Genomic DNA, 64,692 nt, shown 5'->3' on the forward strand with positions numbered 1-64,692 from the left:
CTTGTTCAAAGAACAGCTTCGCCACACCTTCTGCATCCACGTCCGTTGTGGTGGGTATGAAATGTGCCATCTTTGAAAATCGGTCCACCACCACGAATATCGCATCAAACCCCTCGCTTGGGGGTAGTCCCGTGATGAAGTCCATCGTAAGACATTTCCACGGGCGATCTGGAATTGGGATGCTTTGCAACAAGCCCCCACTAGCCTTAGTCACGGCTTTGACCTGCTGACATGTTGGACATGTCTTTACATAGTCTTGGACGTCCTTAGCCATATCTGGCCAATGGTACTTCCTCTTGAGTAAGCCCATCGTCTTGGGCACTCCGCCGTGTCCCGCAAGAGGTCCGTCATGACACTCTTCTAAGGCCACCTTCCTTAGTTCCCCTTCTGGAACATACACCCTCGTTTGCTTGTAATAAATGAGTCCGTTGCGTTCCGCATAGCCCGTTTTCTCTTCCGTTGGCAGCTCACCTCTCTGGTGAGCTTCCCGCGCCTCTAGATTCCTCAGCAACACTTCTTGTGCTAGACCATCGTTCTCATATGCTGTCCGCACATCGTCCCAGAAGGTTGCTGTTGCGCTGGATATTGCCAACTTCAAGCTCGCTTTTCGACTTAGCGCATCCGCCACGATGTTGCTCTTCCCAGGCTTGTACAGAATTTCGCAATCAAACTCGGCCAAGGCATTGGCCCACCGACCTTGTTTCCCTCTTAGGTCGGGCTGTGACAAGAAGTGTTTCGTCGCCACATTGTCCGTGTAAACCTTGAAGTGTCTCCCAAGGTAGTGTCGCCACTCCTTGAGTGCCTTGACCACCGCAAACAATTCCTTCTCATGGGCAGGCCACTTCCGTTGAGCCTTGTCCAGCTTCTTCGAGAAGAACGCTACCGGATGGTTGTCTTGCTTCAGGACTGCGCCCAACGCAAAGTCCGAAGCATCCGTTTCTACCTCAAAGTCCTTACCAAAGTCTGGCAATGCCAATACGGGAGCCTTCCTCAACTTCCCTTTGAGGTGGACGAATGCCGCCTCGCATTCTGCTGTCCATACCATCTTCCCTTTTCCTGTTTGGTCCGTTAAGGGCAGGGCTACTCTCGAATAGTGTCTGATAAACTTTCGATAGTAGTTGCATAGCCCCAGGAACGCCCTCAACTCATGTACATTCGATGGTCGCTCCCATTCCTGGATCGCTTGGACCTTCTCCGGGTCCACCTTGAGCCCGTCCTGGCCCACCACATGCCCGAGAAACTTTACCTCTTGTTGAGCAAAGTCACATTTGCTCTCTTTAGCATACAGCTTGTGTTCCCTTAGTTTCTCAAACACCTTCGCCAAGTGTTCGGCATGCTCTTCTAGCGTCTCGCTATAGATCAGGATGTCGTCGATATAGACGACCACGAAGTGATCCAGATAGGGTACAAAGACGTGGTTCATTAGCGCCGAAAACGTTGCCGGCGCATTACATAGCCCGAAGGGCATCACCAGAAACTCAAAGCTCCCATACCTCGTTCGACAGGTTGTCTTCTCGACATCTTCCTCGGCTACCCTGATCTGGTAGTATCCTGACCTTAGGTCAATCCTCGAGAAGTATTTTGCCTTTCCCAACCTATCGAACAGGTCCTCAATCCTTGGCAAAGGGTACTTGTTCTTCTTTGTATACTTGTTGAGCAAGCGGTAGTCTATGCACATGCGCATAGATCCATCTTTCTTTTTCACAAATAACACCGGCGCCCCATACGGCGACTTGCTCAACCTAACATACCCTTTGTCCACCAACTCCTCTAGTTGGCACTTGAGCTCCTTGAGTTCTTTTTCGTTCAAACGATAAGGGGGACGAACCACTGCCTCAGCACCCTCGACCAGCTCAATCTTATGTTCTATCGGTCGTGCTGGGGGCAGCCCCGCCGGTAGCTCCTCCGGCATGGTATCCTGGAATTGGTCCAACACCCGCTGGATCACTAAAGGCACTTCTTCCGTTCTTGTCTTTTTGTCACTCTTCACCGAGAGTAAGCACAAAAAGGCTGCCTTAGTTCCTTTAGTGAGTTGTCCTCTCGTGGACACCAGGTTTAAGCAGGATTCTTTGGCCTTGCTTTGCCCTACCTTTAGATCCTGGGCTTCCACCCTAGATCTTCTTCCTTGGGCATTCGCCAGTACCACAAGGTTCCTACCTTGTCCATGTAGGGCTACCACGAACCGATTGAACCAATCCATTCCGAAGATCACGTCAAATCCCGCCATGTCCAACACGGTGAAATCCATGTCTACCTTCCAAGTCCCTACTTCGACTTTCGCTTGTCGAAGTACCTCATCGGTGCTTTGGCTACCTTGAACAAACTCTATAGTCCTTGGTTCGCCTAGCCGCTGCACCGTTAGTCCGGCTTGCCGGACTATGTCTGCAGCCACAAAATTATCCGAAGCACCCGTGTCAATAAGGATCTTAACAAAGCTACCTCCGAGCTTCCCTCGGAGGGCTAGTAGATGTCGCGAACGACTCTCTACCAAAGTTGCTCGTGTAATGAGTAACTTTGAGTTAGGGACTGGATCACATACCTCATTTTGGACTTCGCCCGACTTGATGGCCATATTGGCTCTGGCCTTCTTCGGGTAGGGACATTCCCTTGAAAAGTGTCCCGCTTCACCGCAGTTATAGCATACGTTGTTTCCCACGCTGCTATATGACTTGACCTTCTTATCCGTGGGTTTGTCTCTTTTCGCTTGACTCCCCCACGTACTTGCTCGCTGGCCACCGGATTTGCCTTTCCGAAATCCCGAGGACTCATTCTTAGAGAAACTCTTCTTGAATTTCCCCCTGCTATATGTTCCCCTCGGTTTGGCCCCTTTGTGAAATGTGGATCCCGACCCCGTCGTGTTCCCCTTTCGCAGGTTATCGTTGAAATGCACCTTGATGGCCGCATCCAACGCTTCCTTGTAGTTGGTCGGGTTCCAGCGCATCACCTCACCGCGAGCCCAGGTTTGCAAACCTGATATAAAGGCATGGAACGCATCCATATCCCCCATGTCCGTGACAAGTATCCTCTTTGCCATGAACCCATTCACATATTCCTGGATGGTTCCAGTCTGCTTCAGCCTACTCAGCTCATCTCTCAAATGCAGAGTGGCATTCGGAGGAACGTATGTCGCGCGGATCCTCGCCTTCATCATGTCCCAGGTGGCCACCGGTCCTTCGTTGGCCTCCGTTGTTCTCCACCAAGACTTGGCATTATCTGCCAAGTATGGTTTTGCACATGGGACCTTCTCCGAGCTCGGTAACCGTAACGCTCGGAAGTAGTCCTCCATATCGTAAAACCAATCCTCCACAACCTTATAGTCGTTCACTCCCTTGAACACCGGTGGGGGCTTTGGTTTGTACTTGGGAACTGCCTGAGGGACTGATTCCACTTCGGTCTGTTCGACCTTGTCTGGTTTTGCCTCAGTCCCTGCCGAAGGGTCCGCACCTTCTGCGCTGCCAGCATCCGCAGTCTTTCGCCTTTTCTTCCGTTTTTCGTCACGCTTTAGCTTGCGTACGAGAGTCTCCAGCAGGGCATTGGTCTACGCCAATTGACCTTCTAGAACGTCCAATCGAGCCTTGGACGACCGAACCTCGCCACCGGACTCCTGTTTGGAAGTTTCCTCACTAGAGTCCTCCTCATGCAAGGATTCCTCATCCATAGCCTCTTGTTCGACCGGAGGCTCCAGCTCTGGCGGAGGTTCTGTCTCCGCCTGGGTTCGCTTACGCCCTGCCCTTGCCATCTCCCAGCAATCCGCCTCTATCCTTCGCTAGAACTGAGGAGAAGGCTCCGATACCAAATTGTAAGCCACAAATTTTTCCTTTCCAATTTGCCAGTTTACCTCGCCTATCCGACCAACTCCGCCTTGGCTTGTGCTAAGTTCCCTCGCCAAGGTTCTCGCCTATGGTGCCAGCTCCTACTTGGTTTCAACTACTTACTGCACGAGCAACGGAGTGTTAGCCATCCATCTACGGATTCCCAAATCTCTCCCAATCCCCCTCCCCGGGTTAGACTGGACTTAAGGTTCGGCTACACTCCCCGCAGGCACAAGCAGCCAAGCACACCAAGCCTCCAGATTCCTAACTCCCCAAGGTATCACAAGGCTTGATCATGGGACCCTCTAAATCCCAAGCCTTGGGTGCAGCACTTGCTTCGGGACGTCGGGGCGAAACACCGTGGCCTAACGGCCCGGTATGGGTACCTCTAGCCCCCCTCTTCCATCCCGAAGGAAAGGCCCAAGCCCCCGGAAGGGCGAGGACCAATGAGCCACAAGGTACTCAAGTGGGGCACCACTCCACCTGAGCCGGGAGCACCGCAATCGGTTTCCCTTTCGGGAGTGGGAGCTGCTCTTGAGCACTTCCTTGGATGGCCCCTCCGGCACCAGCCAAGTCCATGCTCACTCCCACCCAAGGCCCCTCGGTCCCAGTCCCAACCTCAAGTCGGTTTGGAAGCCCAACTGGAGAGTCCCTTCTAAACTGGTTCCTGGACCTCACTATCCCTACTATACTTTTGGAACCCCCTGCAGCCCCCCCCCCCTGGGAGACGCACGCTTTGGGCTTTCACCCCTTGACCCGTATTAGTATTTGGACTTAGTCTCTGGCTCGATCTCGGACCCGATTTCGGATCCGACTTCGGATTCGGGTTCGGACTCGATCACGGACCCGATCTCGGACCCGATCTCGGACCCGACCTCGGACTCGACCTCGGACTCGGTCTCGGACCCGATTTCGGATCCGGACTCCGTCTCGAACTCGGTCTCGAACTCGGACTCGAACTCGGTCCCCGAGTCGGTCTCGGATTCGATTCCGGACTCTATCTCGAACTCGGTCCTAGAGTCGGTCTTGGACTCGATCCTCGACTTGGTCCCATCCGATGAACTCTTTGTCACTTCGGTCAAGCTTTTGGGGATCCTTTAGCCTACGACATCTCGGGGAGTCGGTTCCTTACACTTCACTGATTATAATGTACAATTTATATATGTAATAAGATGGCACTGAACAGGCACACTTAGGCTTTCTTACATCAACACATCTTCAAGACCAATATTAGAAGCATCCACACGTAAAATGAAAGGTCGAGTGTAGTTAGGATATGCTAAAACCGGAGGAGTTGTTAATAACTCTTTGAGATCCATGAATGCTCATTCAAAGTCTACAGACTACATGAAAGATGACGTTGATAACTTCAACAACACTTGCAAGAATGTAGTGCGATCAAAAAGATGATCCACAAAACAACCGAGATACTACACCTTGCCCAAGAAGCGGTGCATATCATTCACACACTTCAGAGTATGGAACTTTAGAATAGCTACAAGATTTTCAAGATCAACTTACAAACCCTCATGAGAAATATGATACCCAAAATAAGTTGTGTCCTTGGACCCAAACACGCATTTCGACCACTTCAACTTTAAACTAATTTCCCATAGACTATCTAACACTTTATGAATATCATAGATGTATTCCTCTGACATCCCTTTCGAATGGATCAAGACACCATTAATGATGTCAATAGTCACTTCTAGCATATCATAAAGAATCTCATCTATTATCCATTGGAAAGTTGCTAGAGCATTGTTTAAATTAAACGGCATTACCAAGAATTTATACAAACTAAACGGTGTAAGAAAGGTAGTTTTCATCACTTCGTTTAATAGACAATAGTCGATGCAAAAATGAATACTCTCATTAGACTTTGTAACAAAATGAGGTTTACATGCCCAAAGACTTAATAACTTTCAAATAACACTCTTTTCCAACATCTCTTTGACATTTGCATGTAAAATCTTAATCTCTTTGGGTGACTGATGACAAATACGAACCTTGATTAGACGAGCATCCCCAGTTAGAATTGGATGACATATGGCAATCTTAGCCCCAAATGATAGGTTAAATTCAAATAGATTGGTGTACTCCTTCATGAGCCGGTCAACTGCTACAACACAAAGACCGTTAGAGGGATCAATAAAGGGAAGGGCAAAACAAGATAGAAACTTAGGAAAAAGTAATGAGGAGACAAAAGTAATGGAAGCAAAGATATAAACAAAGGGACAAAAAAGTATAGAAGTAAAAAGAATGGATGAAATATAAGGAAGTATGAGACAAGGGGAGAAGTCTTAAAGTCACACTTAGTATGATTGTGTTGCAATTAATCCATAAAAAGGATAAAGTTAAAAGCTTGACTTGGTACCACTTACAATGACTGCAACCCAAGCTCAAGATCACCCACACCCATAATTAGGTCTGCCTCATCCCATACACATGCATGTGTACGGCCGTTGCCATAAAGAATGAAAATTGGCTCTACTGCATCACACAAATGTAAATAGTAACATATGGCAACAGATCGAGCAATAAAAGATAAACTCAAACCTATATCAACCAACATGGAGAGAATAATAGGAGATTTTTTATTATAAAAATGAGCTTGAAAAGTGAACACTAAATGAACTAGTGCTGAGTGAACCCCTTGATAATACTCCTAAAAAAAAGATAGAGGGGTCACTGATTTATTCGTGCAAAGTCCCTCTGTTACTCGCTCGACTCCTCATTTCCCGAATGCATCTCAATGTCCAGACTTTCCACTGCAATAACACGAATAGGATGTTGTTGACGCCAAGGTCTCCACCCAGAAAATGGAGGTTGCCAATCCGGAAAACGCTAACAACGCTAATAAATGTGACCAACTTTATCATATGCCCAGTAGTGAACATCACGACCATGACTGCATCCTCGCCTTTGTCTTTGAACTTGAGTAGCAATAGCATCAACTTCCATTGGAACAAAACCATCTCCCATAGGAAGTGGAGTTGAAAGACAACACAAGTCTTACAAGGTTTTGATAAAGTGTTGCCCACAACATTCCCAACTTGATCCACTCTGATATATTTAGCTCCACACAAAGCAAAAGGCTTCGGAAACGAATGCCAAATTGCATCACCAACTCAAATGGCCCTTGATAAAGACAATGCAATTGTTGGAAGGCATCATCACAATCATTAATATGTCCAAATGTGTGTTTGAAGACGTCCAGGAGAATACTCCAATCTTTACAAATGGCTGCACTCAAACTATTGTACCATTGCAATGCCATCTCTTGGAGACACATGGAAACTCACGCAAAAATCAAGCATCAACCCAAGAATGATATGTCACAATCATCATGAATGTAAGCAACCAAAGGGAATGACTCGAGAGACGATCCATGGGGTTCAAATATAGAGGGAAAAGGCCCATGAACAAGAGTGCACCCTCTTTTCCAATTGGTTAAGGGTCTTGGGATAGTTGGAGTTAAGCGTTCTTGGGTTTGAATAGTACTGGGCTGGGTGACCTCCCGGGAAGTCCAAACTCAAGGAGCTTACATTTGGTATTAGATGAGTCTCAGGTCCGACTTTGTTGGTTGGCTAGGGGAATCACACCACATGTTGATTGACATCTGGCTAGTCCAGTTTGCGGGAAGTCCAAACTCAAGGAGCTTACATTTGGTATCAGATGGGTCTCGGGTCCGACTCTGTTGGTTGGCTAGGGGAATCACACCATATGTTGATTGACATCTGGCTGGTCCAGTTTGCTCCTGCTGGGCTCGACCCGAGGGGTAGAGTGTCAAGAGAGCGAGGCTCTCAGGAGAGCTGCAGCTCTTAGCTTCTGTTCACGAGGGCATGAACTTGCAAGGAAGCGTGGTGGATTGTAAGCAACCAAAGAGAACGACTCGAGAGATGATCCATGGGGTTCAAATATAGAGGGAAAAGGCCCATAAACAAGAGTGCATCCCCTTTTCCAATTGGTTAAGGGTCTTGGGATAGTTGGAGTTAAGCGTCCTTGGGTTTGAATAGTATTGGGCTGGGTGACCTCCTGGGAAGTCCAAACTCATGAGCTTACAATGAAGTGATTGAACCAATGGTATACATCATCCCCAGGATTCCCATGAAAGAACTCTAAATGCACGAAGAGTAGGAGTTGTGCCATGTGCCATGAATGCCACCATCAATTGAGTTTGGTTGTTCAACTGCAATCACATAGCATCGAGCAATTGCACCAATTGCTGCTCTAGAGTCAAAAGAGGAGAAGATTGTTGCTTTGTTGTCGCAAATGTGACTTTGAGTATTGAAAAATACTTGTCAGCAAGTTCTTACATACGCTCTCTCTTTACTTCCATGATGGCAGGAGGTCAATACTACTAATTCCCTTTATTAGCCCCTCTTGTCCAAGTGTTACTAAATGTAGTGCATATGATCATGGGATGAGATTTGGATATATTATCATCGTGGATCTTTAGAACTTTGGAGGATAAATGGGGATAAAATAGCCACTAAGGGCTCTCTTATCAAACAATTCCTCTTTTTCTAATTGGCTTATTCGATATAGTATCGGCAAATGGCATGGGTTTGATTCCCATTGATTAGTGGCTACTCAAAAAAATATAATATACCCTTGAGCAAAGTATATTCCTACTCCTAAATTTGAAATTGTACGTATTGGGCATCCATGTGTACGTCTTTCCTCTTGTGTGGAGTATCCACGAACGAAGGTATCCACTATGGGATTACGGTACAGGTGGATGATTAGTTGCCTCACATGGAATAAGGGTGGTGAGTGTAACCCATGTGATCATCCCACGGTACGGATGGATGATTAATTGCTTTACATGGAATAGGGAGGGTGAGTGTAACCTATGTGATTATGGGATGAGATTTGAATATACTGTCATCGTGTTTATTTAGCTAAGCATACTTAGCTCAGTTTGTTAGTTCTTTTTACTCTATTTTGCACTAGTTTAGCAAGAACCCTCACATATTGAGACTAGTCCCTCAATATCGTTGGATGATAACTTACTGTGTTTGCCAACACCCTCACTATCATGCCTTTTGTGTTAGTCTCATTTCAATCCCAAATGTTATTTCATCCTGCATATAATCATAGGATGAGATTTGGATATATTGTCGCCGTGGATCCTTGGAACCTTGGGGGATAAATGGGGATAAAATAGCCATTAAAGGCCCTTTCATCAAGCAATCACCCTTTTTCCAGTTGATTTATTTGATATGGTATTGGAGCAAATGGCATGGGTTTGATTCTCATTGATTAGTGGCTACTCAAAAAAATATAATATACCCTTGAGCAAAGTATATTCCTACCCCTAAATTTGAAATCATATGTATTGGGCATCCATGCGTACATCTTTCCTCTTGTGTGGAGTATCCACGGACGAATGTATCCACTGTGGGACTGCGGTACGGGTGGATGATTAGTTGCCTCATATAGAATAAAGGGGGTGAGTGTAACCCATGTGATCATCCTACGGTACGGGTGGATGATTAATTGCCACACATGGAATAGAGGGGGTGAATGTAACCCATGTGATCATGGGATGAGATTTGAATATACTGTCATCATGTTTATTTAGCCAAGTATACTTAGCCCAATTTGTTAGTTCTTTTTACTCTATTTTGCATTGGTTTAGCAAGAACCCACACGTATTGAGATTAGTCCCTCAATATTGTTGGATGATAACTTACTGTGTCTGCCAACACCCTCACTATCATGCCTTTTGTGTGAATCTCATTTCAGTCCTAAATACTATTTCATCCCGTGTCTAAATTCGCAATCTAACATTTAGTAAATTTGGAATTTATTATCAAGGTTCAAATGTATAGTAGGGATAGTGGTTAGAATACATGTTCAACCACTTAAAACATTAGTTTAACTTCTGTTTGGCTGTGTTGTTCCTTGTTTTACATCCAGCTTAGGCCTAAACCCAAACTCTACACTGTGTTAATTGGTAGGGTGCCCTCCTCATATTAGGCCACTAGTATGCCAAAATTGTGTTAGACACCGTCTAACACCATTTTGCATGTAGGTGCATATGGGGAGTTGGTGTTCGTGGGATTGTATTATACCTTCATTTCATAGTGCAACAAGTTTAGAGTTCAGCTCTAAATTCAAGTGTGCTACATTTGCTATGAAGATGAATGAAAAGGTAAAAGCAAAAGAAATGAAATGAAAAAAACTAGAAGGAAAGGGAGATTTAGATAATGCAAAAGCTAGATCTAAACGAAAGAAGATGAAAAAAGCTAAATCTAGATAATGCAAAAGTTTCCACCAATATAAGTGCATGGAATATAGAAAGGGAGTATAGAAAATGTGCATATCAATTAGCCAAAACCCTAGTTTATATACAAGAGCAAGTGGTCTAGATTGAAACCAATTCGATGGCTATAAAAATCCCACTATGGTAATATTAGCATAGGGCATCGTAGTCATATATTTGGACCTCACAATACAATATATTTATGATTTAGTAAATAAAATAAATTTATTTAAATTTTAAATAAATAAAATTTACTTATTTTAGTTGAGTTGACAATAACATTACTATCACTATTGATATACCATTTTGTAATTTACTTTAATTATAAAACTAGTTAACAAAATTTTTATAATTTTGAAGGTCATTTTGTAACTTATTGAAAGCATATAAAGTGATCCAAATTTAGATAGTTTACCCACTTATAAAGTGATATCTCTATCATAAATAATAATTGTTTTAAGTTACAAAAAATTATAAAGTTCTTTGTCTCATAAGCATCAATAAAACTTAATTTTAAACTCAACCATGGATAAAATTGTTTATTTAGGGATGTTATTATAGGAATAATCTTCTAACTTTCAACAACATTTATTTTGATAAATATTGTTGCTTTTTGTGGTTAATAAATGTCTTTAATCAATTTAAATTAAAAAGATATTGAAAATGTTTTAAATTTGTATTTAAACTTTCAAGTAATCTTTATAAAATAAATAAATTGTTAGAAAAATTGAGAATTCTAAGCAAAATAAATACAAATAACATAATCTTTTTTTATATAACTCATTGTTTATTACTTTTACCACTTGGTTTTTTCAATGCTAATGTTAAATATATTTTTTAATAAATGTAAAATATTAATTTCTATTTATTATCACAGTAATATTTAATATTTATGTTTCTTTTTAGATTTTTGAAATATAGATAGTAAAAGTCGAGATACAATTCAAAATCACTTTTTTATCTTTATATCAAGGGAAACAAAGAAGGAAAAAAAAGAAGGCACAATCATCTCTTTTGATTTTAAGTATGTGTATCTTTGATCGTTAGGAGGAACAGAAACAACAATGCCAAATAACAATTATCCAAATCAAAATTTAATATTGTGAGGGCCAAGTGTACGGCTACGATGCCGTATACTAATATTAGCGTAGTGGGTTTTTGTAGCCGTCGGATTGGTTTCAATCCGGACCACTCGCTCCTGTATATAAGCTAGGGTTTTTGGGCTAATTGATATGCACATTTTTGTATTCCCTTTCCATATTCCATGCACTCACATTGGTGGAGTTGAAGGGCACCTTTGATTGTCCCTGGGGAGTGTTTGGATTTGGGATTTCGGTTTAGATCTAGCTTTTGCATTGTCTAGATCTAACTTTTTCCATTTCCTTTCTTTTGTTCTTTCCTTTTAGGATTTTGGTTTAGATCTAGCTTTTTGCATTGTCTAGATCTACCATTTCTTTCCAGCTTTTTGTCATTTCTCTTCTTTTGCTCTTTCTTTCTCATTCATTTTCATGGCCGATCCGCAATCTCCTCCTTTGACTCTAGAGTAGCAGTTGGTTCAATTGCTTGATGCTATGCGCTTGCAATTGAACAACCAAACTCAGTTGATGGCGGCGTTCATGGCACATGGTACAACTCCTCCTGCTTTTGGTGCCAATCCTTGTGTTCGGCCGGAGTTCTTTCGTGGGAATCCTAGAGATGATGTGTACTATTGGTTCGATCACTTCACGGTGATTGCCACATATCATTCTTGGGATGATGCTTGACGTTTGCGTGAGTTCCCCACATGTCTTCAAGGGACGGCATTGCAGTGGTACAATGGATTGAGCGCAACTACTCGTGGCGATTGGAGTGTTCTTTCGGACGTCTTCAAACGTGCCTTCGGACACGCCGACGATTGTGATGATGCCTTCCAACAATTGCATCGTCTTCGCCAAGGGCCATCTGAGTCGGTGATGCAATTTGGCATTCGTTTCCGAAGTCTTTTGCTTCGTGTGGAGCCAAATATGTCGGAGCGGATCAAGCTAGGAATGCTGTGGCCAACACTTCGTCAAGATCTTGTCGGACTTGTGCATGCACTTGCTCCTGCCACTCTTGACGATGCTCTTCGCTTGGCACAACGTTATGAGACGTCGCCTCTTCCACTTCTTGCTACACGTCCTTCAGCTCCACTTCCTATGAGTGATGGTCCTGTTCCCATGGAGGTTGATGCTGCTGCTACTCGAGTCCAAGGACAAGGGCGAGGACGTGGTCGTGGCCGTGACGTTTGTTGCTGGGCGTGTGATGAAGTTGGTCATACTTATCGGCGTTGTCAGCGCTTTCCGGATTGGCGACTTCCATTTCCTGGGTGGAGACCTTGGCGTCAGCAACGTCCCGTTGGTGCTGCTGCGGTGGAAGGTTTGGATACCGAGGTGCATTCGGGAAACGAGGAGTCGCGCGAGTAATGGAGGGACCTTGCGCGAATAAGTTAGTGACCCCTCCATCTTTCTTTCGGGAGTATCATCAAGGGGTTCACTCGGCACCGGTTCATCCAGTGTTTACTTTCCAAGCTCGTTTTTATAACAAGAGGTCTCCTATTCTTCTCTCCGTGTTGGTTGATACAGGTTCGAGTTTATCTTCTATTGCTCGACCTGTTGCCACACGTTGTCGTCTACACGTGCGTCGTGCGGCGGATCCAGTTTTCATTCTTTATGGCAACGGCCGTACACATGCATGTGCACGAGATGAGGCGGACCTGGTTGTGCGTGTGGGCGATCTCGAGCTTGAGTTGCAATCGTTGCGGGTAGTGCCGAGTCAAGCTTTTGACCTCATTCTTGGTATGGATTGGTTGCAGCACAATCATGACAAGTGTGACTTTGAGGCTTTTCCCCCTTGTCTCATACTTCCTTATGTTTTATCCATTCCTCTCACTTCCGTACCTCTTCGTCCCTCTACTTTTACCTCTGCTTCCATTACTTTTGTTCCCCCATTATTTCCTCTTGTGTTTCCATCTTGTTCTGCTCTTCCCTTTTCCGATCCCTCCGATGATCTTTGTGTTGCAGCTGTTGACCAGCTCATGAAGGAGTATTCTGATCTCTTTGAATTTGACCTATCGTTTGGGGCCAAGATTGCCACACGTCATCCCATTCCAACCGGGGATGCTCGTCCAATCAAGGTTCCTGTTCGTCGTCGGTCACCCAAGGAGATCAAGATTTTACATGCAAACGTCAAGGAGATGTTGGAGAAGGGTGTTATTCGGAAGTCACGGAGTCCTTGGGCATGTGAACCTCATCTTGTGACGAAGCCTGATGGGAGTATTCGTTTTTGCATCGACTATCGTCCGTTAAATGAAGTGACGATCCTGGACGTGTACCCTCTTCCTCACACTGCTGATCTCTTGGATCGTCTGGGGCGAAGTCGTTGGTTCACCAAGCTAGATCTTGCTTCTGGGTATTGGCAAGTACCGATGGCTGAAGACGATATTCCTAAGACTACTTTTCGTACACCATTTGGTTTGTACGAGTTTTTGGTGATGCCGTTTGGTTTGAACAATGTTCCAGCAACTTTTCAGCGGATAATGGACGAGGTTCTTTGCGATATGTCGGAGGTGACGGCTGACTTCATTGATGATGTCTTGATCCACTCGGAGGGGACGTGGGAGGAGCATGTTCGTGATGTTTGTAAAGTGTTGGATCAGCTACGCGACGTTGGTTTAAAGCTGAAGCGGTCGAAGTGCGTGTTTGGGTCCAAGGACACAACTTATCTTGGGTACCGTATTTCTCGTGAGGGTTTGCAAGTTGATCCTGACAAACTTGTGGCTGTTCTAAAGTTCCCTACTCCGAAGTGTGTGAATGATGTGTAGCGGTTTTTGGGTAAGGTGCAGTATCTCGGTCGTTTTGTGGATCATCTTTCCGATCGCACTATACCATTGCGAGCGTTGCTGAAGTCATCAACGTCATCTTTCATCTGGTCTCTCGATTGTGAGCGGGCGTTTGTGAATCTCAAAGAGCTATTGACGACTCCTCCAGTTTTGGCATATCCTGACTACACTCGACCTTTTATTTTGCGCGTGGATGCTTCTGACATTGGTCTTGGAGGTGTGTTGATGCAAGAGAGCTCGAGTGTGCCTGGTCAGCGCCATCCCATTGCATACATAAGCCGTACATTACAACTAGCGGAGATGAACTACTCCACGACGGAGAAGGAGTGTTTAGCAGCAGTCTGGGGTTTTGAGAAACTTCATGCCTATCTACATGGTTCTCGGACGTTACTTGAAGGTGACCATGCTGCTGTTACTTCATTATTGAAGCGGAAGAACCTGGTTGGTCGTACGGCTCGATGGGCTTTGAAGCTTCAGATATATGATTTCGATGTTATTCATCGCCCAGGGAGTTCTATGGCTGATGCTGATGCCCTTTCTCGAGCTCCTCTTCCTTCTCCACTCACTTCTCATGTTTCTGACGAACCTGTTGTTCCAGCATCGGTGGATTTTCTAGATGAGGATTCTGTGCTGTCGGCGGTTGCTGTCCTTGACGTTCAGTCTCCACAGGGCGTAGAGCAAGATCTACCTTCTCTGGATGAGGTTCGCGAGGCTCAAAAGATTGAGCCGTGGATTCGAAGGCTTCGAGATGGGTTTGAGAATCCTGCATCACTTGCTGATGACTTGCCTTTTCGGCATTTACATTCTCAATATCGCCTTGAAGATGGCCTTCTTTATTTTGTGGGGACGGATCCTGATGCTCATTTACGGCTGGTGGTGCCTTCGGTGTTTATTCCGCGGTTTCTCCATGCCTACCATGATTCTCCTATTCTAGGTGGGCATATGGGACACCGTCGTGTCACCGAGAAGCTGCGCAGATCTTTCTATTGGCCAGAGATGCGACGTGATATTATCCGGTATGTGCGTAGCTGCGTTTGGTGCCAAGCTCGTAATACTCCCCCTTGTGCTGCGGAAGGACGGTTGGAGTCAATTGCAGTTTTTCGTCCGTTTGAGTTGGTGGCGTTTGATCTTATGGGACCTTTTCCGCGATCGACTGCTGGCAATGAGTATGTTATTATTGCTTCTGACTACTTGACTCGTTGGGTGGAAGTTGGTACTCTTGCTAGTGCCTCTGCAACTGCTGTTGGATACTTCCTCCTCAATCGAGTGGTGTTCCAGCATTCTTGTCCAGAACGGATTCTTTCGGATAATGGTCCTGCATTTATGGCTGAGGTATTTCATGTTTTGACATCTCAGTTGGGGATACACCACACTTTTACGAGTGCTTATCATCCACAATCAGACAGTCTGGTGGAATGGCTCGTTCGGACATTCAAAGGGATGATTGCGAAGTATGTGAACTTTCAACATTCGGATTGGGATGGTTATTTGCCGTCTCTTCGGTATGCTTATGTCACAGGGGTGCAGAGTTCTGTTGGTGCTTCACCATATAAACTTCTATATGGTCATGATCCAATATTACCAACAGAGCTGGGTTTACCTTCGCGATTGCCACGAGCTTCTGATGCTAGGTCATGGGATCAATATTTGACAAGCATTCTTCCACTTGTCCAAGCAGAGTCTGCTGAACACTTAGGCCGCGTATAAGTGGGACAACAACGGCGCTACAATTCCCATCATCGTCCACCAGCGGAGTACAAAGTGGATGATTTAGTGTTAGTCCCTTTTCCCCATCTTACGGTACGTGGTTTATTTAAGGGGCTCCTTGCGCAGTGGAAAGGACCATATCGGGTGTTGTGGCAAGTTGGACCACAAGTTTATGAGGTTCGGCATGACGTTCAGCAGGCCGATCCTCCGGAGATTGTGCATGTGCAGCAGTTAAAACGCTTCATACAAAGGGATCAGGAGCAGTTCATACCGTCTACAGATCCACCGATGCCTCCTCCTGACGTTCCTCCAGATCCCGGCCCATCTACAAGAGAACCCTGACGGCCTTCCATTATTCCGAGAGGAGGGGATGATGTGAGGGCCAAGTGTACGGCTACGATGTCGTATACTAATATTAGCATAGTGGTTTTTTGTAGCCGTCGGATTAGTTTCAATCTGGACCACTCGCTCTTGTATATAAGCTAGGGTTTTTGGGCTAATTGATATGCACATTTCTGTATTCCCTTTCCATATTCCATGCACTCACAATATTATTTTTTAATAAACTTTTGAAATATATTTTATTTCAAACAGTTAATAACAAGCAATATTAAAAGCAAAGATGTTCTATAAGGTACTAATACTTTTTTTAACATTTGAACCTCAGTTGGTATATTTGTTTATGAAATGTATAATAGTGTGTCTTAAATGGAATTCAATTAAAGTATTAGTTAAGTTTTTTAGCCTGCAGAGTAAGAAATTGAGCTCTGGATTGTGCCTGGCTCCTCCACTGAACCATCGGAGGAGGGGGAATTCCTTCGTGCTCTATCACTGTACCAATGGAAACAAAAAAATGTCAAACGTTATTCAAGAAGAAGGCTCTTAACTGAAGCTTGCGGAAACGCTTCCCCAAACAGCAGCTTTGAGCAAATCCCTCGTCTTCCGCCACCCAATCAAAAATCCACCGCAAAATGTGTTGCCACAGCCAGTCGGGTCCACAACCCTCGAGTTACTGGCGACGTGATCGTGTTGTTCGTTGTATTCTACTTCCTGTTTTTGCTTCAACACACTGTGAAATGCGGGGACTTCCCATGTCTCACCGCTATCAGCCCTGTAGAAAAGAATAGAAAAAAAACTTCTTCTTTTTGCATATTTCTTCACCTGTGAGCTAGACAGCCCAAGTGTCCTCGTCTTAACACCACCACCTTGAGGAAACAAAAGGAAGAGAAACTCACGAGACAAGGTGGAAACCAATGCTTACCTCGGCACCGAGCTCCGCAAGCCTGCCTATGAGTTCCATGGATGATCCCGGGCCAACCAGCGAGGCTGCCTCTTTCTCGTTTGGGGAGAAAATGTGCCCCGCAGAAACGAGAGCCCTGCACGAAGGAGAAAAAAAAAAAAAAAGAAGGCAAAAAGGTCAGCTCTGGAAAGAAAACTCGAGAGAAGAACCATAACTTGAGTTCTGAGCGTGTGAGAATTTCTAGAGCATGCGTGTAAACCTCAACACTCACAACTTGAGCACCAGTAGATCGTAGAGAGTGAATAAAATCCACGTCCCTGCCGCTGGGATGCACTCCGATGTGGTATGTTTTGGCTGTCCTGTCGTAAAAAAGAGAGGGACGATCGCAGTAAGATTGGTAAAGAAACAAATGTGAAAGCCATGAAGAGAAACGGGAAGAAAAAGTTGGATGCTTCACTGGTATGGAGGTGGGAGTCTCTCGATTGGGGTTTTGAGCATGTCCCAGACATCATCTCCCATATTGACTCTCCAAACCTTAAACTTTCTTTTGAGAAAAAATGGAAGAAAAAAAGAGAGAGATAAGAGTACCTGTGTTCTTCGGCCATCTTCCTCCAAGATCTAGAAAGCAAATGCCAAAAAAAAATAGGAAAAATCAACGAAGAGAGGAACGTTTTCTTTGTGTTTAACCTGCCAAGCTCGAAGAGTTGGAGACACCCATTCCAAAAGTCCAGAGGTGTCGATTCCCATATTCTCGAGCCATTCTCGACAAGCTCCAGGAAAATCCGATCCAATCCCAGCTGCTAAACCGATTCTGTTTCACAGGAAACAGAACAAAATAAAACACACACAAAGAGTTGAGAAGAAAGATGGATGGAAAGAGGAATTTTTTTTCTTCTACTACCTCTTGTCTTGAGGAGTCCACACTTGTGCTCCAAATGCAGTTTGTGGACCTGCGAGAAAGAAAAAAAATCTAAGCAAAGATTTCTTGATTCTCGTCCGCCAAACCTCCACCGCCAAGCAGCGCCATCGCTGTTCGCCCATCCGGGTAAACAATGTCGTCCACTATGATCGTGAACGTCACCATCTCCAGCTCCGCCATGGAGTTGGAGCTTCTCGCCCTAATCGCCAGGTGCTCTGTTTCTAGGTCAAGAATCCAGCCTCGCGAGATCGGCAAATCCAGCTCGTGGGTCTTGCGATCGAGCGCATTGGGTTGCCCGATCGCCAGCCCGATCGCAAAACCACTCACAATCGCAGATCTCCCGCGTTTCGCTCAATCAAGCCCAAAAATCAAGTCGCTCGAAACTAAGCTCTCTCATTCTCAGGGCAAAACAACATAGCCATTGATAGATAGATTGGGAGAGATCGAGGAGGGAGATTGTCGATCATGAGCTACGTACACCCAGTCGTGGGCGTTCCTCCACCGGCATTCAATGTGGTGGCGCCGTCCACGGCGGGCACCAAAGATTTGCAGGGAATGCCAGGCACGGCGGGGAGCCTGGCGCTGCGAGTCCTCCAGTTTGGATTCGCCGCCATCGCTCTCAGCGTCATGGCCTCCATCAGCGATTTCCAGACCGTCACAGCCTTCTGGTAAGTTTTTGCTGGATCCTCGTCTCGCATTTGGGCTGGATTGATCATCGCTCATTGCTCTAGCTTGGAAAGATGGAGCTTGCTTTGATCCATTTGCTTGCCTCGCAGCTACTTGGTCGTAGGGACCGGACTCCAGAGCTTGTGGAGCTTGTCCATGGCAGCGCTGGATGGCTACGCGCTCCTTCTCAAGCGAAGCATTCGAAGATCATCGCTCGTCACGCTTTTCGCCGTGGGTGACTGGGTAAGAAGAGGTTATATGTTTCTCTCTTTTTTTGTTCTTCCGGTGTTCACGGGACAATTGATCAGCTCTGTGCCACTCTCACGCTCGCCGCCGCATGCTCCACCGCTGGAATCACTGTGTTGCTGGCCAAAGACTTGGATCAATGTGGCCCCAACGACTGCAGCAAGCTCCAAGCGTCGGTGGCGCTCACTTTTCTCGCATGGTTCTTATCTTCGTGCTCCTTTTTCTTCTCGTTTTGGGTTATGGCCACAAGCTAAAGCCTGTTTTTTTCTTTCTCTCTCTCTCTCTCTCTCATTCTCTGCTCAAGCCCGTTCTTCCAAAGCTTTTTCAAGATCTTTAGTGTAAAATCCTCTAATTTGATACAACAATACAAATACATACCACTGGCAATATATAGTTGGAGTTGTCTCTCTCGCTCTCTTGGTTCTTCGCGACGATCTCACGCGACGATGGACCAGTCCGTGAACATAAAAGCAATGCACACGACCGCGCCATCGTCGTCGAAAACCTTCCAGGCCATTGCTCGATCGTAAGTCACGGGGTGGCCTTTGCTGGACAGACGTATCCCACCGTGGAGATACGCATACCCCTGCGGAGCACAAAACCGAAATGATAAGCAACAAGGATGGCAAACAGAAAATCGAGAGAAACGCGTCAAACGACCGTCACTCACCTGATGGATGACTTGCGCAAAGTCGGAGTAAGCCGTCTCTCTTCCTGTTGCATCGAATGTGCGCTCGTAAGGAAGGCTGTGCAGATCACGCCAAGTGGTTTCCATCATTTCCAGTCCGGCTCTGTTGGCGAATATGAACTCCGGTATCGCCTGTTTCACATCAACACAAGCTGAGACCATCCGTATCTAGTCTTGAAAGAGAGGCTTTGTCACTCACCTTCCAAGTGCAGCAAAGGATTGCGTTCTTGTCGTGCCAGAACGCATCGGTGCTCTCCGGTTGGGATTCATTGAACTCCACGTTGAAACTCGCCCTGCAACGTTGCAAGCCAAGGCTTTAGCGAGAGAACTTTAAAAAACTACGGACGAAGATGTGATGTTTTACCTGTAGCTACGCATTATCTGGAGGGCAAAGATTTTGGCCTCCTGCTGCTTCGGGCCTTGCTGTGGAGGAGACAGGCGGTACGAGGCCAGTGCCATGGCAATGCTCTGGACGGAAACCATGACGTTTCGGACGTACTGTCGAGCACTGGCGATTATCTCCTCACGGTTGTGAGCTTCAAACACGAACTGAAAGGCCATGGTCAAGACGGAGCGCATGTTGCCTCCTGAACCAGAAAAATCGTCGGGAAACTTTCCGCCGTCAGCACTCCCTTCGAGTGTCGAAGTGAGATCTAGAGTGCGAGACAAGGCTGACGCATCCTGCAAGACAATGCTCGTTAGTCACCAAGAAACTAAACCGTGGAACACCTACAAGGCCGTTGTCAAGGGGAATAACTCGAAATCCCGACGGAAGAAGGGGGATATCGTTCGAAACAGCTGGATCAACCGGTGCAAACACAAGCTGAGCACACGTCCCAGATGCAGTGTCTTCGTATCCAGTACATAACTGCATCCAAGTTTATTATATCACGTCTCAGATAAGTTATTCGTCCGTATACCTGGAGAAGGACCGTGTCTTTTGGGAGCATTCCGTTCCCATATCCTTCCATCTTGATAACTTCCAGCAGCTGTATGACGCGATCATAATTATAAGCGGCACAGTTCTCTAATGCATAACCAGTACCTCTGGAAAAAGACACTCCTCATCAGCATTCCCTTTCGACGTACCGTATCCACCAATCTTTAAAGTAGATACGGAGTCCGAGGCAATGTTAACTCCAGCCCACTCTGAGCGGTGCTCACGCAAGAAGCGAATCAGCGTAGCCGCGGGCACATTCTGCAGTAAAGGAATTCAGAGTCGGATGAACGAAAAGACAAAAACACGATTAGACCTGTAGAAGCATGGATGACTTAGCACACAAGATGCCACCGAAGGCACAGAACCTATCACCGCCCTGAGCACCAGCAGCTTTTGCACCCAGTGCCGTATTGATTGAGATTGTAACATCATCGCCACCATCAGAAGTCCAGCCATCTTCTGCGAAAGCGTTAACTGCATCGTTAAATCCCCTGCATATACGACTCAATGTGAGTATCTTTTCCGTTGTGGCAGCACCTCACCTTGCAATGCGGTGACTAAATGCACGTAAAGCAGCTGGCTGTTGCCCGCCTCTCATCAACACTTCACCGGACGACTCTTGCGAAATCCGCTTCAGATGGTGCAAAGCCTGCTTGAGAAGATGAGACATTGCTTGAAGACTACCAACACATTACCCCGAGAGTAACTCGCTGAGCAAGGATGACGGACGACTCGTACAAAGGTCGCAGCACCTCCAGCACTTTCCACGACTGAAACAAGAGAATTCATCAACCGTAAACACAAACAATCTACACTACCTCCAAATCCCAATGATCAACAACGTGGATGCTGGAGACACCACCCTCATAAGGCCTGATGAGAAATCCACTCGGCAACATCTCTGCCCTCTCAAAGTCGCCATTTTTAATAGCTGGTTTGTTGTGAATGCCAGTTAGCGATCTCTCACAAACCTGCAAGAAAAATTACAACTAATTCCCGAGAGCATTAACAAAGTTTGACATACAGCTAAACTCCTGTCCTCAAGAAAGATGGTATATCGCAACGTCCAAAAGTCGCGCGCAGGAGCTAGCGTTGTGGGAGCATACATCTGCAAGATCAGGTATATTTGAGCGCAAAGCACTGCCAGTCGCCGCCTTACCTGAGTGTAGACAAGTTCTAGAGTCCCACCATTTGGAGTAGGAAACGATCCCACAACTTCCAAACGACGACAGTCCCACAGCCAAGAGGGACGATCTTTCAGTATTTCCGCGACCTGCTCATGCATATCCATGTCAAAAAAGCACAATAGAATAGAAAACATTACCCTGATGGGCTCCAACTCTACTAAACCCCAAGCGCGAGCAGCTATACCAGCACCAGCATGTGAGATGGCTGCAGTGCCAATTGAATCCGGACCAGGCTGCAAGAAAAAAAGTCGAGTTGTCAGACACGAGTTATCCGCTGGAAAGGAAAAAAAGGAGAAAAACGCATGCCTTCATCCCAGGAATCTGGATCCAGTCCACCGCAGTTCCTGTTGCCTTTGCAAGAAATGAGTTCAAAGTCTCCTCTGCAATGCTCAACAGTCTGCAAACGAGACAAAACACCTTGAGATAAACGACCAGCTTTTTCCAAGTATTCTCACCCAGCGGGGCTTGAATCTCGTGGACTCTGAGGTGTAATTGCTAAATGTTGAGGCACTCCTCCAGTAACCTCCGAATCGGGGCTTCTGTCAGCCAAAGCCAACGCTGACTGCTCACACACACACAACAAACGGACACATCCAGCAAACAAACGTTACGTAAGCTCTTTAAAAAAACAAAGCACCACCTTCATGAATATCAAATCTCTCACCCAGATGCTCTCACTCACCTGATCATTAAATCGGTCAGCAGCCGCGGCGGACTTTTTATCAGGATCCGCGGCGCCACCACCACTTCGGATCTGCTGGAGCTGCTGACGGAGGCACTGATTCTCCAGAGCCAGCTGCGAGCTATGCTTCGTAAGTCGCTCGTTTTCCTCCATTATAATCTTGTTCATGGCCGTGAGCGACGAATTCACGCTTTGGAGCCGAGACGTCTCTTTTCTCTGCTTCTCACGGCATCTGAAACAACACCAAGGGGAGAGGAAAAGTTAAAAAATGGAAAAGCGAAACAGCACTAGAGAACAGTGATTCAAACAAAGCATAAAAAAGGTTCTAGCGAGAGTCAATAACATCTGGCTTGAAAGATTGCTGCTGAGAGCGACAACAAGTATCCAATCCAACCCACAAAGGAAAACTTCCTCTCACGCATCACCAATCTCACACTCAAGTTCTAGAGCAGCCAATCTCACACCAAGTTCTAGAGCAACACGAAAGTTCCTACGTAAGATGGAAACATACCTTCTATTCTGGAACCACACTTTGATCTGCCTGGGCTCGATGTTGCCAAGAACCGGGTAGTCCCTCACAATCTGCTGCCTCCGGATGGAGCTGGGCTTGGGACACTCATGGTAGACGCGCTCCAATGCCTCCACCTGTTCGGGAGTGTAGCGGATGTACTTGCCGGTGTCGAAATCGCTCTTGTCTTTCACCTTCATCCTTGCAAAGGCGCCCTTGGCGCTCGAGGCTAGTACACGAGGAGACGAAGAAGAAACGCGCTGGAAAGGAAGGAGGAGAATCTTTCAGCACGCCCAGCCAAGGACGCCTGGATGGCCTCTACATGCTGCGCGCTATCAAGCGCTCCGGCCAGCGAAAGAGAGGACGAAGAGCAAGCCCGGGCAGCGCGCCGCCATGGAAATATTTCGGCCTCTATCGATCGATGCCAGACTCCCTGCAATGCAGCTCCCGGCGCGTGGATCTTGGAGCGAGGAGGCCGCGGCTGAGCAGCAGCGATGCAGCGGATGGAATGCCGCCCGGGCGAGCAAGAAAGAGCCAAGCCAAACCAAGGATCGCTGCGCGCGCTCGAAATATCTCTCCGCCCTGGCGCAGCCGATCGATTCGCGCTTGGAAAGATCAGAGGAAGTGCATCTTGGAGCTGAATCTTAGAGCGCCGCTCGTCATGATAGCAGATCCAGCGACATCCTCTTAAAAACAAGAAAGAAGAAACAGTGATCTATGATCCAAGACGCGAGATGCGCACAAAGAGAGAGAGGCAACAAGAGGAGCGCAGTGGGGCAAAAATGAGAAGAACACGCGGAGGAGCGAACAAGAACATTAGAGAGAGAGCTATAGCTATGGCCGACGATGCCACGCCATGCCTCGGACATACGGCCACCATACGCGAGCCACATGCATACATGATCATCCTGCATACGTATATTTAACTATTAAAAGTGCGTGTACGGAGGGATACGCGTGGAATAAAACAAGCAAAAAATAACTGCTACGGCTTCAGTTAAGTAAGCCGCCGGACCAGTTAAGTAAAACACCGGCGCGCTAACGTTTGTCCTAAACAAAACCCGGAGATTAGGATTAAGATGATAATGTCCGTACCCCCCGCGACAGGGACCGTACAGGGACCCCGAATAAAAACTTTGTTCTGTTGCTGCTGCTGCTGCTGGTTCTGGCACTTTCATTGAATGTCGTGTCGAATCCATTCCTTCTCGCGTATGATCCATCCATCCATTGCTTAACAAATCGTTTTTTACGAGTAAAGAAACTTGCAAATTCGATCGCCCAAATCCCATACTTTCGATCAGGTTAGAAAAACCCAGGATTTAACCCTGTGCCTTTCGCGTGTGGATGGATCCTCTGCCGAATTCAATGCCCAAGGAGGAAGTGTTCTTCAGAGGCGCGATTTGGGCTGACCGAGTAGCAGCAATTGCAGTAGCAGCAGCAGCGCTAGCAGCAGCGAGAGAAAATTCCAAATGCCATGGGATGGATCCAATCAATTCAACCAACTTGATTGCCGGGATAGGAACTCGTTGTCACCGTCTCACAACTTAAAGCACTGCTTAATTGTTGCTTCATCCATCCATCCTCTTCCCCTCCTCTCTGTGGATCTCGGACGAAGGGCTCGCTCCTCTGCGCTCGCTTTGACCCCGCGGGCGAAGAACTCGGAGCAGGAAAGAAACCGGTGGATGGAAACAGGGACTTTGATTGATTGACTGATTTCGATTGCCGTGTCTTTGTGTAGTGTTCTTGGTCTGGATCCGCCCCTTGCTCGCTAAGATTTCTAGGCACAACGATTAGACGTGTAGCTCGCACCAGTATAGCGAGCATGAGCTCACACACACAAAGACCCTCTCTCCAGTCGATCGCTTTCGCCATCGCTCCTGCCTAGGAGGCGTCTCTTTCGTATCAGTTCCACAGTTTTCTTCTTCCTCCTCCTCGCACAAGAGATAAATCCCATCCACACTTTCGTAGCCCAGCAAGTAGAAGACCGAAAACGAAAAAGTTCGATCTCATTCGAGCTACACAGCTACGACGACCTCCCGCGAGCGAACGAGCGAGCGAGCGATCTGCTCGGCGCTACTCATAATCCTACCGCCCGTACAACGACGTCGCGGAAGAAAATCTCTCCGCAACTGTGATTGATTCTACGTTAAGACCGGCGTACAATCCTTTGATCTTCCGTTCGAGCGAGTAAAAGAACTTATAGCGTAGACTCATACTTGTGTGTGTGTGTGTGTGGGGCTGATGCGTAGCTCGTAGAGCCCTATTTGCGAAATCTTTGTTGTTGACTTGTGCCGCTAGAAATCTTTAATTCGCTCGAGAGATGGGGGAGCGGGAGATCATCGAAATCCATGCGTTTGCGTTTCTCAGTGTTCTCACCCCCTGGCCAGCCAAACAAAACAACATTGGCACCACTGTACGGAGGAGCGCACTTTTTCATTGTCCGCCACCTTTGCGCCCGTGATTGCTGTCTCTTTTAGTTTTTTGGCACCGCCTTGCCTGGCATGCTGGAGTTGCGTATGATTTTTCCCATGAATTGTTTACATCGGGGGGGCTTAGATCCTGCCGAGAGCTCCAGGTTTGAATGGATCGAGGGCGCTCTAAGTTTACAAAATTTTTAGAGAGTGTGTGTGATGTGGGAGTGACAAGCAGTGGGGGGGCATCTTGGGAAGAGGGGAAGGGGGCCGCCCAGCAAGCACCAAAAGAAAAAGGGCGACTGGATTTGCCCCTGCCGCGGCTTGCCAGCTTAATGTATCTAGTCGCAATGGGGGCATCTCAATCATCTGTGCAGCGTCCGTACGCCTAAGCGTGCTTTCTCTCCTTTTCCTGAGATCCGAGCTCCCAACGAGACTCCCAGTCCACTCTGTGTGTGTGTGTGTGTGTGTGTGTGATAGCTCAGTCTGTCTGGCAAGAAAGAGAATTTTATTTTATTTTATTTTTTGTTTAACTGTTTTTTTTGGCTTTTTCTTACTTTTGTTAATTTTTTAGCTTTTTGTTTTTTCTTGCAGAAAAGGCAAAAATCTGCTCTGCCTGGGGCGGCTCCAGGCCTACTGAATCTCCGAGGAGGATCGCCAGCCCACGCGGCGTACGAAACGGTATGGCACAAATGCGCCACATGGCCCATGGCGGGCAGACAGAGATCCTGCGTCGACGTCACGGATGCGTGGGTGGTATCCTGCGGCGCCCTAAAAGCATATGCTATGCCACCTTTTGCGAAAACTTGAAGCTGTGTAATCTCTTTCTTGATCTCCTCCTTGACTGGAGCGCTTAAATGTGGCCACTCCCCTTTTAATTTCTAGGTAGTGCAGAAACAGCTCAGCGGTAACCCCACCAGGCCTTACGGCATACGAACTCTGTCTGTCTCTTATCCATGAATGAAAAGAAAAGAAAAGAAAAGAAAAACAAAAGAGGAAAAATTAGTAAAGAATCAAAAGAAAATGCCAGCCGAAATTCTCGAGAACAAGTTTTGGAAACAAATCCCGACGCCAACAACAAAAACTATTCAGGCCGACAGCGATGGATAGATATATTGGATATATTATTAACTATACATTAGCACTACTCCTTGTAGCACGGAAGCACACAAGTCCCGTGGAATGAGAAGATTCACGGGAATGTGCCGCAGCCTGGCATTTTGCAAGCGTAATCTTTGGGCCTGCAAATGGGGAATATGGGTCTAGACTAAACAAGGGCAAGCTTACTGTGCGACCCGACCGCTTTCCAGCATTCAGGAAGTAGTAAAATGCCCACTCACCCGTCTCCACAACCCTAGAAACCAATTTTATATGGGAAAAAGGGGGGGTGGCAGAGCGTGATCCCTATTTCCCAGCGATGTTGCACGAAGAAGCAGACAAAAGCTAGGAGGCACCCAAGAACGCGAAAAGTAAAGAAAGCCGCAGCTGCACCACCACCACCTTGCACAAAAAATCAGAAGCCGCCAGCGCGCCAGCCAGCGGAGATCTAACGCTAGATTCGAATGTGCCAGTCGCCGACTGTAAAAAATGTACATAATATTATTTGTTTTACTGCGCATGGAGAAAAACGTTACGCTCCAGCAACATGATGCCATGTGGCATGGACAGCAAACCGGGGTATTCCGAGAATCGAACTCGGGACCTCTCGCACCCGAAGCGAGAATCATACCACTAGACCAAATACCCATTTCGTTGTTATTATCATTCAATTTATCACAACCCTAAACCCTATAAACCCCACACTATCCACTATCTTACACAAACTTTTAGAACGAACGAGAGAGAAAACGAGAGAGCAACGAAAGAGAAAAAGAGAAGCTCTTTCACACAAACATATGAAGCTCGGGCCGGCTGTAGATGTTCCTCTCGTCATCGTCGAGAATCGGATACGCCGCAACCAGCCCGTCCTGCGACCCGATGTAGAGCGAGTTGTAAATCTTCCAGTACACCTCGCGGACCTTCCTCGCCGGATGGAACAGCCCCTGGAGGCAGTAGCTCAGCACGATCACTGGCCCCAGCGACACCCGCATCGCCTCGATCGCCTCCATCACCGCGTTGATTACGTGCGGCGACGTCTCGAAGATGTTCGGCCACACGTAGTTCATGAGATGGATGAGCGCGTCCTCGCACCCCAGCCCCGCCACCCCGAGCGCCATATGCTTCACCGCCGACGCCGCCGTCTGCCTGTGCACCAGGTCCCTGTCCATGAGCGCGTCCTCGAGCAGCGGCGTCACCGCGTAGATGTAGTCCTTCCCCATCTCGCCGATGTACTCGAACAGGAACGAGAGCGACTTGAGCACGCCGTTCTGGACGTTGAGCTCCGGGACCCGGTACTCGTTCATCAGCGCCGGCAGCACCGTGAAGGGCGAGCACGTCTCCGCCACGATGGCGATCGCCACCGTCGTGCACACCCGGTTCTGCCGCTCCTGCACCTTCAGATTGTTGAGCAGCGTCGCCAGCACGTCCTGCGGACCGATCGCCTTGGCGATGTAGCCGAACGTGTTCACCGTCGCGCGCCGGATCCCCTTCTTGTGCGCCTTGAGCATCTCCAGCAGCTCGAAGCAGATGCGCATCCACTCGCGCGCCGGGACGTAGTCGGCGCCGCGGTCCGCGATCCGGCCAACCAGGTCGATGCAGTTCTCCTGGACCTTCTCGTGCCTGTTCTTGAGGATGGGAGTGAGCCGCGGTAGCAGGTCCTTGATCGGGGGCGTCATCTTCGACATGCCAATCACGTTGACGATGGCTTTCAGCGCGCCCAATATGGAGCCCAGCACCTCCGGGTACTCCTCACCCAGGTATTCGTACAGCACCACGCCTAAGTGTCCCATGAGCTGCTCCTCACCGCACTGCTTCATCACCACCGCGATCCGGGAGATCAAGTCCGCCGCCTGCTGCCGGACCTTTGCGCTCTTGTTGTTGAGCCGCCACTTGATCGTCCCGCATATCTGAGGCAAGTATGGCTTCGCGCGCTGGCCCATCGCGTTCACCACGGCTCCGAAACCGTTGAGCATCACGTTCGCGTCGTCGCTCGTCTGCTCCTGGAACGCGTACAGGATCCCGTCCACCAGAAACTCCTCCAGCCGGGAGTCGATGTCCGAAGCCCCCAGGTTGGACACCACCTTCTCGATCGTTTCCATAACCATCCGCCTGTACGGCTCGCTCTCGTCCTTAAGATCTTCCACCACCCTGCTCACGATGTCCGAGACACCAACTTTGTTGGCAATCTCCACGGTGGTGTCGACCAGCTGCCTGTAGTTCCTGCGGTCCAATGCCATCCTCCTGACCCAAAAGAACTTGAAGTACTGCGGGAGTATCTCTGTCTTGATGTAGTCCGCTTCCACACCCTCGGTGCTCACGCACTGCTTCACCACCTTTAACACGATCTTCTTCATTTCTTCGTCAGGAGACTGGAATTCCCGGATCAGGATCACCATGACTTCTTTGGTGTAGTAGTTCGCATAGACTGCATCCATCAGCGGAATGATGAACCCGATGGCCTTCAAGAACGCAGCTAGAACCTTGCCCCTGTGATTCCTGATGCCCTTCCAGAGAGGCTTCAAAACCGAGTCGAAGCTTTCTATACCGTAAGGCGCGGCAGCCTCGGCCAGAGCAGCCAAGGAGAGCGCGGTAATAGTCTTCACCTTCTGATTCTCGTCGTTAAGACCGTGCTCGATGATCTCCACCAGTGACTTCAGGTGCGGCAGTACCGCACACCCCATGAGAATTGCAATCTGCTGCACGATCTTGATGCCCGTGTGCCGCGCTTGCCACGACTTTTTGCTCTGACACACCGCCTTGAGGAACAGGAGAAGAGCTGGGATACCAAGTGCCGAGGCCACAACACTGAACGCTCGAGCCGTAGTGTTTCTTACGTACTCATCGATGTTGTCAATGTCGGGCCTCATTGCAGCGATCATGGTAGCCAGCCCCGCCGCCTTGCTGAGATTCGAGATTATTTCTCGGCCTTCAACTCGAGCATAATAATCCTCGTCAATCAGCAGTGGCTCAATCACCACCAGGATCTTGTGCACGAACGGCCTGACCAGCTCGTCCAGTTTGTACAAGACCCTGTCGATGACTTTCACCAGAAGGTGGCGCTCCTGATCCTCAAGCGTGGGAGACATTAGCAGTGGCAAGATCTGGTTGAACAGTGGACCAGCCCCGAACTCCCGAGCCTTGTCCGTCAGCTGCCTCAAAGCCGTCTTCCTCTGCGGAGGAGTACCGTTCTTTACCTTAAGTAGGAGCTTCATGATCTTCCTCTCTTTGTTTTCTTCAGGTGACATCTCATGCTCCTCTTTCTCTTGCAGCAGAGCACTGAAGTACTGGTAGTCCTCGGGCTTGATGAAAGGCAGGCCCTCCGGGGTTTCCTTCGGCACGTCGTACTGCTGGTTGCGATCCTCCTCCGGAATAGAGTACAAAGGCGTGCCACCCATTGGCGTCGGTGTCGCCAGCAACTTCCTCGCCGGAGTTCTAATAGGCACGTAGGACGCAGGAGCTTCGAGTACCTTGTACCCCTCGGTCGGAAGAATTGCGTCCAAGTCCTCGTCCGAAAGCGGTCGATTCCGCTCCTCAATGTCTCTCTCCCATCGATACATGTTGTACTGCTCCGGAGTCATGGTTGCCGCTCGCAGAGCAATCTGTCCGGGAGTAGGAGTCGCAAGGTCGGCACCTCCCATCGGCGTGATCCCCGGAGTGTATCCCAGAGGTGTAGCTCCAAGGATTGAAGGAGCACTTCCAACAGGTGTCTCATCCCAGCGAGAACGCTGCTTCTTGGGAGTGGCGGCTCCCGGTACGCCTCCAATGCTGGGTGTAGCATCCCACGCCACGCCAGGACCAGGAGTGACACCACCGCCAGGTCGAGGCGTCTCGTCCCACCGGTTCCGCCTTGGAGTTACAGGAGTCGCATCCGCGGACGCAGCTTTCCCCGGAGCAGGAGTCGCGTCCCAGCGGCTTGGAGCTGGGGTTGGAGCATCGGGAGCGTCCCACTCTGAGATCTTGGCCTTCTTTGACTCCTCCTCCTCCTTCGCTAAGTCCCATCTGTTCTTCCGCTTGGCAGCGGCAGCAGCAGCAGCAGCCGCGGACGACAGCTGCGCTTTCGTCGGAGCCTCGGAGGGCTCCTCTTTCACTTTCTTCTCCGTCTCCTCTTGCTTCTTCTTCGCAATTGCCCGGAGAGTCTCTTCCTTGTCCCGCTTGAGCTTCTCGTCCATCATCACCTCGGCATAAGTCCTGGTCGTGGGAGCTGGCGTCTTATCCCCCATGGCGAAGGCATCGTTTCTGTCTGGCGAGAGAGCTCTCTTAAACCTCGACTTGCGGTAGTCATCCTCCCTCGCGGCGATGGGCTGCGGCTTCCTAAACCCCAGCTCCTCGTCTGTCACTTCTCCGCGTGGCATCTCCGCTAGCACAGATTTGGGCGCGGTGTACGAGCTGAGCTGTCTACGCGATGCGCTAACCTGTTTCTCCCTCTCATTCCCGTCCTGATCCTCCTCCTCCTCGGTCGTGGCGATGGAATTCACATACTCCATCTTGTCCCCGTACAGATCATTGTCGAAACTTACAGATGAGAGCGCGGCGAGCTCCTGCTGCTTCTGCCGCCGCTCCTCCTGCACGCGCTCGATGTCGTCGTCCAATGCCATAGCTGGGAAGAATCCACACAGAGTGAAACCAAGAGCGCCAAGAGCGCCAAGAGCGCCAAGAACCCTACCTGGAAATGCGACGCCCTAAACTCCCAGGATACCCTAGCGCGCAAGGCCTATCTTTATAGTAGTGGAATGGACGGTTACGATCGTCTCACATACAACCAACGGCTGCTGACTTGCTTTCTTAGGAATATGCTATGCTCGTGAGTGGCATTAGGGCAAATGCTCCGCCAAGGGGAGCGGCTATGCGCACGGGAGCGCCAGGTACTCCATTCTTTCACCACGGCTATGGTTCTAGCTCGGGAGGAACAGGCGGTCTGGTAGTCGTCGGCGTTGTCGGGAAGAATGAGGAGGATTTGTCGCAGCTGCTGGACAGGATTTTGGATCAGCGGGTGTTTGGGGGGATCTCAGGCCATTTCTCGACGAATTCCGGGGCGTATGGCAGTAGATTAGATGCGTTTGGGCGGATTCCAGTCCCGGGCAGTGGCAGGGCGGAGGCTACTGCCACCTCGAGATATGGGAGTTGGATGAAGAACAGGCTGCGGCACTACTGCGATGAGGAACGAGGGATTCTCTTCGTCTTGTTTCCGTGTGGATCGCTTCCAGTGGAGCTCCTCGCGGAGGAGGATTTCTCTGTGATGGGCTTGGCCTCTTTGCTCGAGCAGCATGAGATGTTTGGAGTTCGAGGACTTTTCTTCATGTTCTCGGTAAGTTTGCTTGCTGTGTTTTTGTTTTATCGGGAGCTCTTAGCTCTTATTCTTTTTTTCCAGGTATGTCACGTTGTTCTCTTGGTTCAAGAAGGAGCTAAGTTTGATCCACGGCTCTTGCGGCTCTTCCGAGTGTTACAAGCCGCAAAAGCGGCGATCAAGATGCCGCTAAAGGGAGCTCAAGCTCGGGGTTTTTACACAGGTAGCTCGCCTGTGAGAGGTGGTCGCCAGGCTTCCGGTTTTTCTCTCATGTCCGGGCTCTCACACGGTTTGTTCCCGGGGCAGTGTACTCCGGTTCTTCTCATCGTCTGCATAGACGACTTCTCGGAGTTTGAGACTTCGGACGCTACAGTTCGGCAGTCGAAACTTTCCACGGGGGTAAGACAGGTTGGGAAGCTAGAGCAGGGAACACGACGAAAGTTTCAATCTTCGGTGGAAGCTCAGGTCCGGTTCTTGGTAAAGAAGAGCCGAACAATTCTTGGCTTTGGTGACTCTGGCTTAGGAGGTGGTATGGGACTTAGAGGCTCTGGCAATGTCATGGGAGCCGTTCCAGGTGGTGGTGGAGGTCCGGCACTCTTTACTATGGACCCGTCGAGGGTGGTGTTGTTTGTGGATCGCTTTTCGAATCGATGCTGCGATGCTTTAGAGGGTACTATTACCATCTTGGAAAACATGATCAAGGGGATCCCAAACGCAGAAGGGGCTCTCTGGGAGAATACAAGTGGAGTCACCGAGGACATACAGGCCGTAAGAGATTTTATATGGAGACAGGCCGAGATTGTTAGAGGCAGGGGAGGTACTCAAGCAATGTCTGTGGGTGTTGGGATGGTAGCTGCTGCCGCTGCCGCTGCTGCTGCTTCCGCTGCTGCCGGTTCCATGGGTGGTGCACTGAGGCCAATCTCGAATCCTCCTGAACTTCCAACTTTGCAAAGCTGGCTGACGGCGAGCAACACAATTCTCTCGTCGCTGCTGAAGTTTGAAGGAAAGGTGGAGGTTTCTCGACGTCAGAGCTGCCCTGGATCGGGAGTTGATGCTAGTGCCGGATCAGGTCTTAGACTTTTCAGCGAGGCAGACTTGGCGTGCATAGACTTAGCGTGTGCGGACACGAACACCAAGTTTTCAGCTTCTTGGTGCAAAAAGGCCATGCCTTCTGCTCGAGGAGTTTACTTGAAAGGACTGCCACCCTGCTATCCGACTGCTGTTCACAAGCACCAGTTGGACAAGGCTATCGGCGCCTTTAAAAGTATGGTGAGAGGCCCAGCAGTGAACGTGTTCTTGGAGAAGCTCAAACGAGAGTGTGAAGCTTTGTGGAAGTCGGGAAGGCAGTTGTGTGATGCCGTCAGCCTTACAGGGAGGCCGTGTACGCATCAAGTTCCAGAAAATGCCGAGAAGGAAGAAGTGCAAAGGCCTCACTCCAGCGGTTATGTGTTTCTCAGTGCCTGTGCCTGTGGAAGATCACGGAGGCTGCGAGAGGATCCTTTCGACTTTGACAGTGCAAACGTATCCTTCTTTCGGTTTCCAAACTGCGAGGACCTGCTACCGTCAGTGGTTCTGCCCCATCATTCGAAAGCATCGGAAGGGTCTGCATGGAGCATACTGCGGTTGGGGAATGCAAAGTATTATCAACCGTCGGCTGGTCTTCTGCAAGCTGGTTTTTGCGCCGATCAAAACTATCTCTCTCACTACGACATGTCACTCCACTACAAGTCTGCTGCTGAGCCGGAAAAGACGTTGGAAGGCTCTAAAATTTCAAAGTCGTCGTCTGATCAGGGAACGGTGACGAAGAAGCATTCCGAGGATCCGAAATTCAAGCCCGCGGAGAAGCAAAAGAATGCTGACGTGAAACTTGACTACAGCGAAGAGTCTGCTTTTCCGCCACTTCCTCAGAAGAATGGTCCGAAGCCAACGAAACAAACTCCTAAGAAAGCACCCGTAAAAGCAATGGAGTCCAAGACCAACAAAAGCGAGCAGCCGAAGGAGATGGTAGAAAATGGTGGTTCTCCTTTGAAAACAATTGCTGCTGACGCGGGGGGCGCTCGTGCAACCAAAGAGGCCGCGGACGTTGGTCTTTACATCGGGTTTGAGCACGAGTGTCCTCACGGCCACAGATTCTTCCTATCAGTGGAGCACTTGCAGAAGCTCAGCCCTCCATACTCTCAGCAGGCTGGAGTTGAGAAGAAAGCAAGGCGGAACAAGCTGAGAGGCAACCGAGCAGCACATTTGGATCGAACTGTTCCCGCAAAAACATCGGACAGGCTGCAAGATGGTGTGTCTGGCTCGCTCATTGAGTTCAATGCTGCGATGGAGAACCTGAGCGTGGTCGAAGCTGGTGGTGACGGACGCGTGCTACTGAACTCGGACCTCCCGATCTATATGGAATGTCCGCACTGCAAGGCGAACAGCAACAAAGAGAGCGACTTAAATTATGCTGGGACTGTTTCGCGCTTGCAGCGTATATTTCTGGTAAGTGTTCTTCTTGTTCTTGTAAAGACTTAGAGCTGCGGATTTTGTTTCAGGTAACCCCACCGTTTCCATTGCTCATGGCTTCGTGCCCTGTGGTGCAGTTTGATGTAAGTACTACTTTGCGTGTAATTTTTTTTCTGATGCGATTCTCGATTTTCTCTTTTAGGAAACGTCGACACCTAATGCTAAGTGTGCCATGCGTTTTAGCTTCAACTGCGAAGTGGTATTGCCACCAGACAGTTTTTTGAGCTTACGCCTGCCTTTTGTGTACTGCACAGAGAATGAGGATGGTTCTCTGTTGCCACTGCAGTACAAAGAGGATCACCCCGAGCTGAGCGCCTGGCTTGTCAAAGGCACCGTATTTTATGTCCTCTCCGGCAGGCAGTGACGACAAGAGACACGATTTCTTCCACTTCCACGATCCAGCTGCAGCAGACGTTATGTTTTCTCCCTCCAGTGATCACCACTTCAGCAAAAATCGTCATCGAGGTCTTTACAAAGGGAAGCTCGCTGCCGCCAGTCTCGCTTCATCGAGGTCCATGGAAAATGGTAAGCTGCACGCATTCAATTTTGTAAAACTAAGACTGTTCCTTTTTGTAGGCTCCGTGAGAGACCTCTCCATCACTTCGGTTTCGTCCAAGCTCTTGGCTTCGCTGTTGATATGTATAGCTAAGGCAGACAAGGAAACGTCACAGCAAAGGTGGTACGTCTTTTCGTTCCAGCGATCCTCTTGAAAATTGCATATAACCTTTGGAATTGCATTGCAGAGCTCGTTCAAAATCTTTCTTTCGCTCGAATCAACAGCGTCCCTGTTTCTAGTGCTGCTGCTACGCACGAAAAAATGTTCTAGAGAAGAAAGTTCTAGCACGAACTCTCCCATTCTTCCTCCCTTAAGCGTACGGCGGAGATTGGCCGTGATGTCATGCATATGGTACTGGTCATGTGCGTCATGTGGGGCATGACGTGGCGTGTGGGGAGGGCATGACGTGGCATGTGGGCATGGATGAGGGCCACGACAACACCATTCATCGGCATCGTCTTGGGCATTTTACATTCATCCTTTCCTCTCCCCACAAAGCAGGCGTGCATTGTCCACGTTAGGGTTCCAGTGAGGCGCCTTGTTATTTCGAGCCCTGGGGCGATGAGCGCGGCGCGATCGACGAGCAAGGCAGCGGCGCGACGCGCTGGGATTGCGTCTTGCTTGATTGATTGATTGCCGTGCTCCCTTTCTCGATCCCGCGGGGATTTTGGTGTCTCTGGAAAGGGGGCTTTGGCTGAATTTGCGTTTCCCGGGGCGATTCCAGGCTTGGCACCTCCCAATGCACAGATTCTGAGGTAAATTTCTTTCTCTCACTTCCATCATCACTTTGATTTTGTGTGTTCTTGCTTGCCCTTCCCTTTTGATTTGAGCTGGATGTCTGGATGGTTGTCTATCTTTCTTTGGATTGACGCATTCTTCTCTTGGCCAGCGTTGATAGTAAGGGATCCGATCGGCGGACATGGGAAGGCTGTGCCTGATAGAATTGGATGGGCGATTCTACAGCTGCCATTCTTGCCGGACACACCTCGCAAACTTCGATCAATTGATGTCAAAGGCATGCCATCCTATCCCTCGGTCTTCCTGCTTTCGTTACTCTTAAAATGTCTGATTAGAGGCCGTTTTCTCGTGTGCTGTGTTTTTATTTTTTTTCTTTCGCTTCTCCGCCCAGGCCTTTCACTGCCGACACGGAAAGGCTTATCTTTTCAACACAGTGTAAGTTCTCTCTCTCTCTCGCAACAAAGCAAATTCCCCATTCTTTCTTCATCGCTTGGAGGTATGATGAATCTCCATTGGCCGCATTTCCTTTTGGCTGCGTCTATTAATCTCCTCGCGTGTTTTTGCAGCTTCTTAGACATGAATCATGGTAGTGTTTGATAGGAACTAACCAAAGCTCTTTCTTTTTGTAATGGAGCTGCTTGCGACGTGACAGACGCCCTGTCACGGGAATTTGCATTGGACGGGATGGAGTGTTTCTTCGTTCTAAGATATGTCCTTTCAGAGGATTCCACGGAAGGCATCATATATCATCGGCCAGGCCTTTGATAGCGAGTGGACACATGGATGGTGGACGAGAGGTACTCTTTGGTATTAATATTTACAGGGTCCTTCGAGCGAGAGAAGCTCAAAGCAGTGACAACATCTTAGAGCTAAGGCTGGATCTCTTTTTTCTCCCGGTAGCACTAGGACTGCATTGCATGGCTATGCTGCTGATTTCCCGATCTCGCTTTTTCTTTCTTTCACATCCTTTTTTTCCTTTTAGCACTGACGCGGAGTGTGTTTCTCTGTTCCCGCAGTGTTAATGTGTTTGAGGGACCATTGGAGGAGCGGATGATGACAACCGGTGTCCACACTGTGGCTGACATTTACTGCAAGGGGTGCCAACAGAATGTTGGCTGGAAATACGTGAGTGGAATCCATCTATCACCATGCTTTTCTTCTTTTTCTCGTTCCTTGTTTCGTGCTTTGACTTGGTGCTATTGCTTTCGCAGGAATTCGCGCAGCACAAGGCCCAGAAGTACAAGGAAGGGAAGTTCATTTTAGAGAGGTAAATGCCGTCATTCAATGTTTTGTATGTGCATCAAGGATTTCTTGCTCGTTTGCTTGCAGAGGAAGAGTTGTAGGTTGCGAGAAAGGCGATTTCTATCTGGACACACAGGCGATTGGAAGTGACCCCGACGACGTACCGCTGGAATGATATTGAATGGATGGCAGGGAAATAACAAAAGCAAAGCGAAGCAACGCAGAGGAAAAAAAAAAAGAAAAAAAAGAAGCAAGGACACAAACTTGACACTTGCAGCATTGTCTAGATTCTCCTCAATTGTTGTATAGCCTCCAAACTGTAAGAAAGATTCCCATTTAAAGTTCCTTGGATTAGGAGTAAACCTTTTCGCGAAGGAAAAGTTGGTGCGAGTGTTTTGGAAGGTAGACACTACGTGAAGCACCAAACCAGGCAAGAAATTCGTATCACCATGCTTTTTCTTTCTTTGGTGGGCATCTTTGGAAGGAACGATGGTCGCCCGCCAACTTTCTCACTTACATTAAAATACCGCTCTTCTCCAGCTGCTTGACTTTGTCACAATGATATTTTTAAGAAACCAAAAAAAAAAAAAACAACAACCGTAAAAAAGAGCGAAAAGAGTAAACGAAAGAAGAAAAAAAAAAAGGCTTCGTTAGCTACAACATAGAGCACTTGGGAAGCAAAACAGTGCCCGCCTGTATATAGCGTTACAACAACAAGTCTCTCACTTTTGCCTGTGTTGCGTCACCTCCTCTTCTCACAATGTGTAAGAAAGAACTCGTCGTTCTTCGCTCGCTCGCCTCCATTAACTTTGGCAATTCGATCCTCTTCCGAAAGCGCTCAATCGTTTGGATCGTTGTCCTCGTCCACCTCCGCCATGAAGGCGTCCTCGGACGGCGATCGCTCGGCAGAGTCCACCACCGCCAGGCGATCGACTGCTGCTGCCGCAGTGGAGTTGAGAGGAAGCTCCTCCTCCTCTACACTGTCCATGAAATCCATGTCCTGTTCTTCTGTGTCACCGAAACCTGCGAGGCCGCTTCTCCTGCTCCACTCGGGGCATCTCCCCGGTGTGTCGGCCTCGCTCTGGCTCTGGTTCCTCGAGCACACGCACTCCGGAAGAGGGTGGGACAAAAACGAGAGCGGCCTCACGCTGGAGGAAGCTGCGGCAATCCCCTCCTCTCCGGACGACTTGAGTATCGAGTTTCTCGCGGCGGCCATCCACTCGCGACCGGGATCATACATATGATCCCGGACTTGCATCAACAGCTTCGCCAGTGGCTTCCTGTCAAACAGTCACAACACGGACGTGAGCAAACATAACAAGCAAAGGCTACGATTAGAAAAAGTCTACCTCTCCGGCCGATAAGTTCTTCGGGATGCTCCAGCATATACACGGTGTCCCATCACGAGGCTGGCGAAGTTTGGATGACCACTCTTGTCCTCATCGAACGCACTAAAAAAAGCATCAGCCTGTGTGCAAATAATATAGTCGAGTGCCTGCCACAGCAGCTTATGGCTGCGGATCCTCATATCCTTGAGCGCTGGTGCTGGCTCCGTATCGGATTCCCCGATCCAGCCCCACCATCCTTCCAACTCATGCGAGTACTTTGGCCTCCCTGCGGGTGGTGGCAATGGCCTCGGCCTCGGCCCGGCTTTTTCCCAGGCTGCCAGCCTCGCCTTCTCGTTGATCTTTGGCAGGATGAATGGCGGAGGCGGTGGAAAGTCTGGCTCCTCGCCGTAGACTGTGAAGCGCTCTCTCGCGGTCGTGAGTGTCGTCCTGTCCTCGAGATTAGGATACATGCTGCGGAGTGGGAGAAGTATTCGCTGGCCACCAAACACTTCGACACCTGAGATGTAAATGCGTGAAGTTTGCTTATATCCTAAGGATCGAAGGAGAACGCCAACCTTGAAAAGCAAAAGTGGAGTTTTTAATCTGACTAACGAGCTGGAAATAGAAGAGTACCTCGTCTGGCATCAGAGGACAGGAGCCATTTAGCCACTGCATCTCCGAATCGACGTTAAGCTCCCCACGCACAATACCATTCTTTATCATCTTGGCTCTTCTGTATTGAATTAATTCCGTGTGAACATCCTGGAACCATAAAGTTGGTTTAAGACAACGACGTGAGAATAGATTTTGATTGTACCTGGAACCGCTCTGCACAGCCATGATATGCCAGCGTATCTCGTTCCAACCCAAGGTGCAAAGCCATGAATGGCTTTCCAGCAGTTTTCAATCTGATCACCATCAAGTACTTTGTTTGAAAACCATAAAAAAGGAACACGTTTGGTATGCTCGTACCTGGCCAGCATTTTTGTGCTGAGCTCCTCTATCTCCTGCCGGAACTTCAAAGCGTGGAAAGCAACGCGGCAGCGCAATCTCTGATAGTGCTCCAAGTCCGTGCCGAGCAAGCTCTAAAAGAACGCTCATATATCTCAAACTCCACATCATAGAGCGGAAAAAAAGAAATACCTGGAGACAACCTCCACCGGAAACCGAGAGCCCGACAACACCCTCCTTTTCAATCTCGGGAAGAACATCTTGAACGTAAAAATCCACAGAAGCGGTGCTCGACACCACAAGATAGCTCTGATTCTTCGTTTTCTGCCGCAATCTTTTCGGAAGCCGAGTGACAACGGGCACGTCGTTCGAAAGCACCGAAACGAAGTGCTGCTCATCATACAGGTAGTCGAACCCTCTAAACTTGGAACTGGTTTGAGAAAACAACATAGAAAACAAAGAAAAGACGTGATTGAGAGATACAAACGTTTTTCAATGAAACCATACCTTATTTGCTTGGCAACGACTTCCCGGAGCTTTGGAACAACAAGAGTGACATTCAAAAGCCTGGCCACCACGATGAGATCACAAATCTAATGGAAAGAACAAAATGATCCACCACAAAACTAGAAAAAATTAAAACGCTTCATAAGATCGCTACAGTCTAGGAACAAAGAAACAAAACGAGGAAGAAACAAGGAAGAACTTACTGAAGACCTAATCTCGTGGAAGTCTCCCCGGATTTCGGCGTGGAGAAATCCTCTGGTGGCGAGAATGGGCGCTGGGTGGACGCCGCCCGGCTGCTGGAGCTCATCCGCGGCCCTGGCCCAGGTGTAGTAGCGCGCCGCGAAGAAGTGGGCGGCCAGGGAAATCATGGACAGCGCCATGCCCAGCACTGCCACTGTCTTGAGGCTGGATTTGAACGCCATGCCATTACGCATTGCGAGATCACGCCCGCGCGCTGTAGATCGCGACGAGAATCATCCCGGAGACGAAGAAGAAGAAGAAAGAAGCTTCCAAAAAGAGATCGGGGGAAAAAACCCTACTTGAGCCGCGGGCCATGTCAGCGCCACGTCATACATTATTTTCTCTCTCATTATTTTGTTTTGACCAGGGATCGAACCCAAATCTTATCCATTGTTTTAAGTGTAATGATCTCATGGCCCAATGGATAAGGCGCTGGTCTACGGAACCAGAGATTCTGGGTTCGATCCCCAGTGAGATCGTTTTGCTTTGCTGCTTGTTTTCAAATATCAGGGCTTCCATGGCGATGGTGCTCCAGGAAGAGCTGCGTCAGGTCTTCGAGGTAGAGTGGCCAGTAAAAATTTTTGCTCTAGCAATCAGTCATTCAGGTGATCGAAGCCAGGAGTTGCGCCAATGACTTGAATCTAGTGGTACATCTCACTAAGGCAAGATCGTTTTCATTCATGCAACTAAAGGACCCGGCTTCTTTTCTTCTTTTTCTTGTGCAGGCAACCAAGATTCTCAAAGAAATGGCACAAGACGAATCAACCAAAGTAATCACCAGTTTCTCTTTTCTAACTTCAGCCATGGTTTTTGCAGCTACATTGTGATGATGCCCAAGGCAGTCGTCTTTACAAGCTCTTGGAATCTCATACAAACTTGCTTCTGGTATGTTTTCTTTTCTTTTCTTTTTCTCAAACACACAAGTGCTTAGCTACGTCTTTTCCAGAGCCTGTTACATTGCCTGGATGATCCATATGTTGTTCATTGTGCTCGCAAGACACTACTCGGTATTTCCGACTACCTCTTACCATATGTAATGCTGTTACGCGTTCCTTGATCGGTAACTCAATGTTTTTTCTTCCAGAAAAATTGGAGAACATATATCCAGCTTCTGTGGACAGCCTCTCGATCGCCAACGACGGATGTGCTATTACTCTTCCGTGACATTTTCAAGCTTTGTCACGAGAGAAGAAGGCCGAGCGCTACCGAGGTTCTTGTGGAGTGTCTGGGATGCAACATGTCTCTGTTGATCACTGATCACCCTTCTGGCTTGTACTGGGGCGCTTTTCTCAGGCTGCTGATTACTTCAGTACGGATTCTCCAACGGCAAGAGGAAACTGTTCTAAGTTCGTCTTTTCTGGCGAGACTAAAGGATGTGCTACCGTCAGTCGCGAAAAACTTTTCTCGTGAAGATTTTACTAGTGCAAGATACGCCAAGTACAAATCACTGGTACGTTTCTCATAAAGCACACACTTGTTCTACTCACGTTTCTTGTTTCCGACCAGGTGCTACTGCTCAAACTGTCAGAGTTTGGTGATCCCGAAGTGTCACTTTGTTCTTTGACGCTTCTTTCCACTGCAGAGCCTGGACTTTTACAGCCTTCGTTGCGGACATCTCCAAAACTGACTCAGTCCTCACCATTTCAAAACAGCGATGATGCATCGCCGGAACTACAAAGGCGTGCCATACTCATTTTGTTGAAGAGCGTGATCACAGCGAAGAAAACTGTTTCCGAAGATGTGAACAAACTTGCAGAGAAAGTTTTTCTTGACTGGCTCGCAGGTGAAGACGAAACCCATGGTGCTATGGATGATCTCCTCTTGTCACTGGTGCACTTGTACGTGGACGAGGTAGATGATTAAAAATGCTGTTGTTGATTGACAGTTTTCAACATTTTCAGGACGATATGCTGCTCAACCTTCTCGTAACTTTCATGGACTTCCAATCTGATTGGTAACCTTTCCTTCTTTCGGTTGTCCTCATCAAGCCTGTGCGGATTGCAGGTACAAAACCAACCACTATCAAGCATTTTTCTGCTTTATTTGTCCTCGGCGAGTTTTCCATCTATTCCTTGGAGCGGTATGCTTGTTGTCATTTGATTCTAGAAATATATGGTGCTCAATCGTAAAATCCACAGATATGTTATGATCACACCGTGTTGATCGACTTGCTTATCTCTGAGACTTCCGGGGTATCATGTATTCACTACTTGCTCAGGTAATTCTTGTGTTTGAAGATCCAATCTTATGTGTACTTGTGCAGATGCTTGAGAGTGATTGGAGACGACTGGGCTGAGTTCCTGCTGATACCTCGGAAGATGAATACCTACAGCCTTGAAACGAGGAAGAGAAAACGTGTCGACGAGCTTCCACTGGTCCATGAAGTCTCGAGTGAGCGGGCAAAGCTTTGCCTCGTTCATCTCCATGGCTCTATTCAGCGGCTGCATGCCAGGAACTTATTTCCATACAATGCTGGCCCGCTTCTTCAAAGGTAGCAAAGGATTCGAAAAAACTTTCTCTACTGATGTTCGCGTTCCTGTGCACCAGGCTCGCTGGGTGTAGCAAGCTTTGAACGTGGTCAAATGACACAAGAACACAACAGGCCTCGTTTGGTAGTTGAAGAGCATTCTCAAATGAATCGAGAAGCGCTCGCCCGAGAAATGGAGAAAAGCTCGCAGATCGACGAGGAAGATTCACGCCGGAAAAGCTCAACCAAAAGAGAGATATCGAAACTCTCACTCACTCTCTCTCTCTCTCTCTCTCTCTCTCTCTCTCTCACACACACTCACACACAGAGATTAAAAATGAATATATACTTAATTCCACTTTTAAATTTAACTTTTTCTAGGGTTAGGGCTTTTGAGCATGGCGATGGTAGCATCAGCGCCATGCCTGCTCCTTGCGTTCTCTATGCTGATTGCTACTGTCTCGGCGCATTCTTCATCAGCGATGGCGCCCGCTTTCATCTGGTCGAATCTCAGGTATCAATAGTCACTAGCAAGCGGCAGCTGGAAATTCATTGCAATTTCGCTCAGATGCGTAGATTCAGGTCAGCAAGTGAACTACCAGGTGTCCGATGCTCGGTCTGTCACACGCGCGGCGCTTGAGCAGCTGGATATGAAGAAGGTAGAGCTCCATTTCTCCTTGAAATCTCTACTTATCTTCCGCTTTGGTTGCCTCCAGTGTTTGGATGAATCCGAGAAGCCAGCTGATTTGCTTGTGGCATTTGTAGGAAGTGAGGTAACGTCGTTTGTCGATTCTAAGCTGTTACAGAAGGGAGTAAGATCTTCCATTTTTTCCAGGTTCGTTCCGTGGAGCTCTCGAATGAGTTGAGCTCCTATACTGTTGAGAAACTTAAGGTCATTGGTCCCTGCTACCTCTTGAAGAGCTGATACAAGTTTTTCTCATTTCCCGCAGGGGTTGATACTGGCTTCCAATTCGTCGCTGTCATTTCCATATGTCGCCGCAGCGGATGGAATCTCAATCGGCAGCGATGTTGTTCGCACACTGCAAGATAGCACGGACTTGGTTGCGGCATTTGGATGTCCTGGCACGCTGTCCTCGCTATCGGTTCTAGAAGCCGAGGTTCTTACAGCTTCCCGACACTGGAGGTTTTAATTTTTCCTTTTCTTCAGAACTACGTCGTTTCAACGAAGGCCGAGCATGCACAGGTCTTGTTACTCTGTTTGTCTTCCTCAGCCCTGGAACCTGAAGGTCTGTATGCGTTTTTTTCCAAGCTCGCTCGTTCCATCTAATAGATTTTGCCACGGCATTTGCAGGACAAGTCGTGCAAAGGATCCTCTCCAAGCTGGAGGAGTCTTCCGTTCGATATGTAGCTTTGTACGCATCGGATCCTCTTGGATTCGAAAGTTTCTACGCGTCGAAGCACAGGATGCTGGCATCGAATGACACGAAGCCATACTGTGACGATGTTTGCAAGACAAAAGCGACACTTCTCGAAGCAATCTTTGTGGTAAGCTAGTGTCTCTTTTCTTGTTTCTTTTCATTCTCTCACGAAAACATACTCTTGACTGCCACAGGTTATCGTTCTTCTTATGATCCTGATTTCCGGCCTGTGCTGCATGATGGGCATCCAAACACCGCTCCGATTCGAGAAGCCACACGAAAGCTAGGAGTTTTTACACCGGACTACTACGGAAAAATTGTAAGCATTGTAATTTAATTTCCTAATAACAGCTCGGAACAACGAAAAAACCGCTTCGCATCCAAAGGAATCCATACACAACCTTTTTTACAAGGATCATACCACGAACGTAGGCACGATTTACATGATGGTGCATCTGCTCCGGCTCTCCTCCGGAGCTCCATTCTGCTGAAGAAGACGCCTCGACTCGGATGGTGTGTAGGAAAACTCCCCGGCATACTGGAGAAATCAAAATGTTTGCATTGTGAACGCTGAAATGAGATCGAAGAAAAAAATTTGAGAACCTTGTCTCTCAGCTTGGTGCTCCGTGTCGATGATAGCTCTGGTGGCGATCCTTGACGCCGAACGTTTGATCTTGTCGGAGGTCTAACGTAGTCGTCGTCACTGTCATAGCCGGACCTGTTAAAGTCGCCGATCACGGCTCTCAGGATCATTCCAAAGAGGAGGCCCAGAACCTGTGCAAGACATTCTCGGAAAATACCAAGAGGAAAAAAAAAGAGATACCTCCACAATGACAACGGTCAACCCGATCCACTTGCAGAACTCGGCGTTTTTCTCCACAAACTTCCTGATGCTGTGGATTTCACCAGTGGGATCTTTTGGAAAGTCCTGGATACGAGCCTTGAGAAAACAAAAACAAAAAGGGAAGAACGAGATAATTACCCGTTCCCATGACTTGTCGAAGAAAATGGTGGCAGCGAGAGCTGCTTGGAGCAGAAGAAAAATTCCCAAGAACACAGAGCTCTGCAAAACAGAAAAAGTTCCATTCGACACAAGAAAAGAAAATTGGAGAAACTTACGCAGCACAGGCAGCATCCACTGGCAGCTTCGGCCGCAACGTATCCCGAGAAAGAGATTATGCAAACAAAGATGCCAACTCCCATGAACGCGTACACAAACCTTACACAAAGCAAAAGAGAAAAAAAAATCTGAGTAGTAGTAAAAATTACAGGCAATACCATGGAACCGGAAGAGAGAGCTCCACTCCAATCCGCGACGAATTTGCCATCGCCCCCAGCAGCTCGGATCGAACAACCGGCAAAGAATTCAATCCATCGTCGTCATCCCCGTGCTTGTGGAGCTGATTGAGCATCCACACCGAGTAGAGGATCATACCTAGCCCAATCACGAACAGCAGCAAGTTGAGGAGCTTGACGACGATCTGGAGGCATCCCCGGCATTTCATCTTGCGCGCGCGGCCGAGCGATGGAGCTATGGCGCAATGGCGCAGCGTGGCGCACGGCACAGATCTACCAGCTAAGCTAAATTTGCTTCCTCCAAAAAATAGGGCTCTTGTATTGGGTCTTTAAAATCTTAAATTTAAGGGAACTTTTTAACTACTGTCGTCCTCGTTCTTCGTACTGCGATGGTTTATCTTTTGTGCGCGATACAAATCCACTACCTGAGAATGCAAAGAAGGATGTTATATATTACAATGCAACACGAACAGCCGAAAGAGTGGAACCTGGTCGGAAGAAGTTGCTTGCTCGGGTTTTTTATCCTCCCTCATTCTTAGCAGCCGAGGAAATCGAAGAGAGATGCCCTGGCAATGCAAAAGAATGGAGATGGAGAATTCCTTTTTGTCACTACAAAGAACATACCTTGCTTGTCTCCAGCTCGCCATACGCAGCTTTGTGCACGGGACTGATGCTTAGATCAGCAGCCTTCACCTCCCAGACCTGCAAAAAGCCTTAGCTCTCGAATCCAACTTCTTCTCAAACTTCTGCCAGTACCTCTACAGGATCGAACCAAACGTCCACCGCAAGCGTTTCACCGTATCGGTAGTAAGGCTAAAGCGCAAGGATTAAGTGGAAACATTAAGTGGAAACTATGGGGCGAATACGTACCCTTGGAGTGTCAATGACGTGCTTTCGAAGAGTGTTGGACCGCTCCTCGAGAACAGCTTCAGTAAAGCCCGTGCCTGCACAAGCGTGGTTTTAGTCGAAGTGATTCAGGAGCTGTGCGCAATCTACCAATTTTGCAAATGCTTTGGTATTCCTCCTTGTCGGGATCATAGCATGCCAAGAGGAACGCACCATAGACGCCTGTTCAGTAAAACGTGTAGCAAGAAAAAAAAGTACAAGAGAATGCAGTCTTACCAACTCGCTTTCCTCGCCCATGGAATGCACCGATCGGAACCAAGTCCAGCGAATCTCCTATGCTGAGAAACAGAAGTTTAGCTTTGAAGAAAAACAAGGAAAGAAAGCAATGCTTACGTATCCATGTAATCCTTTTTGAGCTTCAGCCAATTGTTTGAGCGCTTTGCGGGCTCATACGTCGCATCCTTCTCGAGTGTCTTGACAATTAGTCCCTCGCAACTGCGCCACACAAGTCAGACTATCGAAACCCAACCACGATAGAGACGAAACCTATGATTGATGGCATCGTCCAGAAAGCTCTGAATCTCTTCCAGCTCTTTGGAGTTTGTTGCGGTTGCAAACTGGAACTCTCCAGGTTTCTCGATAAAGGATTGATATAAGAGCTGTGAAAACGTCCAAAAGTTAAGTCGCAAAGCTCAGAAAGAGTCTAACCTCGCGCCTTCTAACAAGTTGTTCTTGCAATAGTACTCTACCATTTAGATATAAGAGATCAAACGCAAATATGAGAACTTTCACTTTGATATCACTTAAAATAACGCCCTTCCTTGCCCGCGTGCTCAAGACCTACAAAAAATACTTAATTTCAAACAATGAAAAGCTGATCGCATCTTACTTGAAAAGGCAGGATCTTGTTGCTTTCCTTGTCATATGCAACTATCTCGCAATCCATTACAAATGAAGACACCTCCGGTTTCATATAGCTGTATCAAGAAAATCAAGCATGTCTCGTAGGAAACAAAAATACAATTCGTACCCACTTATGGAAGAAGTTACATCTGGAAACTTCCCAGTGTTGCGCTCTGCATTTCTGCTATAGACTTCGACCCTGCCATCCTCGAAGTAATGAATCTGTGAAGCGCACGTAAGAATAAGCAAAAAAAAATGTTCTTAGCTACCTGTGCTCTTTCTCCATCGTACTTGTATTCACAAGTAAACACGGTGTTCTGGAACTTGTCCAGGATTTCCGATACACCTTTTGTGGGCTTTGCAAGCATGGGCCCAACCGGAACCCCTACTGTAAACGCACAAACTTCAGGTAGCTTGGAGATACCATCTGTCAGTAAAATAGGTACTATCTTCTCAAAAATTGGAAGAACCGAGTACGTTTGTTTCATAATCTCCGCTGCCTGTTTATCAAAAGAACATGTGAGCTACAAGATATACAGACGAGAAGCACAAACTATATCACCTCTTCTAGCCGACCTGGGAGCATTGAACTAGATACAGGTGGCTGCTCCGCATATACTGCGGCTTGAGCTAATGCAACCAAAACGGTGGCCTCTGCAAGTCCAACACGAAGCTTTGCCTGAAATTTTAAGAAAAAGAAACGTTGGAAAAGTCCATCAAATGAACCAACTCACCTGAAGCAACCGCACGAGGTATTGAGGTTCACAATCAGTCGCAGCAACAAGAAGCGACTTCATTCTAGATCTTTTCTTTTCCTGGCTATCCTTGCCACTTTCCTAGTGGAAGAAAGCTTTAGAAAGTAAATAGAGTTATAAAGATCGACTCTACCTTGGCTATGGAGCGGAAGGTTTCCAGTACTTTTGCGCAGGTTAAAGGAGGATGTTTGAACATCAGTCTTTGCGTTGAGCGACTGGCCTTAGCCACAAGTCCCAAGTCTCCAAGAGCCTGCATTCAGCCAGTATAAACAAAAGCTAGAGGCAATAAAAACCGAACCTTCATCTGGCTCTTTATCTGGTCCTCCTTCCTCCCAAAGGCATCAGCAAGAGCTTTGATGATCGAAGCGTCACCAATTCCAAGCTCGATACCATCGTGAGCAGGAGCGATTTTATTTGCGGAGAGGTAAACCACCGGAAGCAAGTCCTGCGGCGTCGTTGCTATGACTGTCCGAAAAGCGTTGCAAAGAATCTCTGTCATGACAAGCCTCCCACTCTCGTTCGAGATCACTGCAAATGAAACTAAGTTTCCGAAAGAGCAAAGACAAAAAAGAGAACTTACTGTCCATCACTCTTGCGAAGAAGAGGAATGGGACTGGCTCTTTGTCTTCCCAGAACGCTGCTTTCCTTGGATCAAAAGGCTTGGAACGCAGCGCGTCCATAGCTTGATCCACGCCTGGCATCTCCCCTGTTACCTGTTGAGTGGAAGAAGTGGAAACTTCCCTCGTCCCCTTAGACGAAAGTGGAGCTCGTCCCTTGTTTGAAGCAGCGGCAGCGCTGCTCCGAGCAGCGCCCATGAGAACATCGGCCACAGTCCTGCCCGACATCTCTAGAGCGTTTCAATGAGGCAAATCTCTAGAAAGCTGCGAGAGAATTTACGTGTAGTGTCGGAGACGATTCAGCGATGGGAGAGCTCGGATCGATGGCGCTGCTGCTGCGACGAACAGGCGGCCCTGTAAACACGCTCGCAGTGTCGCTGTGGACGCCGATCGCGCCACGAGCATTCTAAAACCCTAATCTACTAAACCCTACAAGATGGAAGCTTTCTTTTTCTTTTTTCCCGCCATAGCCGCTATTTTACTCCCTGTGAGTGTTCTTCCATGGGCTGGGGCTGCGCTACCGCCGCCAGTCCTCCAGCTTCTTCTTGCTGCTCCAGCGCTCGTTTGTACCATCGATTCATCGAAAAGATTGTCTGGATCAAACAAATCAATTGATCAAAGCAGAGAGAGAGAGAGAGAGAGAGAGACTAGGGCATATAGACAATCGAGAATTTCGAGACGAAGAGAGAAGAGGTAGCTTAGCTGCATTACCTGAATGCCGGCAGCCCAGGCGAGGAGCACCGCCACTCCGACAGTGCGCTGATCAAACTTCATTCACGCCTAGGGTTTATGGCTCGGTCGAAGAGGTTTTTAGCAAAAAAACGAGACAACGCTAGCTAAGATCTAGAATTCCTCCTCCAGATCGTCGCTAGGCCTCTCTTCTCTGATCGGCGCTGCTGGAATTTGCTCCACCTCGTCCACTCTCCCAAACTTCTCATTGAACCCGGGCTGCCGTTTGAGCCAAGACATATGCGCCTACAAACGAAGAAAAGAAAGAGGTCTCTTGCCTCTAAATCATCTTCGCAAACCTGTAACGCGGCAGCCCAGATGATGAGAACAGTAGCCGCGATCGCTCTCTTGTTCATCCCTCTAAAATCGAGTAAGTATACAGAAAGCTTAAGAAAGGAATATCTTACAATATATTCTTTACACCCTTTGGTTTAATCTAGTGACTGATTTTAATTTTTTTTCTCTAATCATATTTAGCTCTTCCTAATGAGAAGGATCGCGGTTTTACCATAGCGCTGCCTCCATGATTAATTATCGTTGAGAATGTTGCCAATGGGGGTAGCATATGCAATTGCTTTATGCCACCAGACATCACACGGGTGATATTTATTTATATAAAGACGGACATATGGATTGCTATAATCATGTGATAATAGATTTTCCTGCTTTACTTTCTTTTCGTTCCATCTTGATAATTTTTTACACAGTAAGAAATTTTGATGCAATAATAAGCAACCTCAAGTGAAATCACCAAGACTAAAATTTGCAATTACACTACAATTTTATTGCTCATTATTGCCCAAGTGAAATTTAGACCGAATGTTATATTTTAATACTTTATTTCACTCTATTATTTATTTATATAACTACTGCTTTGCACTTCTTCAGAGTTCCCTACTGTCTCGTTTTTGTTCTAAATGTTATGTTTTGCTTGAAGCCTTTTACTATGATCCAGTTGCCAAAAAACTGCCTAACTTGCAAGGGCAGAACTCATCACACACTGATACTAATATGGTCATCATGCAAACTTCAAGGCTTCTAGATTCTGAAGCATGGGGTAAGCATCTTAATAAGGCAAAGGGGAAAGTGTTGATAGATAGGATTCTATTATTGGACAGTTCGCTAAACGTTTCTAGTGAAACTCGCAATCGTCACTGAGATCGCGATGCCAAATTTTAGCTGCAAACTCGTCCACATCAGGGACGCATGTGTTTCCTTTGTCAACACCGGGTGGATCCGCCCACTTAATTAGCGGGTCTGGATCCTCAACCAGAAATGCCATCATTTGCCTTCCCCGAATGACAGTGCCCTCCACAATTCCAATCACCATCAGGATGTCCTCGTCGTTGGGCGGATAGAACCTCCAAGTCACCGCCGGCGTGATGTTCCTAGGAAAGGCCAGAGTCTCTAAAACAAGAAAGGAAAAGAGGAAAGAAAAGATACCGAACGTCCGTCACCTTGCAGAACTTGTTGCCAGTTTTGTCCTCCTTAAACAGTGAACAAAAGTCTCTCAAAAGCTTCCAGACTTCCAAAAGCTTTCTCACGCCATACCTGTGGCTCTCCAACTTGAAGATCCGCATCGCTTGGAGGCGGGAGGTCTCGGTTAACGGTAACATGAAACAGCCTCCTCACACCGTCCTTGGCCTGCGCATGGTCCACCACACCCTGATCGCGATGCCAGATGCGAGCTACAAACGCATCCACGTCGGGGATGCATGTCTCCGAAAATCGAACTTTGGGACGAAGAAGCGGCTCGGGATCCTCGATCAGGTAAGCGACTCTGACCATTCCCGGAACCTCGGAATGCATTATTCCCAGCACGAGCAACACCCCGTCCGCGTTGGGTGGATAAAACCTCCAGGCGACCCGTATCATACGAATCTTCCTGCTCACACACAATTCTCTTTGTTTTAGAGACAGAGAGAGAGAGAGAGTCAAACAAACCTGGTGTCGGTAACAGGGCAGAATTTGTTCCCACGTTTATCTGCCTGATCATAGAAAACCAGTCAATTTGCGATATGAGGAAAAGGCAACAGAGACCTGTAGCTGGCCAACTTGTAGATCCGAGTCGTTTGGAAGAGGACGAGAAGAGGTGTGCTGCGCTCGCTCAAATACCCTCCTCACTGCGTCCTTAGCCTGCGCCTCCATCCCTTGTTGCCGAATTGCCCTAACGCTTTACGTGCTCTAAACGCTTTACGTGCACGTACACGTAAAGCCCAGACATAGAGCTGTTGAACCGGATCGATTTCATGCCTGGATAATATGTTCTCTCTCAACATTGAGACCGCATCTCACACACCATAGAAGTCTAGCGAAACTCCTCGACCTCGAATGGCCAGTGCTGCTCGTGCCTCCCTCCATGGTGACTTCTACGCCTCAAGGGAAGCAAGCGAAAGCAAGCTTAAATACTATTTAGTACTCTCTAGTCACCTCCCAACTACTACTGTTACCCGGAGGCACATTAATATTCTAAACTAACACGATCTTGCTTTTCTCAGGAAGCTTTTGGGCGCTTCTGTCGCGGATCGTCCGCAAACTTTTCTGCGAACTTGAAGAAATGTCGCATCATCAGTACGTTTGGTTTGTCCTCGTATTTCTTATCGAAGACCAATAAAGCAGAGCTACCGGTTTCGCAGCAGCTTTCCCCACTCGGATTCAAACAGAACCTGCGCAAGATGCGCACAAAGAAATGACACTGCAAGTAGAAGGAGAATGGATGGCGTACCTGACATAGCAACCAGTTATTCATCGTGTAAGGTTCACGTTTTGATGGAACCAAGCCTACATCTGGATCCGCTGTGAGACTCATAGTTGCATACACAAATGCCAGGTGACACGCCCGCAGTCCAGTGCTCGGGCCCTGTCCTTCATTTGTGCGAGAACCTGGTCTGGTGCTGGATGTATTGATGCCGACAGAGAAGCACATGTTGCTGCTTGCCAGTAGGCTGTGGCAAAACGCTCCTTCCTTTTCTTATGTCCCTCCTCTAGAGGTTCAACTCGTGCAACAGTTGTAAGAATTGATTCATTTCAGAATCACGAATGTGTCTTACCAAGCCCCTTAGACGTTTGGAATTGTCACTTCACTGTTGCACCAATTAATATCTCCATGGAGAGTAATTGGTCTGGAGGATTGCCAAAGAGCTCACTCGCTGGTGAGGAGGCCAACATGAGCTACCAGACATGGCAGTTGATGGCACTCCCAGAGGGAGTGCCATCAACGAGAGTTTAACATTGTATTGCTAGAAAGAGTTGCTCAAGACCCTCAGTGTTGAGTGAGAAGCAATGATGCTGCAAGCAACAAATAGTAGATACTAGAGAAGTAGAGAAAACTAAGCTATAGGAAGAATTCCCAGAGTCAAGAGCTTTATTTTTGTGGGAATTTCCCTAGTTAAAGGGAAGATTCTCAAGAGGATGTAGAGTTGTAACAGCAAAGGCTACAAAAATCGTTAGCAGCAGCTTTCACTAGGAGAATGTGTCATCTAGAGTTCAATGAGTGTCCAAAAGTCTTTAAGGATGATTTAGGTGATGAGTTTTTTTGTATGATTTTCTTATCAAATCCTTATGCTCTATCATCTTAGTCTTTATTAGACACGATCTAGGCTCTAGATCTGAAATGCCTTGATCATGAGTGGGAGGGTTCAGAGGATAAAATGATGTAATATGTAGTTATATCTATATGGTAAATTGCTCTTGTATTTATAACAATTGCATCCATGCATCATTCCCATTGTTTTCACCAGGAAGGATATAAAGAACTTTCTTAAACTTCCATGTTACTTGCCATGCTAGGTGTATCCTTCTAACTATTAAATATAAACATTTTCTTACAAGTCTCTAGGAAAGAAATTTGAGTAATCTCAATAATAATTCCTCAATTCTGGATGAATAGCTCTTTAGAATATGCTAAGATGCCAAAATTTTGTACATATTTATAAGTGCCATAATAGGTTAAATAATTATCCACTTATTTAAATTAAATGTTATGAGGTCCAAGTGTACAGCTAGTGTAGTGGGATTTTAGTAGCTATCAGATTGGTTTCAAGCCGAACCATTCACTTTTATATATAAGTTAGAGTTTTTGGGTTAATTGATATGCACATTTTTTGTATTCTCTTTTTATATTCTATACACTTATATTAGGGGCAACTTTGATTGTCCTTGAGAAATGCTAGGATTAAGATTTTTGTTTAAATCTAGCTTTTACATTGTCTAGTTCTTCCTTTTTTATTTCTTTTTTCAACTTCTTCTCTTTTGCTCTTTCTTTTTTGTTCATCTTCATGGTAGAGTAGTAGTCTTTTCCTCCTTTAACTCTAGAGTAGCAATTGATGCAATTGCTCGATGTTATATAATTGTAATTGAACAATTAAACTCAATTTATGGCAACATTCACGACGCGTGGTATAATTCCTTTTGCTCTTACTAGAGTTCTTCCGTGAGAATCCTAGGGATGATGTGTACCATTAATTCAATCCCTTCACGGTGATTGCCATATATCACATATATCATTTCTGGGATGATACTTGATGTTTGTATGAGTTTTTCATGTGTTTTCAAGGGACGACATACTGTGGTACGATGGTTTGAGTGCTGCCACTCGTGAGAATTAGAATATTCTCTCAAATATCTTTAAATGCACATTTAAACATGTTGACAATTGTGATGATACCTTTTAACAATTGCATCGTCTTTGTCAAAAGCCATTTGATTCAATGATACAATTTAGTGTTTGTTGCTTGTGCGAAGCCAAATATGTCAGAGCGGATTAAACTGGGAATGTTGTGGCTAACACTTCATCAAGATCTGGTAGAACTTCTGCATGTATTTATTCTAACCACCATTGATGGTGCCTTTTGTTTGGCATAACATTATAAAACATCACCTTTTCCACTTTTTGTTGTATGCCCTTTAGCTCTACTTCATGTGGGAGATGATCTTGTTCCAATAGAAGTTAATCTTACTACTACCTAAGTTCAGGGACTAAGACGAGGATGTGGTCATGGCAATGATGTCCATTGCTAGGCGTGTGATGAAGTTGGTCACACTTATTGGCATTGTCAGTGTTTTTTGGATTGGATGGAGACCTTGGCTTCAACAATATCCTATTGGTGCTATTGTACTGGAAGGTCTAGACACCAAAATGCATTCGGGAAATGAGGAGTCACATGAGTAACGGAGGGACCTTGCGCAAATAAGTCAATGACCCATCCATCTTTCTTTCGGGAGTATCATCAAGGGTTCACTCAGCACCAGTTCATATAGTATTTACTTTCCAAACTTATTTTAACAAAAGGTCTCCCATTATTCTCTTTATGTTGGCTGATACAAGCTCAAGTTTATCTTCTATTGCTTGACTTGTTGCCACACATTGCCGTTTATATTTATGTCATGCAGTAGAGCCCGTTTTCATTCATTATGGCAACAATTGTACATATGTATATGCACAGGATGAGGTGAACTTAGTTGCGTATATAGGAGATCTCGAGCTTGAGTTGTAAGCATTGCGGGTGGTGCTAAGTCAAGCTTTTGACCTCATCTTTGGTATGGATTGGTTGTAACATTATCATGTTAAATGTGATTTTAAGACTTCTCCCCCTTGTCTCATACTTCTTGATCTTTTTTCCATTCCTCTCACTTTTATACCTCTTTAGTCCTCTACTTCCATTACTTCCTCTTAAGTTTTTATCTTGTTCCTCTCTTTCTTTATCCGATCCCTCCAACAGTCGTTATGTTGTAGCAGTTGACTGAATCATGAAGGAGTATGCCAATCTTTTTGAATTTGACTTATTTTATGGGGCCAAGATTGCAACACGTCATCCTATTCCAACTAGGGATGCTCATCCCATCAAGGTTCTTGTTTATCATCAATCACTTAAAGAAATCAAGATTTTATATACAAATATCAAGAAGATGTTAGGAAAGGGAGTTATTTGAAAGTTATGGAGTCGTTGGGCATGTGAACCTCATCTTGTGACAAAGCCTGATGCAAGTATTCATTTCTTCATTGACTATCGTCCGTTAAACAAAGTGACAATCTTGGATATGTACGCTCTTCCTCACACTGCTGATCTCTTGGATTGTCTGGGGAGAAGTTGTTAATTCACCAAGTTAAATTTTGTTTTTGAGTATTAGCAAATACTAATGGTTGAAGAAGATATTCCTAAGACTATTTTTCATACACTATTTAGTTTGTACTAGTTTTTGATGATGCCGTTTGGTTTGAACAATGTTCCAACAACTTTCCAAAGGATGGTGGATGAGGTTCTTTATAATATGTCAAAGGTGACTATTGACTTCATCAATGATGTCTTGATCCACTCAAAAAGAACATGGGAGGAATATGCCCTTGATGTTCGTAAGGTGTTAGATTGGCTACGGGAAGTTGGTTTAAAGCTGAAGTAGTCAAAATGCGTGTTTGGGTCCAAAGACATGATTTATCTTGAGTATTGTATTTTTCATGAGGGTTTATAAGTTGATTCTAACAAACTTGTGGCTATTTTAAAGTTCCCTACTCCAAAATGTATGAATGATGTGTAATGCTTCTTAGGCAAGGTGCAATATCTTAGTCATTTTGTTGATCATCTTTCTGATCACACAGTACTATTGTGAGAGTCGCTGAAGTCATCAACCTCATTTTTCATCTAGTTTACAGACTATAAGTGGGCATTCACAAATTTTAAAGAGCTATTGATAACTCCTTTTAATTTTGGCATATCCTAATTACACTTGACTTTTCATTTTGTGCATAGATGCTTCTGATATCAACTTTAGTGGTGTGTTGATGCAAGAGAGTCCAAGTGTGATTGGTTAGTGCCATTTGATTAGATATATCAACCGTACATTACAACTATTAAAGGTGAACTACTCCACGACAAAGGAAAAGTGTTTAGCAGTAGTTTAGGGTTTCGAGAAACTTCATACATATTTACATGGTTCTCAGACATTACTAAAAGGTGGCCATACTACAGTTATTTCATTATTGAATCAGAAGAATTTGGTTGGCTGTACTATTTGATAAGTTTTGAAGCTTCAAATATATAATTTTGATGTTGTTCATCTAATACTAATGCTCTTTCTTGAGCTCCTCTTCCTTTTTCATTCTCTTCTCATGTTTCTAATGCCAGCATCTATGGATTTTTTGGATGAGGATTCCGTGGTATTGCCAATTGTTGTACTTGATGTTCAGTGTTCATAAGGTGCAGAGCAAGATTTACCTTTTTCTAGTGAGGTTCACGAGGCCCAAAAGATTGAGCCATGGATTCGAAGGCTTTGTAATGGGTTTGAGAATCTTGCATCAGTTCCTGATAACTTGCCATTTCAGCATTTACATTCTCAATATCACCTTGAAGATGGTCTTCTTTATTTTTTGGGGATAGATCCTAATGATCATTTATGGTTAATGGTGCCTTTGATCTTTATTCCACATTTTCTCCATGCCTACCATAATTCTCCTATTATATGTAGGCATATAAGTGTAAGGAACCGACTCCCCGAGATGTCGTAGGCTAAAGGATCCCCAAAAGCTTGACCGAAATGACAAAGAGTTCATCGGATGGGACCAAGTCGAGGATCGAGTCCAAGACCGACTCTAGGACCGAGTTCGAGATAGAGTCCGGAATCGAGTCCGAGACCGACTCGGGGACCGAGTTCGAGTCCGAGTTCGAGACCGAGTTCGAGACAGAGTCTGGATCCGAAATCGGGTCCGAGACCGAGTCCGAGGTCGAGTCCGAGGTCGGGTCCGAGGTCGGGTCCGAGATCGAGTCTGTGATCGAGTCCGAACCCGAATCCGAAGTCGGATCCGAAATCGGGTCCGAGATCGAGCCAGAGACTAAGTCCAAATACTAATACGGGTCAAGGGGTGAAAGCCCAAAGCGTGCGTCTCCCAGGGGGGGGGGGCTGCAGGGGGTTCCAAAAGTATAGTAGGGATAGTGAGGTCCAGGAACCAGTTTAGAAGGGACTCTCCAGTTGGGCTTCCAAACCGACTTGAGGTTGGGACTGGGACCGAGGGGCCTTGGGTGGGAGTGAGCATGGACTTGGCTGGTGCCGGAGGGGCCATCCAAGGAAGTGCTCAAGAGCAGCTCCCACTCCCGAAAGGGAAACCGATTGCGGTGCTCCCGGCTCAGGTGGAGTGGTGCCCCACTTGAGTACCTTGTGGCTCATTGGTCCTCGCCCTTCCGGGGGCTTGGGCCTTTCCTTCGGGATGGAAGAGGGGGGGTAGAGGTACCCATACCGGGCCGTTAGGCCACGGTGTTTCGCCCCGACGTCCCGAAGCAAGTGCTGCTCCCAAGGCTTGGGATTTAGAGGGTCCCATGATCAAGCCTTGTGATACCTTGGGGTGTTAGGAATCTGGAGGCTTGGTGTGCTTGGCTGCTTGTGCCTGCGGGGAGTGTAGCCGAACCTTAAGTCCAGTCTAACCCGGGGAGGGGGATTGGGAGAGATTTGGGAATCCGTAGATGGATGGCTAACACTCCGTTGCTCGTGCAGTAAGTAGTTGAAACCAAGTAGGAGCTGGCACCATAGGCGAGAACCTTGGCGAGGGAACTCAGCACAAGCCAAGGCGGAGTTGGTCGGATAGGCGAGGTAAGCTGGCAAATTGGAAAGGAAAAATTTGTGGCTTACAATTTGGTATCGGAGCCTCTTCCTCAGTTCTAGCGAAGGATAGAGGCGGATTGCTGGGAGATGGCAAGGGCAGGACGTAAGCGAACCCAGGCGGAGACGGAACCTCCTCCAGAGCTGGAGCCTCCGGTCGAACAGGAGGCGATGGATGAGGAATCCTTGCATGAGGAGGACTCCAGTGAGGCAACCTCCAAACAGGAGTCTGGTGGTGAGGTTCGGTCGTCCAAGGCTCGATTGGATGTTCTAGAAGGACAATTGGCACAGACCAATGCCCTGCTAGAGACTCTCGTACACAAGCTAAAGCGTGACGAGAAGCGGAAGAAAAAGCGAAAGACTGCGGATGCTGGCAGCGCAGAAGGTGCGGACCCTTCGGCAGGGACTGAGGCAAAACCAGACAAGGTCGAACAGACCGAAGTGGAATCAGTCCCTCAGGCAGTTCCCAAGTACAAACCGAAGCCCCCACCGGTCTTCAAGGGAGTGAACGACTATAAGGTGGTGGAGGATTGGTTTTACGATATGGAGGACTACTTCCGAGCGTTGCGATTACCGAGCTCGGAGAAGGTCCCATGTGCAAAACCATACTTGGCAGATAATGCCAAGTCTTGGTGGAGAACAACGGAGGCCAACGAAGGACCGGTGGCCACTTGGGAAATGATGAAGGCGAGGATCCGCGCGACATACGTTCCTCCGAATGCCACTCTGCATCTGAGAGATGAGCTGAGTAGGCTGAAGCAGACTGGAACCATCCAGGAATATGTGAATGGGTTCATGGCAAAGAGGATACTTGTCACGGACATGGGGGATATGGATGCGTTCCATGCCTTTATATCAGGTTTGCAAACCTGGGCTCGCGGTGAGGTGATGCGCTGGAACCCGACCAACTACAAGGAAGCGTTGGATGCGGCCATCAAGGTGCATTTCAACGATAACCTGCGAAAGGGGAACACGACGGGGTCGGGATCCACGTTTCACAAAGGGGCCAAACCGAGGGGAACATATAGCAGGGGGAAATTCAAGAAGAGTTTCTCTAAGAATGAGTCCTCGGGATTCCGGAAAGGCAAATCCGGTGGCCAGCGAGCAAGTACGTGGGGGAGTCAAGCGAAAAGAGACAAACCCACGGATAAGAAGGTCAAGTCATATAGCAGCGTGGGAAACAACGTATGCTACAACTGCGGTGAAGCGGGACACTTTTCAAGGGAATGTCCCTACCCGAAGAAGGCCAGAGCCAATATGGCCATCAAGTCGGGTGAAGTCCAAAATGAGGTATGTGATCCAGTCCCTAACTCAAAGTTACTCATTACACGAGCAACTTTGGTAGAGAGTCGTTCGCGACATCTACTAGCCCTCCGAGGGAAGCTCGGAGGTAGCTTTGTTAAGATCCTTATTGACACGGGTGCTTCGGATAATTTTGTGGCTGCAGACATAGTCCGGCAAGCCGGACTAACGGTGCAGCGGCTAGGCGAACCAAGGACTATAGAGTTTGTTCAAGGTAGCCAAAGCACCGATGAGGTACTTCGACAAGCGAGAGTCGAAGTGGGGACTTGGAAGGTGGACATGGATTTCACCGTGTTGGACATGGCGGGATTTGACGTGATCTTCGGAATGGACTGGTTCAATCGATTCGTGGTAGCCCTGCATGGTCAAGGTAGAAACCTTGTGGTACTGGCGAATGCCCAAGGAAGAAGATCTAGGGTGGAAGCCCAGGATCTAAAGGTAGGGCAAAGCAAGGCCAAAGAATCCTGCTTAAACCTGGTGTCCACAAGAGGACAACTCACTAAAGGAACTAAGGCAGCCTTTTTGTGCTTACTCTCGGTGAAGAGTGACAAAAAGACAAGAACGGAAGAAGTGCCTTTAGTGATCCAGCGAGTGTTGGACCAATTCCAGGATACCATGCCGGAGGAGCTACCGGCGGGGTTGCCCCCCGCACGACCGATAGAACATAAGATTGAGCTGGTCGAGGGCGCTGAGGCAGTGGTTCGTCCACCCTATCGTTTGAACGAAAAGGAACTCAAGGAGCTCAAGTGCCAACTAGAGGAGTTGGTGGACAAAGGGTATGTTAGGTTGAGCAAGTCGCCGTATGGGGCGCCGGTATTATTTGTGAAAAAGAAAGATGGATCTATGCGCATGTGCATAGATTACCGGTTGCTCAACAAGTATACCAAGAAGAACAAGTACCCTTTGCCAAGGATTGAGGACCTGTTCGATAGGTTGGGAAAGGCAAAATACTTCTCGAGGATTGACCTAAGGTCAGGATACTACCAGATCAGGGTAGCTGAGGAAGATGTCGAGAAGACAACCTGTCGAACAAGGTATGGGAGCTTTGAGTTTCTAGTGATGCCCTTTGGGCTCTGCAATGCGCCGGCAACGTTTTCGGCGTTGATGAACCACATCTTTGTACCCTATCTGGATCACTTCGTGGTCGTCTATATTGACGACATCCTGATCTATAGCGAGACGCTAGAGGAGCATGCCGAACACTTGGCGAAGGTGTTTGAGAAACTAAGGGAACACAAACTGTATGCTAAAGAGAGCAAATGTGACTTTGCTCAACAAGAGGTAAAGTTTCTCGGGCATGTGGTGGGCCAGGACGGGCTCAAGGTGGACCCGGAGAAGGTCCAAGCGATCCAGGAATGGGAGCGACCATCGAATGTACATGAGTTGAGGGCGTTCCTGGGGCTATGCAACTACTATCGAAAGTTTATCAGACACTATTCGAGAGTAGCCCTACCCTTAACGGACCAAACAGGAAAAGGGAAGATGGTATGGACAGCAGAATGCGAGGCGGCATTCGTCCACCTCAAAGGGAAGTTGAGGAAGGCTCCCGTATTGGCATTGCCAGACTTTGGTAAGGACTTTGAGGTAGAAACGGATGCTTCGGACTTTGCGTTGGGCGCAGTTCTGAAGCAAGACAACCATCCGGTAGCGTTCTTCTCGAAGAAGCTGGACAAGGCTCAACGGAAGTGGCCTGCCCATGAGAAGGAATTGTTTGCGGTGGTCAAGGCACTCAAGGAGTGGCGACACTACCTTGGGAGACACTTCAAGGTTTACACGGACAATGTGGCGACGAAACACTTCTTGTCACAGCCCGACCTAAGAGGGAAACAAGGTCGGTGGGCCAATGCCTTGGCCGAGTTTGATTGCGAAATTCTGTACAAGCCTGGGAAGAGCAACATCGTGGCGGATGCGCTAAGTCGAAAAGCGAGCTTGAAGTTGGCAATATCCAGCGCAACAGCAACCTTCTGGGACGATGTGCGGACAGCATATGAGAATGATGGTCTAGCACAAGAAGTGTTGCTGAGGAATCTAGAGGCGCGGGAAGCTCACCAGAGAGGTGAGCTGCCAACGGAAGAGAAAACGGGCTATGCGGAACGCAACGGACTCATTTATTACAAGCAAACGAGGGTGTATGTTCCAGAAGGGGAACTAAGGAAGGTGGCCTTAGAAGAGTGTCATGACGGACCTCTTGCGGGACACGGCGGAGTGCCCAAGACGATGGGCTTACTCAAGAGGAAGTACCATTGGCCAGATATGGCTAAGGACGTCCAAGACTATGTAAAGACATGTCCAACATGTCAGCAGGTCAAAGCCGTGACTAAGGCTAGTGGGGGCTTGTTACAAAGCATCCCAATTCCAGATCGCCCGTGGAAATGTCTTACGATGGACTTCATCACGGGACTACCCCCAAGCGAGGGGTTTGATGCGATATTCGTGGTGGTGGACCGATTTTCAAAGATGGCACATTTCATACCCACCACAACGGACGTGGATGCGGAAGGTGTGGCGAAGCTGTTCTTTGAACAAGTGGTTCGAGTGCGGGGAAGGCCGGAAGAGATTATCTCAGATCGAGATAAGATCTTCACTAGTAGGTTCTGGAGGACACTCCTAGAACAGTATCGCACCAAATTGAAATTCAGCACAGCCTATCACCCACAGACAGGTAATGGGTATTAAGTCAAGATTGATGGCACTAACACTTCTTGACAGACGGACGAACGGAAAGGGTGAATAGGCAGCTGGAGGATTATTTGCGATGCTATGTCTCGGGAGACCAGACCGACTGGGTAAGTCATTTGGGACTTGCGGAAATGTGTTATAACAACTCACCACACTCAAGCATCGGGGTGAGTCCATGGGAAGTCATCAATGGGCGAGCTATTGAAGGTCCTGTGGAACTCGGCGTGGCCGAGTATCATGGAGAGTTGCCCGCGGTGGAGGCATTCACGGCGGAAAGACTCAACATTTGGAATCTAGTGAGGGATTCCTTGGAACGGGCTCAACAAAGGCAAACCAAATACGCGAACCAGAAGCGTCGGGATGTAGAGTTCCAAGCTGGGGAGAAGGTGTGGCTGAACACCAAGAACCTCAGACTACCAAGTGGGATCAGCCGAAAGTTGACCCAAAGGTAAAGATGCATGTATTCCCGTAAATGAATTGATCTTGAGTTCCTTAAGCAGGTTCGCGGGGCCTTACGAGATTGAGGCACGAATCGGTAAAGTGGCTTACCGACTCCGACTTCCTCGAGAGATGGGGAAGATGCACCCAGTGTTCCACGTGAACTTACTCAAGCCGTACTTTGAGGATCCGCTTCGCAAGGACCAAGTGAGACCTTTACCTGAGGTTATCCAAGGGGAAGAGGAATACGAAGTCGAGGCCATCCTCAATGCGCGCAAGAGCAAGCGACAAGGACGCGAGGTGAGAGAGTTCCATGTGAAGTGGAAAGGATTTCTACACTGCGAAGCAACATGGGAACCGGAGGAGAACCTAGCAAACGCACGAGATCTAGTGGAGGAATTTCTGCAAGGCAGAACTTTATGTACTTATGCAAAATTCAATTAAAAATATCAATTTGCAAAGTTGAGCAAATGGCATATGTTGGGACCCGAAGGCGCGCCAAAGGTAAGCTAATTAGCATGGGTTGGATAGGTCGACCAGGCGTAGGGCACTACGCCCGACTCCCCGCGGGGATGTCGAATCCGTAGACGTATTCTACGGAGGTTGGGTTCGAGTCCCAACCCCCTAGTAAAGCAAGGCTGGGTTCAAGTCCCGACCCTATACTAGGGCGTGGTGAAGTGAGGAATATAGGGACACCTATATTCCGTTGTCATGGGCTCTTGGCCGGGGAGGCTAACTTAGGCACACCGCTAAGTGGGGGGATGCCCCCGGAGACATGGACAACAAGTCGTAGGATAAAACGAGACGTTCGATGTGGGCATCGAACTTCTTCTATGGGTGGTGGAGTTGTAAGGAACCGACTCCCCGAGATGTCGTAGGCTAAAGGATCCCCAAAAGCTTGACCGAAATGACAAAGAGTTCATCGGATGGGACCAAGTCGAGGATCGAGTCCAAGACCGACTCTAGGACCGAGTTCGAGATAGAGTCCGGAATCGAGTCCGAGACCGACTCGGGGACCGAGTTCGAGTCCGAGTTCGAGACCGAGTTCGAGACAGAGTCTGGATCCGAAATCGGGTCCGAGACCGAGTCCGAGGTCGAGTCCGAGGTCGGGTCCGAGGTCGGGTCCGAGATCGAGTCTGTGATCGAGTCCGAACCCGAATCCGAAGTCGGATCCGAAATCGGGTCCGAGATCGAGCCAGAGACTAAGTCCAAATACTAATACGGGTCAAGGGGTGAAAGCCCAAAGCGTGCGTCTCCCAGGGGGGGGGGGCTGCAGGGGGTTCCAAAAGTATAGTAGGGATAGTGAGGTCCAGGAACCAGTTTAGAAGGGACTCTCCAGTTGGGCTTCCAAACCGACTTGAGGTTGGGACTGGGACCGAGGGGCCTTGGGTGGGAGTGAGCATGGACTTGGCTGGTGCCGGAGGGGCCATCCAAGGAAGTGCTCAAGAGCAGCTCCCACTCCCGAAAGGGAAACCGATTGCGGTGCTCCCGGCTCAGGTGGAGTGGTGCCCCACTTGAGTACCTTGTGGCTCATTGGTCCTCGCCCTTCCGGGGGCTTGGGCCTTTCCTTCGGGATGGAAGAGGGGGGGTAGAGGTACCCATACCGGGCCGTTAGGCCACGGTGTTTCGCCCCGACGTCCCGAAGCAAGTGCTGCTCCCAAGGCTTGGGATTTAGAGGGTCCCATGATCAAGCCTTGTGATACCTTGGGGTGTTAGGAATCTGGAGGCTTGGTGTGCTTGGTTGCTTGTGCCTGCGGGGAGTGTAGCCGAACCTTAAGTCCAGTCTAACCCGGGGAGGGGGATTGGGAGAGATTTGGGAATCCGTAGATGGATGGCTAACACTCCGTTGCTCGTGCAGTAAGTAGTTGAAACCAAGTAGGAGCTGGCACCATAAGCGAGAACCTTGGCGAGGGAACTTAGCACAAGCCAAGGCGGAGTTGGTCGGATAGGCGAGGTAAGCTGGCAAATTGGAAAGGAAAAATTTGTGGCTTACAATAAGACATTGTCACTTGATTGAGAAGTTATGTACACCTTTCTATTAGCCAGAAATGCACTGTAATGTTATCCAGTATATACATAATTGCGTTTGGTGCCAAGCTCCTATTACTCCCCCTCATGCTATGGAAGGATGGTTGGAATTAATTACAATTTCCCATTCGTTTGAGTTAGTGGCATTTGATTTGATGGGACCTTTTCCATAATTGACTGTTGGTAATAAGTATGTCATTATTGCTTTTAACTTCTAGCATTCTTGTCCGAAGCGGATTCTTTCGGATAATGGTCCTGCATTTATAACTGAGGCATTTCACGTTTTGACATCTCAGTTGGGGATACGCCACAATTTTACAAGTGCTTATCATCTGCAGTTAAATAGTATGGTGGAACAACTCATTTAGACCTCCAAAAAGACGATTGCAAAGTACGTGAATTTTCAATATTCGGATTAGGATGATTATTTGCCATCTCTTTGGTATGTATATGTCACAGAGGTGTAGAATTCAATTGGTGCTTCTCCATATAAATTTTATGTGGTCATGATCTAATATTGCCAACAGAGTTGGGTTTATCTTCATGATTGCTACAAGCTACTAATACTAGGTTAAATATTTAACAAGCATTCTTCCACTTGTCCGAGCAGAGTTTGTCAAACACCTGAACTGCATACAAATGGGACAACAACAGTGTTACAACTCCCATAATTGTCCACTTGTGGAGTATAAAATAATTTGTTTTCCCCATCTTATAATATGTGGTTTATTTAAGGGGCTCTTTGCTCAATGGAAAGGACTATATCAGGTGTTGTGGCAAGTTGGACTGCAAGTTTATGAGGTTTGGCATGATGTCTAACAAGCTGATCCTCTAGAAATTGTGCATGTGCAACAGCTGAAATGTTTCGTACAAAGGGGTCAAGAACAATTGACACCACCTATAGATCCATAGATGCCTCCTTCTAATGTTCCTTCAGTTCCCAGCTTATCCACGAGAGAACCCTCACAGTCCTCCATCATTCTGAGAGGAAGGGATAATGTGAAGTCTAAGTGTATAACTACAATGCCAAATGTTAGTATTAGTATAATGGGATTTTGGTAGCTATCAGATTGGTTTCA

The 64,692-nt window shown here is 47.6% G+C and overlaps 10 protein-coding genes and 2 non-coding genes across 21 annotated transcripts; 5 read left to right on the forward strand and 7 right to left on the reverse strand.

Annotated features, from left to right (window-relative positions):
• Window positions 1-16,349: 16,349 nt before the first annotated feature.
• On the reverse strand, window positions 16,350-18,114 carry LOC9651051 (uncharacterized protein C16C9.01c). The gene is made up of 10 exons (XM_024677250.1): window positions 17,895-18,114; window positions 17,791-17,839; window positions 17,577-17,700; window positions 17,478-17,507; window positions 17,347-17,423; window positions 17,105-17,248; window positions 16,911-17,025; window positions 16,811-16,854; window positions 16,537-16,760; window positions 16,350-16,480 (listed from the first exon to the last, which is right to left on the reverse strand). Exons 1-10 carry the CDS (start codon window positions 17,986-17,988, stop codon window positions 16,377-16,379), a joined length of 1,005 nt encoding a protein of 334 aa, XP_024533018.1. The 5' UTR covers window positions 17,989-18,114; the 3' UTR covers window positions 16,350-16,376.
• Window positions 18,115-18,218: 104 nt separating this feature from the next.
• Window positions 18,219-19,109, forward strand: LOC9651052 (CASP-like protein 5A2). The gene is made up of 3 exons (XM_002972203.2): window positions 18,219-18,476; window positions 18,585-18,717; window positions 18,783-19,109. The coding sequence occupies exons 1-3, from the start codon at window positions 18,274-18,276 to the stop codon at window positions 18,972-18,974; spliced, it is 528 nt and encodes a 175-aa protein (XP_002972249.1). The 5' UTR covers window positions 18,219-18,273; the 3' UTR covers window positions 18,975-19,109.
• LOC9650587 (homeobox-leucine zipper protein HOX32) lies at window positions 19,029-22,935 on the reverse strand. Its single transcript, XM_024677249.1, has 18 exons — window positions 22,729-22,935; window positions 22,218-22,449; window positions 21,991-22,097; window positions 21,842-21,932; window positions 21,673-21,768; window positions 21,508-21,621; window positions 21,373-21,456; window positions 21,167-21,319; window positions 21,044-21,118; window positions 20,891-20,997; window positions 20,662-20,839; window positions 20,454-20,606; window positions 20,329-20,397; window positions 20,142-20,276; window positions 19,773-20,089; window positions 19,608-19,701; window positions 19,391-19,540; window positions 19,029-19,306 (listed from the first exon to the last, which is right to left on the reverse strand). The coding sequence occupies exons 1-18, from the start codon at window positions 22,923-22,925 to the stop codon at window positions 19,157-19,159; spliced, it is 2,502 nt and encodes an 833-aa protein (XP_024533017.1). The 5' UTR covers window positions 22,926-22,935; the 3' UTR covers window positions 19,029-19,156.
• A 3,875-nt stretch (window positions 22,936-26,810) lies between these two features.
• On the reverse strand, window positions 26,811-26,882 carry TRNAP-CGG. The gene has a single exon. It is a non-coding gene; the product is annotated as a tRNA-Pro (tRNA).
• On the reverse strand, window positions 26,869-30,908 carry LOC9651053 (splicing factor 3B subunit 1). The gene is made up of 2 exons (XM_024677331.1): window positions 30,898-30,908; window positions 26,869-30,831 (listed from the first exon to the last, which is right to left on the reverse strand). Exon 2 carries the CDS (start codon window positions 30,827-30,829, stop codon window positions 27,020-27,022), a length of 3,810 nt encoding a protein of 1,269 aa, XP_024533099.1. The 5' UTR covers window positions 30,830-30,831; window positions 30,898-30,908; the 3' UTR covers window positions 26,869-27,019.
• A 141-nt stretch (window positions 30,909-31,049) lies between these two features.
• LOC9651054 (protein yippee-like At5g53940) lies at window positions 31,050-36,908 on the forward strand. 5 transcript variants are annotated; one of them, XM_024677213.1, is made up of 11 exons: window positions 31,050-31,539; window positions 31,603-34,002; window positions 34,056-34,109; window positions 34,169-34,225; window positions 34,281-34,551; window positions 34,603-34,705; window positions 34,770-35,337; window positions 35,472-35,755; window positions 36,337-36,445; window positions 36,532-36,587; window positions 36,650-36,907. In XM_024677213.1, exons 1-5 carry the CDS (start codon window positions 31,078-31,080, stop codon window positions 34,335-34,337), a joined length of 3,030 nt encoding a protein of 1,009 aa, XP_024532981.1. In that variant the 5' UTR covers window positions 31,050-31,077; the 3' UTR covers window positions 34,338-34,551; window positions 34,603-34,705; window positions 34,770-35,337; window positions 35,472-35,755; window positions 36,337-36,445; window positions 36,532-36,587; window positions 36,650-36,907. The 5 variants fall into 5 exon arrangements, with proteins under 5 accessions (XP_024532981.1, XP_024532979.1, XP_024532980.1 ...); XM_024677211.1 differs by having other exon boundaries at window positions 34,169-34,551; XM_024677212.1 differs by having other exon boundaries at window positions 34,169-34,551; window positions 34,603-34,702.
• A 283-nt stretch (window positions 36,909-37,191) lies between these two features.
• On the reverse strand, window positions 37,192-39,905 carry LOC9650588 (protein EMBRYO SAC DEVELOPMENT ARREST 30). The gene is made up of 8 exons (XM_002972398.2): window positions 39,552-39,905; window positions 39,349-39,434; window positions 39,034-39,271; window positions 38,863-38,975; window positions 38,708-38,798; window positions 38,524-38,652; window positions 37,912-38,465; window positions 37,192-37,842 (listed from the first exon to the last, which is right to left on the reverse strand). Exons 1-8 carry the CDS (start codon window positions 39,780-39,782, stop codon window positions 37,401-37,403), a joined length of 1,884 nt encoding a protein of 627 aa, XP_002972444.2. The 5' UTR covers window positions 39,783-39,905; the 3' UTR covers window positions 37,192-37,400.
• An 89-nt stretch (window positions 39,906-39,994) lies between these two features.
• Window positions 39,995-40,067, forward strand: TRNAR-ACG. The gene has a single exon. It is a non-coding gene; the product is annotated as a tRNA-Arg (tRNA).
• LOC112347051 lies at window positions 40,011-42,421 on the forward strand. Of its 4 annotated transcripts, XM_024677230.1 has the most exons (12): window positions 40,049-40,147; window positions 40,194-40,250; window positions 40,314-40,358; window positions 40,405-40,473; window positions 40,535-40,621; window positions 40,673-41,038; window positions 41,095-41,439; window positions 41,490-41,542; window positions 41,593-41,668; window positions 41,727-41,806; window positions 41,852-42,079; window positions 42,136-42,421. In XM_024677230.1, the coding sequence occupies exons 1-12, from the start codon at window positions 40,106-40,108 to the stop codon at window positions 42,158-42,160; spliced, it is 1,473 nt and encodes a 490-aa protein (XP_024532998.1). In that variant the 5' UTR covers window positions 40,049-40,105; the 3' UTR covers window positions 42,161-42,421. The 4 variants fall into 4 exon arrangements, with proteins under 4 accessions (XP_024533001.1, XP_024532998.1, XP_024532999.1 ...); XM_024677233.1 differs by having other exon boundaries at window positions 40,011-40,147; window positions 40,194-40,358; XM_024677232.1 differs by lacking the exons at window positions 40,049-40,147; window positions 40,194-40,250 and having other exon boundaries at window positions 40,329-40,358; window positions 40,535-40,595.
• A 6-nt stretch (window positions 42,422-42,427) lies between these two features.
• Window positions 42,428-44,036, forward strand: LOC9651055. Of its 2 annotated transcripts, XM_024677234.1 has the most exons (9): window positions 42,428-42,569; window positions 42,624-42,714; window positions 42,772-42,828; window positions 42,891-42,947; window positions 43,006-43,173; window positions 43,224-43,302; window positions 43,368-43,561; window positions 43,629-43,753; window positions 43,821-44,036. In XM_024677234.1, exons 1-8 carry the CDS (start codon window positions 42,454-42,456, stop codon window positions 43,719-43,721), a joined length of 855 nt encoding a protein of 284 aa, XP_024533002.1. In that variant the 5' UTR covers window positions 42,428-42,453; the 3' UTR covers window positions 43,722-43,753; window positions 43,821-44,036. The 2 variants fall into 2 exon arrangements, with proteins under 2 accessions (XP_024533002.1, XP_002972251.1); XM_002972205.2 differs by lacking the exon at window positions 43,821-44,036 and having other exon boundaries at window positions 43,629-43,813.
• On the reverse strand, window positions 43,739-45,042 carry LOC9650589 (tetraspanin-19). Its single transcript, XM_002972399.2, has 6 exons — window positions 44,713-45,042; window positions 44,554-44,653; window positions 44,417-44,497; window positions 44,258-44,362; window positions 44,038-44,208; window positions 43,739-43,972 (listed from the first exon to the last, which is right to left on the reverse strand). The coding sequence occupies exons 1-6, from the start codon at window positions 44,937-44,939 to the stop codon at window positions 43,874-43,876; spliced, it is 783 nt and encodes a 260-aa protein (XP_002972445.1). The 5' UTR covers window positions 44,940-45,042; the 3' UTR covers window positions 43,739-43,873.
• LOC9651056 (DNA ligase 1) lies at window positions 45,035-48,937 on the reverse strand. Of its 2 annotated transcripts, XM_024677229.1 has the most exons (21): window positions 48,880-48,937; window positions 48,563-48,826; window positions 48,132-48,444; window positions 47,815-48,068; window positions 47,533-47,762; window positions 47,368-47,484; window positions 47,214-47,315; window positions 47,042-47,158; window positions 46,749-46,979; window positions 46,607-46,701; window positions 46,466-46,553; window positions 46,285-46,416; window positions 46,123-46,235; window positions 45,970-46,071; window positions 45,853-45,914; window positions 45,727-45,798; window positions 45,601-45,674; window positions 45,487-45,543; window positions 45,355-45,432; window positions 45,219-45,296; window positions 45,035-45,155 (listed from the first exon to the last, which is right to left on the reverse strand). In XM_024677229.1, exons 3-21 carry the CDS (start codon window positions 48,254-48,256, stop codon window positions 45,087-45,089), a joined length of 2,196 nt encoding a protein of 731 aa, XP_024532997.1. In that variant the 5' UTR covers window positions 48,257-48,444; window positions 48,563-48,826; window positions 48,880-48,937; the 3' UTR covers window positions 45,035-45,086. The 2 variants fall into 2 exon arrangements, with proteins under 2 accessions (XP_024532997.1, XP_002972446.2); XM_002972400.2 differs by lacking the exons at window positions 48,563-48,826; window positions 48,880-48,937 and having other exon boundaries at window positions 47,815-48,081; window positions 48,132-48,246.
• Between the last annotated feature and the right edge of the window lie 15,755 nt (window positions 48,938-64,692).

The sequence above is a fragment of the Selaginella moellendorffii genome, unplaced genomic scaffold (assembly GCF_000143415.4).
Source record: "Selaginella moellendorffii unplaced genomic scaffold, v1.0 SELMOscaffold_19, whole genome shotgun sequence".
NCBI classification, from domain to species: Eukaryota; Viridiplantae; Streptophyta; class Lycopodiopsida; order Selaginellales; family Selaginellaceae; genus Selaginella; species Selaginella moellendorffii.

Bases quoted from the DNA above. Each gene is read 5' to 3' on its own strand.
- LOC9651051 (XM_024677250.1), bottom strand. From the start codon at position 17,988: ATGGCGGAGCTGGAGATGGTGACGTTCACGATCATAGTGGACGACATT. The intron at 17,508-17,576 runs GTTAAACACAAA...TTTGCTTTCTAG, and splicing joins CAACTCTTCGAGCTTGGCAG to ATCTTGGAGGAAGATGGCCG. The intron at 17,026-17,104 runs GTTATGGTTCTT...TCCTTCGTGCAG, and splicing joins CTCACACGCTCAGAACTCAA to GGCTCTCGTTTCTGCGGGGC.
- LOC9651052 (XM_002972203.2), top strand. From the start codon at position 18,274: ATGAGCTACGTACACCCAGTCGTGGGCGTTCCTCCACCGGCATTCAAT. The intron at 18,477-18,584 runs GTAAGTTTTTGC...CTTGCCTCGCAG, and splicing joins CAGACCGTCACAGCCTTCTG to CTACTTGGTCGTAGGGACCG. The intron at 18,718-18,782 runs GTAAGAAGAGGT...ACAATTGATCAG, and splicing joins TTTTCGCCGTGGGTGACTGG to CTCTGTGCCACTCTCACGCT.
- LOC9650587 (XM_024677249.1), bottom strand. From the start codon at position 22,925: ATGAAGGTGAAAGACAAGAGCGATTTCGACACCGGCAAGTACATCCGC. The intron at 19,702-19,772 runs GTAAAACATCAC...GCAACGTTGCAG, and splicing joins CAGATAATGCGTAGCTACAG to GGCGAGTTTCAACGTGGAGT. The intron at 19,541-19,607 runs GTGAGTGACAAA...GATGTGAAACAG, and splicing joins TCCTTTGCTGCACTTGGAAG to GCGATACCGGAGTTCATATT.
- LOC9651053 (XM_024677331.1), bottom strand. From the start codon at position 30,829: ATGGCATTGGACGACGACATCGAGCGCGTGCAGGAGGAGCGGCGGCAG.
- LOC9651054 (XM_024677211.1), top strand. From the start codon at position 31,078: ATGCGCACGGGAGCGCCAGGTACTCCATTCTTTCACCACGGCTATGGT. The intron at 31,540-31,602 runs GTAAGTTTGCTT...CTTTTTTTCCAG, and splicing joins GACTTTTCTTCATGTTCTCG to GTATGTCACGTTGTTCTCTT. The intron at 34,003-34,055 runs GTAAGTGTTCTT...ATTTTGTTTCAG, and splicing joins GCTTGCAGCGTATATTTCTG to GTAACCCCACCGTTTCCATT.
- LOC9650588 (XM_002972398.2), bottom strand. From the start codon at position 39,782: ATGCGTAATGGCATGGCGTTCAAATCCAGCCTCAAGACAGTGGCAGTG. The intron at 38,976-39,033 runs GTATTTCTTTTT...GCGTTCTTTTAG, and splicing joins CCGGTGGAGGTTGTCTCCAG to AGCTTGCTCGGCACGGACTT. The intron at 38,653-38,707 runs GTACAATCAAAA...TTATGGTTCCAG, and splicing joins GCTGTGCAGAGCGGTTCCAG to GATGTTCACACGGAATTAAT.
- LOC112347051 (XM_024677233.1), top strand. From the start codon at position 40,106: ATGGCGATGGTGCTCCAGGAAGAGCTGCGTCAGGTCTTCGAG. The intron at 41,440-41,489 runs GTAGATGATTAA...CAACATTTTCAG, and splicing joins TGCACTTGTACGTGGACGAG to GACGATATGCTGCTCAACCT. The intron at 41,669-41,726 runs GTATGCTTGTTG...TAAAATCCACAG, and splicing joins TCCATCTATTCCTTGGAGCG to ATATGTTATGATCACACCGT.
- LOC9651055 (XM_024677234.1), top strand. From the start codon at position 42,454: ATGGCGATGGTAGCATCAGCGCCATGCCTGCTCCTTGCGTTCTCTATG. The intron at 42,570-42,623 runs GTATCAATAGTC...AATTTCGCTCAG, and splicing joins TTCATCTGGTCGAATCTCAG to ATGCGTAGATTCAGGTCAGC. The intron at 42,948-43,005 runs GTCATTGGTCCC...CATTTCCCGCAG, and splicing joins ATACTGTTGAGAAACTTAAG to GGGTTGATACTGGCTTCCAA.
- LOC9650589 (XM_002972399.2), bottom strand. From the start codon at position 44,939: ATGAAATGCCGGGGATGCCTCCAGATCGTCGTCAAGCTCCTCAACTTG. The intron at 44,654-44,712 runs GTATTGCCTGTA...GCTTTGTGTAAG, and splicing joins CTCTCTCTTCCGGTTCCATG to GTTTGTGTACGCGTTCATGG. The intron at 44,363-44,416 runs GTAATTATCTCG...GCTCGTATCCAG, and splicing joins TCGACAAGTCATGGGAACGG to GACTTTCCAAAAGATCCCAC.
- LOC9651056 (XM_024677229.1), bottom strand. From the start codon at position 48,256: ATGCTCGTGGCGCGATCGGCGTCCACAGCGACACTGCGAGCGTGTTTA. The intron at 46,236-46,284 runs GTTAGACTCTTT...ACGTTTTCACAG, and splicing joins AACTTGTTAGAAGGCGCGAG to CTCTTATATCAATCCTTTAT. The intron at 45,915-45,969 runs GTAAGCATTGCT...TCTGTTTCTCAG, and splicing joins AAAAAGGATTACATGGATAC to CATAGGAGATTCGCTGGACT.